The sequence below is a fragment of the Spermophilus citellus genome, assembly GCF_964194105.1.
Source record: "Spermophilus citellus genome assembly, chromosome: 4".
NCBI classification, from domain to species: domain Eukaryota; kingdom Metazoa; phylum Chordata; class Mammalia; order Rodentia; family Sciuridae; genus Spermophilus; species Spermophilus citellus.
This window is the reverse complement of record NC_138185.1, coordinates 4336834-4408922: the sequence shown is the minus strand read 5'-3', so window position 1 is coordinate 4408922 and position 72089 is coordinate 4336834. Positions and strand designations below refer to the sequence as shown.

The 72089-nt window shown below is 43.6% G+C and overlaps 3 protein-coding genes across 3 annotated transcripts; all 3 read left to right on the top strand.

Annotated features, from left to right (window-relative positions):
- Nucleotides 1–37924: 37924 nt before the first annotated feature.
- On the top strand, nucleotides 37925–51626 carry WFDC8 (WAP four-disulfide core domain 8; the record flags this gene model as incomplete). The annotated part of the gene is given in 8 exon segments (XM_081289765.1): nucleotides 37925–37983; nucleotides 38305–38319; nucleotides 38321–38383; nucleotides 42813–42904; nucleotides 47179–47319; nucleotides 48581–48748; nucleotides 50478–50618; nucleotides 51487–51626. Coding segments are annotated over 8 exon segments (819 nt in total).
- Nucleotides 51627–57190: 5564 nt separating this feature from the next.
- Nucleotides 57191–62102, top strand: LOC308647408 (eppin-like; the record flags this gene model as incomplete). Its single annotated transcript, XM_081291445.1, has 3 exons — nucleotides 57191–57281; nucleotides 58643–58774; nucleotides 61930–62102. 3 exons carry the CDS (start codon nucleotides 57191–57193, stop codon nucleotides 62100–62102), a joined length of 396 nt encoding a protein of 131 aa, XP_081147571.1.
- A 2136-nt stretch (nucleotides 62103–64238) lies between these two features.
- Nucleotides 64239–69682, top strand: LOC308647407 (WAP four-disulfide core domain protein 6A-like; the record flags this gene model as incomplete). Its single annotated transcript, XM_081291444.1, has 4 exons — nucleotides 64239–64305; nucleotides 66485–66616; nucleotides 69153–69320; nucleotides 69675–69682. 4 exons carry the CDS (start codon nucleotides 64239–64241, stop codon nucleotides 69680–69682), a joined length of 375 nt encoding a protein of 124 aa, XP_081147570.1.
- Nucleotides 69683–72089: the final 2407 nt, after the last annotated feature.

The window sequence follows — 72089 nt, the reverse complement described above, 5'->3', positions numbered from 1 at the left end:
AAAAGGGACATAGACAAAACCAGCATTCCTGACTCTAAATCCAGAACTTTCTCCTAACAGTACCTGGGAAACCCATGATCCCATATTTTGGGGGTCAGCAGTAGCTCTTGTGCATTCTGTTGCCTGTAGACCTTTTAATTATCTTGCACTTCATGTCAGATGACCAAAGAATTCACCCAGAACTCTGTATGTGAGAAGCGCCCAGTCTGGACAGGATCTGAGAAGGTCCCGGCCATGATGGCGTCTCTCCTCTGAGATAATTCAGGGTTCTTAAAGTGTGCAAGAAAGGGATTGGGCATCTCCAGGAACCTGAACACCTCTTGGGGGCCACGATGGTAGACCAAGAATGTGACCTTCTAAATGAACAGATCTTCAAGCTCTGGAAAACTTGAGTCTAGGATGATATTTTTGAGTACAAAGAAACAGCCTCATAGAACCAATGGCTTTATTGGGTTTATTGGGTTTCTGTCTCTAGGTTCCAGTCTTCCTCCTTTTTTATGCAAAAGGCAGGTGCCAGGAACCCGGAGGCCCACTGCAATCCATGCCCACCCTCAGCCAGGTGGCCCATACCGTGCATCCCCACCTGGAAGTGGGTCACAGAGTCTGAGCACTGCATGCCCACCTCACACGGTGCTTGCTGGTGTCTTCGCGGGATCAGAATACTCAGGGCCTTGGGTTCAAAGGCTGGGCAAACTGCCCTGGCTAGTTAACTTCCCTGAGCAAAGAATGCGAGTGATTTGCAGGATTTCTGGAAATCTACCATGCTTCAAAGATGGTTCTCTGATAGCCTGAAGTTCTCTTAATTGGCCTTCACCAAGTAAGCTGTATTTTTTTGTCATAAATGTCACCCAGTGGTAAATGAAGTCTCAACTTCTCAACTTGGCAATGTTCTATCGTCCTGCCCACTGAGGCAAGGCAGCAGGGACATGGTTTCAATGGAGAAGGTCCAATAGCAGATACAAGTGTTGAGAAGTAGAGACCCCCAAACATCTGATTGTTCACAATTTCTCCTTTTCTTTCTCTCCCTAATCTCCTGCCTCTCCTCCAATCTTCTAAAACCAGTTTTCCTAAAAGTCAGTGTATCTAGTGACTCATGTACCTAAAACATGTGTTTTTCCAACTTCCAAATTTCACAAATGCCAAGAGGAGAAGGAGTTTTCACAGTTCCTTTCAAGTGATCTCCGCAGTTAACCTGCTTTTCAGCAGAGTAGTCTTGGTGGGTACCTAGAGCAGCACTGTTCAGTAGGACTTTTTTGATGATAGAAATGCTCTGAGTTACCCTGAAGTAATGGCCCCTGGCTACCTGTGGCTACTGAGCACCTAAGATGGCCAACAATTGGATTTTTAATTTGATTTAATAAATTTGAATGATGGCCCACATGATGATGTGGCCAAGGGCTGTCCTATTGGACAGTAGAGACGAGTCTCCTCCGTTTGGGTTGAAAACTTCTGAACAAGCATAAAGACTTTCAGAGAGATGGACAATCACCACCTGTTATCACAATATCAGAATTTTACCCTTTGCTGGGTCTCTGATATTCCTCCCTTCTTGGTCTCAGGAAGATAGAGCAGCAGACAGAGGGTGAAGGGGGCAGAGGTGAGCGGGTAGGGAGTCTCCCTCCCTGACACTCCTCAGTCCTGGGGGTTAGGTGGCTGGCCCAGGTTCCGGAGCTGAGAGGTGGGGGTTAGGATTCCAGCTCAAGCCTCTCTTACTCTGGTGCCCGCATTCTTTCTTCTGTAAAATACTAAGCAGCAAACAAATGACCTTGGTATTGCCTAGGGTAGGACAGGTGCAGGGAGGGAGCAGCCCATGTCCAGTGGGTAGAAATGCAACTCAACTCTTGGTGAGAAAAGTGTGGCAGCAGAGTCCAGGAACGTTTCTCCATTAACTCATGCTATAAAAACCATATCATATGTGCCAAACTTCAGCTGTAAGGAGGCTTATCTGGATATTCTTCTGTCAAGAAGAAAGGAGAGGGGGGCTGGGGATGTGGCTCAAATGGTAGAGCGGTCGCCTGGCATGCATGAGGCACTGGGTTCCATCCTCGGCACCATGTAAAATAAAATAAAGATATTGTGTCCATCTAAAACTAAAAAATAAATATAAAAAAGAAGGAAGGAGCTATTCAGGCCTTCAGGACATGAGGAGTGATCATAATTGGACTGTTGGCATGACTTGTAGGATGTCATCAAGTCTTTGTTTTTGTTTTTTTCAAAATGGCTAGTTATTTCCTTTGTTTCTTCAGGAAAACTTAGAAAAGACAAATTTTATGTGACTCTTCAACCACAGGCTATCTTCTCAATTTATTAATTCAATTGTGCTGGTCCAGGCCCATCAATTAACAACTCCATAAGCTCTTGAGAGCTGTGGCCCTCCCTCAGAAGTCGCAGGACATGGTCAACATCCCTCCATATGCTATTACTTTACTGCTTTGAGTTTCTGCTCCTCCTGCCCAAGCTGACTGTCTCCCAGGACAGAGAGGAGAGGGGAGAGTCTCCCAGGACGGACAGGAGTGGGGAGAGTCATGGCACGTCAGATACCATCATAAGCTGGCTTTGGGCTCACCTCCTGGCTCTTCTGTAGGAGATTTCGCGGGTTCCTTGGAGACATAAAATGTCATCTGGCCAGTTATAACTTGGACACCTCCCAAACTGCAGCCCTCTTCTCTGCTACCACAGCCACATTAGCCAGATGCCCACACTTTCAGAGTCTCCATTCTTGACCCTAACACAAATATACTGGGTGTCCATCCACTTCTGGGGACATGCAGTAAACTCTCAGGATGGCCTTCACATTCACTTCAAGGTCCCCTTTACAGGCTGGGGACATAGCTCAGGTTGGTAGGGTGCTTGCTTCGCATGAACAAGGCCCTAGGTTCAATCCCAAGCACCATTAAAAAAAAAAAAAAAAAAAAAAAAAGAAGATCCTCTTTCCAATCCCTTCAACTCGGTGTCATCTCTGTGGGTGTTTCATGAGCCCTAACCTGTTGTTGCCAACAACTTTTCTCAATTTCTGCAGAATAAACAGTTTCTTTGACTTGGAATCAATCTACGACCTTTTAAAAAAAAATCTGGAAAATGAACTTGAAAGTAAAAACAGGATTTTCCTAGTACAGTTAGATTGAAAGTGCACAGGGCTAAGAACACTGGTTAATATTTAATGAGCACTTATCATGCATTATGTTAGTTTGCCAGGGCTGCCTTAGGAAAGTACCATAATGAGGCAGCTTAAACAAAATAGATCTATTTTCTAACAATTCTGGAAGCTAGACCAAGGTGTCAGCTGGACTGACTCCTGGTGGAGGCTGTGGTAGAGACTCTTCCACACCTCTGGTCTGATCCAGGACCTCTTGTCTTAATGCCTTCACTAAAGTGTCCACTGTACCCTCCCATTACATATGTTTTCAAATTAAATACCAGGACACATAATGTGTCCAATTTCATAAAAAATGACCGTACATTAAAGTATACTCATGTACTGGTCGTTGCTAGGTGGTGAACTACGGATTTATTTTACAAATTATATAATCTCAAGATTGGTCATTTTAAATCATAAAACAATCATTTTTTTAAAGAAATAATTTTGCAAAGAAAACGGGATGGCATGTGAGTTGGGAAGCAGCTCGGGGAAGCCAATGCCTGGCTTGGGAGTTGACCTGTGGTCGGTACCAGAGGAAGAAGAGTAGGAGAAAGAATAACTTAGTACAGTAATAAGCACTTTCCCTCTCTCTCCTACCCTCTCTTCCTCAGCCCCCTTTCTACCTCCAGCAGCATTTGGAAGGACCTGTCTTCCGCCAGAAGTTAACCCAACACACGCAGAGCCAACCATGAGGCTGGGGATTCTCCTGCTGATCGTGTTCGCCTGTGGGGCTACGGTGCTTCTGCCTGTGCTGGGAAGCTTCAGGAACAAAGAGGGTAGCAGTGGTGGTGAGGGAAGGGGGGGCGGTGTTCTGTCCAGTTCTGGGGGTGTCTATCATAGCTGGTTCAGGACCCACACTTCCAGGATCAGCCTTTAAAGAACCAAAGCTCTCTTTAACAGAGCAAGATGGCGTCCCTCCAAGCTCCCTCCCCATCCCTGGAAGCAAACTGAGTGTATGGAAAGGGAGCACAGCTTTTGCCTACACTCCTGAACTAGCAGGGAATAATATTTCCCCATGTGAGGGTACCCAGCTGGAATAAAGGAAATGTCGACACAGAGCTTCCCTTGGAGGCCCCAAGGGGATGAGCCTCTGATGAGGGCCAAAAGGATGATGTTTAACACATGCATTTAATTTGAAGGGAAGAACATCTTAGAACACACACAAAAATGAAAAAGACTAATAAGGAGTCTTTAATGGATCGTGGGGTCATATGATTAAAAAGTGAGGCTAACCGAGCAGAAATGTGGTGATCAGTGAAAGCACAGAATCTAGGAAGAGGGCGAGTTCGTTGGTGGTATCAACAGGGGACAAACAGGAAGGGAGACAATTAGGTTCCTATTCTCCTTAGCTCAGGTTTCCCATTCTGCCAATTAGATATGGAAATTGGAGCTAGAGGATATTGTTAGCCTTAAAAACTAAGGTTATATGAGAATGAATGTAGTGGTGTGGTGTCATCCACAGTGAGGGTATCCCAGGTCTTGTCTTCAGTACCCAGAATCCTGCAGGCCTGTGGTAACGTGGAAGGAGGGACATAGGTCATGTAAGTGAGATTCAGTTTCACTCACAATACATGTCACCAAAAGTGGTCAGTAGGCATCTCTGGGGAAGAGATGCTGGTTAGAATTTGAGGAAGGAATTTTCTTGGAGGTCAGAGAACTACTTCGTTTGTGACTTGAAGCCCTAGTTCCAGAAGGGTCTCTTCGGCTTGAAAAGGGTTTCTTCAGGTTGTAAGTGGAGGGACCCTGCCAACTTCTACCATCTCCATTTCAGTTGAAGAAAAAGAAACGGAACAGTGCTGGGTGCAGCCTCCATCAAAGTACTGTGAGAAAAGGTGCACGAGGTCCCTGAGCTGTTTGCTTCCGAACCATACATGCTGCTGGACTTACTGTGGAGAAATCTGCCTGGACAATGAGTAAGTTGGTTGGCTGGGAGGTCAGCACCTGGGTGTGCTTGATGTCTGCTCTGCACTCACCACTTAGAAGCTGCTCACCCATTAGAAGACTACAGTCACCCAGATTCCAGTCTAGATCCAGGCCACCACTCTGCAAAGAACCAAGACAGCAACGTTTTCCTGCAGTTTTCATTTCGTATTTCAAAAGATCATTCTGTATGTCCTTCCTTTGTCCAAGGACCCAATTACTGGTCTCTTTCTCTCAACCAGACCCAAGGAGACCTGATCTCCAGCTGTTTGGAAAGTCAGCAAACCTCTTGGGAAAAAAAAATGGTCGGAATTTGGTGACTCCTGATGTGACAGAAAGAGTTTCTGTTCTCACCTGGAACAGAGGGTGCTAGTAAATTTGGAAACAGATTTCCCCAGGGGCTTCTGACTTCTAATCACCTCGCTTTTCTCTTCCAGAGAGCCCATGAAAACCATGCTAAACCCCTAGGTTCTGCGTGACCCACCCCAGGCATGGGCTGCAGGATGGCTGTGTGGCCTGGCTCCCTGGTGGGACACTTGCTTGTTCCAGCTGAGGATCTTGCTGGAATCTCCTCCATCTCTACATCCTGCAAAGGTTCAAGGTTTTTCCCAAATAAACTAATACATCAATCATAAGCCTGAGAGCTTGTATTCCTTCCCTACAATTTAATTTCCCTTGTTACAATTCCTAACAGCCCCCAAGACTTGTTCCCATTACCTTAGGAACATAGGTACCCAGTTCTGCCTTCCTCGTCAGACCTAGGTGTTAGCCAGCCTGGGTAATGGCTGTAGCAAAACTACAAAGTGAGTCCAGTTTTACTCACAATAGATGTCACCCAAAGTGGTCAGCAGGCAGTCATCCGCACCATAAAAGACCTAAATTCTTCCACCTGTAGCTTGTCAGGGCCTCCTCTGCTGGTTCCTCTACATCTAGCCAGAAGATGAGAGAAAAGAGTTAGCACAGAGGCCCAAACAGAAGATGTCCACAGACTGGTCTAGAAGCAGAGTTCATGGTTGTGATTCATCCTCCATTGGCCCTCCTGTAATCACATGGTACCACCTATTGCAAAGGAGGCTGGGAAATGTAGCCTAGCAGTGTTTTCAAGAAAAGAAAATGGAATTTGCTGAACACATGGTAGTGTGTGATCTGAGAACTCATGCAGAGCTAGAGTCCTCAGCAAAGACCCAAGGCCCTGGCCTCCATCTCACTCTGTCCAACAGAATAAGCACTTTTCCTTGTAAGAAATAGGACTGTTCTCTCATTATAGAAAGCACCCTGCCTTCCAGGTGGATACCAGGAGCTTCTAGAATAGATTCTGCCATCCTAGTCTCCTCTTACGCCTATCAGGTCAGTTCTGTCTGCCTGGCAGTTTTACCTGGTGATTTCAGGGAATGCAGGACTGCTCATACAATTTTCCTGGATTATGTCTAGAAAATCATTTTAAAGATGTGACTTCCTCTTGATGAGGAATTTCTGGCTTTCCTACTATGTATCCAGTCTCATGCCTCCCCTCGCCTCCCCCAGCCCCCGAGACAGAGGACAAGATAGTCTCAGGTGAGGGCTGGGGATGTGGCTCAAGCGGTAGCGCGCTTGCCTGGCATGCGTGAGGCCCAGGTTCGATCCTCAGCACCACATACAAACAAAGATGTTGTGTCCGCCGATAACTAAAAAATAAATATTAAAAAATTCTCTCTCTCTCCTCTCTCACTCTATCTTTAAAAAAAAAAAAAAGATAGTCTCAGGTGGATGAGTCTGAATGTTGTATTGATCAACTTCATAGCCCAACCAAAGGTTGAGGATATGACACATCAAAGAAAAAGTCCAGTCAAGGGATAGGGTCCAAGAGAACACTAGTTAGCACTTTATTGCTCAGAGGAACTAAAAGGGTTGATGGAAAATTCAGGAATGAGGGATTCAGGTAAACACCCTTCAGAAATTAGGCTTTGCCTTAACCTTGGGGAATAGGAGGACTTGCAGTTCTTTAGAATGAAGATGGTTATTCCTTCCTAATAAAAAAAATGTACAGAAAAACACAGAGATACCCCAAAAGAAGCAGTAGGAAAGGAAAGTGTTGTCTTCTTGGGTGCCCTATTTCAACATCATATCCCTTTCCTACCTTCACATGCCAAGCCTGGGTCATGAGGGGTGGAAAGGAGAGAAGATGTGGCTTGGCCAAAATCAGCAAAAGAGCAATTGGCATACTGTGAATGGACAAATGGATAAAGAAAATATGGTATATATACAGTCAATGGAGTATTACTCAGCCATCAAGAATGAAATCCTGTCACTTGCAGGAAAATGTGTAGAACAAGAGGACATCACATGAAGTGAAATAAGCAAACACCAAAAGACAAGCATCATATGTTTTCTCTTACGCATGGAAAGTTAAAAAAAAAAAGATGACATGAAATTAGAAGAGAAACCACAAGGGATTGGTAAGGGGGTCAGGAAGTAGGGAACAAGGAGTAGAGGGTAAAAGTAGGGAGAATAGATATAATTGACACATGATATTTGCAAATATGGAAATATTACAGTGAGTCCAAATAATTCGTACAACTAATATGTGCTAATAACTATAATGAAAAGAGCACTGGCCGAGAAGTGGAAGGACATCAAGGGATCAGTTAAATGTGGACACACGGACAGCACTGCCCCTTTGTCAGCCCCACAGACACAGACACAAAGGCTCTGGATGGTAAGGACTGAGCCCACTAGGCTTTCTGCCGTGTTGTCCTGAAGGGCCCAGGCGGGATTCCAGAGAAAGAACTACTAAATTCCAGGTGCACTCACCGGGGAACTTGTTTATTGAATGCTGCAGCCTGTCTTCAAGATGGATTTCAAGGAAAGGGGTGTTCTGCCTACAGTGCCTGCATCGAGGAGGCCAGGGCATGGCGTTCTTAAGAAGGCTTAAGGAATTGGGCGCAGGGCCAGGGCCAGCGGCTTTCAACGTTTGGGGCAATGATAGAGTTACGTATATCAGTGCTGGGGACAATCTAAAGCTGATTGGGTCACAGAGTGGTCAAGGCTCTGGTGTGATTTTTTTTTTTCCTCCTGGACATGAAGAAAGTGAGACTGTGGAGGTCACCACATCCCATCAAATGCTACAACACGGATGAACCTTGAGGACATCACACTAAGTGCAATAAGCCAATCACAAAAAACAAATGCTGCATGATTCTCCTTAGGAGGCTTTTAAAAATTTTTGTTTTTTAGTTGGAGATGGACACAATATCTTTATTTTGTTTATTTATTTTTATGTGGTGCTGAGGATCAAACCCAGTGCCTCACACGTGCTAGATGCATGCTCTGCCACTGAGCCCCAACCCCAGCCCCCTTACGAGGCTTTTAAAGTGATCAATCGTAGAAACATCATGAAGTAGAATGTGGATACCGAGGACTGTAGGAAAGATAAATGGAGAGTTGGTCAGTGGGTATCGCGTTTCAGTTACGCAAGATGTAATGCTTCTGGAGACCCATTCTGTTGTTATGGTGCATGCAGTTGTGAATATATGGTAGAATACATTTTATTCTACCACATGTTGCAGGTGAATTTATTTTATGTGTTTTTGTCACATTAAAAAATTAGTCTCAGTGGCTCAGGAGTCTGAGGCAGGAGGATCGGGAGTTCAAAGCCAGCTTCAGCAACGGCAAGGCACTAGGCAACTCAGTGAGACCCTGTCTCTAAATAAAATACAAAATAGGGTTGGGAGGTGGCTCAGTGGTCCAGTGCCCCTGAGTTCAATTCCTGTTATCCACCCCCCCACACACAATTAGTCATTCTTTAAAAAATTAGTTAAAGTAAGAAAATTCAAACCGTAGCAAAACTAGAAGTCAAAGAAATAGATTGCTCCTTAAAACTTTGAAGGGAGTCTTATAATAAAGGCCTTAATGATTTAAAAAGATGATATCGTGGTATAGGATATTGAAAATATTAATCAAGTTGTTATTTTATGCTTCTGTGATTCCTTCTTTTCCACCAAGCCCTGCCACCATTGGAACAAGGACGTGAAGCTGAAGGTGGTTTCTCTTGGGAACAGACACCACAAAATGAACAAATACGGACAGAACCATTTGCGCTCATGTATCTGAGGTCCAAAATCACTTTGAAAGTTATTCCTGATATTTGAGAGAGGAGAATTATTCTTCTGTGCTTGTCTTGTGTTTGCAACTACCAAGATTTGGCTTTGACTGTCAGAAGTGTGGAGTTTAGTGAAATCTTTAGGTTAGGAATAAAGCCAAATAACCTAAGAACAGTCTTTCGCATTGCATAAATCATAGGCATCTAACAGCCTGCGGGAAGAACTCTAGAGGAGTGGACAGGAGAGGGACAGGAACATCCAGGTGGGCTTGGGAAGCCCAAGGCAGAAGCAGGGCCTCTGGTTAAACAAGGTATTGAAACATGAATGTGGGTTTTTTTTTTTCTATTGCTGTTGTAACAGATCACCACAAATTTAGTAGCTTAAGCAACAAATCATTACCTTACAGTTCTGTGGGTCAGAGGTCTGGCTTGGATCTCATCTGAAATGAGGGCTCAGCAGGGCTTCGTTCCTTGATGCCTTTCCTCCCCGTAGAGGGTTCACTTCTTGGCCATTTAGATTGTCGGCTGAATCCAGTTCCTCAAAGTGGAGAACCAAGAGCCCCATCTCCTTGCTGGCTGCTGGTCGAGGGCTCTTCTCAGCCTCTAGAAGCTACCCACGTTGCTTGGTCTCCCTTCCTGTTTAGAGGCAGGGACAGCAAGTTGAGCCTTTCCCACACTTCACATCTCTCCTTCTGGCTCATCTCTCTGACCCACTGGAGCAGAGAAAAGCTCTCTGCTCTTAGGAGTCCCGATTTCATTGGGTTGACTGTAGTAGCCAGTCAGAGCCCCCGGCAAGCCGTGCATGTCCACTGTCCTGCTTCTCTCATACCCTGGAAGCAATCAGACTTCTTGAAGAAGCAATGAGGGAGCTGGGGCACCATTAGAAAGGGGTTAATGAACAGAGCTGTGCTTTCCTGTTCCTGAACATAAAAGGAAGAACCAAGAACAAGGAGGGAATAAAGCTGCCTCCGGTGACAATTGCTCAAAGCGAGGAGCCCTAGAGCAGAAGGCAGATTGAGGGTGAGTCCAGTTTTTCTCCAGGCCTCTTCACCGGGAGGCCCGAGGTCTTCCCTGCAAGCCAGGGTAGAAAGGTTTCAACACGCGACCACAAGAAGCCTTTAGTTAGCTGAACAGTAGGTGGTAACATGTTCTCATTCTGTGTGTTTGATCATCAGCCTCTTCCCTCGCCCCAAACTGCCCAAGAGATGAAGTGACTCGTTAAGTTTCTAGAGATCGTAGGATCAGGGGCCACTTAAGTTAAATAAATTACTATTCCTACTGAGGTCCAGAATATTAAGCCAAATTTTTGGTTGTCCTGTTTGGGGTGTGGAAAACTTATTAGCTATTATGTAAACTCAAAGAAAGCAACTTTGAATTTCTTTTTTTCTGGTAATAAATTAGTCATTAAGAATATAAAATTAGAGATGCATATGTTAATCCTTATTAAAGTTTGGAAATGGGCCAGAATGTGTGAACGTTACTTGAAAGAAATTGAGTGAAATAAAACCAATTTTACACATGCAAAAATTATATGTCAAGTATGATTGAAATATGAAATATGTTTATATCATGTAGGAGCTGATTATTGCAAAGAACAGAAAATGTTGGGGAAATTCAGATCTAGAAAAAATTGTTCCAATTAAAAATATGGTTTTTTTAAATTGTCAATAGATCATTATATTATTTATTTATATGTGGTACTGAGGATCGAACCCAGGGCCTCACACGTGCTAAGCAAACACTCTACCACTAAGCCATATGCCCAGTCCATATGTGGTGAATTTTTAAGTCTCTGATGATTTTAAATTTTAATTTACTTCTTGATGCTCTTAACTAGTTTTTTAAAATACTGTAAGACATTTATATAATAAATATGTATAATTTTAAATATTTGGGGAAGGGATTTAACTCTAAAGTTATCATACAAGACAGCAATACTGATATCCATGGAAATAAAAAGGATATCAAGAATATGAACTAAATCTCTTAAGCTGTTGTCTCATTTTATTATGTTCTTTAATTTTTAAATTTTATGTCTTTTTAATTTTCCTTTGTGTTATTTTGTGTAGGATATTAACTGTCGCATGATTTTGTATTATCTAGTATTCCCTATGGTGACTGTCTTCAGTCTTAAAATAAACGAAGCCACACTTATTTAAAAATTAAAAAGGAAGCTATAGAATATAAACTAGATATCAAGATAGTCTCATTAAAAGTAAAGAAATACAAATTCTAACAATTAATTTTAATTATTATGCAAGATAATTAATGGATTAAGAATAGTCTTCAACAACTGGGTAGCCACAAGTAAAAGAGTGAATTTGGACTTATACCATATACAAAAATGCCTCATACCATATACAAAAGTTAACTCAAAATGCATTAAGGAAATTCTTAATGCAAAACAGTAACCTAAAACTATGAGAACTAAAACTATAAAACTCTTAGAAAAAAATCAGTGTATAAATTTTATGGCCTTGGATTAGGTAGGGGTTTTTAGACATGGCTACTCAAAGTTCAAGGAGCTGGAGAACAAAACTTTAATTCCTCAAAATCAAAAATCTTTATGTGTTAAAGGATCTTATCAAGAAGATGAAAAGGCAACCATATTTTCAAACACAGATCTGATAAGGGCTTAGTATCCAGAATACATAAAGAACTCTTGCAAGGGGAGGGGGGATAGTAGGGGATAGGAAAGGTAGCAGAATACAACAGTTACTAATAGGGCATTATGTAAAATTGTGGATGTGTAACCGACGTGATTCTGCAATCTGCATTTGGGGTAAAATTGGGAGTTCATAACCCACTTCAATCTAATGTATGAAATATGATATGTCAAGAGCTTTGTAATGTTGTGAACAACCAATAAAAAAAAAAGAAAAATTAAGCATAGAGTCACCACGTGGCTGAGCAATGCCACTCGTGGGCACAGACCAAGAAGAATTAAAAGACATCTTCCACATAAAAAACTTTCATTCATAGTAGCCCCCAAGTGGAAACGAACCCAACAAATGGATTTAAAATGTGGTCTACCCACAAAATCGAACAGTAAGCCATCAAAAGGAATGCGGTGCTGATGGGTGTACCCAGAAGGATCCTTGAAACGTGCTAAGGAAAAGATGCCAATGCAAAAGCCCCCTGTCTTCCGAAGTCTAGAAGAAGCCAGTTCGGACAGACAGAAAGTAGGTCAGGGGCTGGGTGGGGGAGAGGGAGGGCAGCGACTGCTAAGGAGTACAGAGTTTCCTTTAAGGGTGATGAAGATGTCCTGGACTAGACAGCAGCGTGACTGCACAACCTCGTGGATATATTTGAAGCCACTAAACAGCACACTTTGAAATAGCGAATTCCCCGGTATGCAAATTGTAACAACTAAAAAGCAAAGAGAAATGACTAGAGGAGGACTTGGTTCTCTCTCCTGACTCAACTTGGCAGGCGAGACTGATGCAGCCACAGAGTCACCACCGACTCCTCTGCCCCTAAAGATGAAGGGAACAGAAAGGGACCCGAACAGTCCAGTCAGTGTGAGTTCAGCCATAACACTGGGACCAATTAAGAAATGGACACTAAAGAGAAGAAAGCCCAAGATGTGCCTGGAAGATCAATTCTTGCCACCTGAAGACCCAGAAGGCACAAGAAGCCACTGAGCTGCTCCCAGTCGATGAGGGACGTGGCGGAGTCATCGGGAAGGTTGGCAGGCCCCACAGCTCTGGGGCAGCCAGACGGCCACCAAGGGCAGGGGAGTGGTGAAGACCTGCACTCCCGGAGGCCTGACAGCGACAGCATCTGCCCAGAGCCCTCCACATGCCCCCGGGAGGGCCGCAGGAGAACCAGCGGAGCCTGGGGAGAGCAGAGCACACTGAGAACGGCACACCTCTGCCCCGCAGTCATGCCCAACAGGGTAACAGCATGTTCTGATGGGTTATCAGAGATTCTTTTAAAGACCTCCTGGCTCCCCAGCTGCCCCATAGCACTGTGGGGTTCAGGCTTTCTCACGGAATAAACCTCTTGGGTTCTCTTGTACCATCAGCAACAATTGTTCCATGATACAGGTGTAGATCCTCTTCCTGTGTATAAAATTAGACAGTCTAGGAGCTGGCGCCAGTCTCCAAATGTGGAATACTGCCAGGCACAGTGGCGCACACCTGTAATCCCAGTGACTTGGGAGGCTGAGGCAGGAGGATTGAGAATTCAAACCCAGCCTCAGCAACTTAAACAGGCCTGAAGCAACTCAGTGAGATCTTGTCTCTAATAATAAATATAAAAAAGGCTGGGGATGTAGCTCAGTGGTCAAGTGCCCCTGGGTTCAATCCCTGGTGCCAAAAAAAAAAAAAAAAATGTGGAATGATTATGTAGGGTCATCAGCTTGGCTTGGCTAATACCTAAGAAAATAACTTTTAAAACACAGAAAAGTAAACTAAAAGGGAATCAAAATTGTATATTAGAAAAAATTAGATATACACAAAAAAGACAGTAATGGAATCGAGAAATAAAATAGATGTAAGACAATTAGAAAGCAAATAGCAAAGGGCAGAAGCCCTTCTTTTTTTAATCTATAAAATATCTTTAATGCCTACAATTTCTTACATACATAAATTGAAAAACATTCACCTGTATATGCAAAAGAATTTTCTCTTGCAGGTCAACAGCACCAGAAAACAAGCTAAGCTAGGTAAAGGTGTTTTATTTTTTAAACTCCATTTGTCCATTATGTAAGAGACATGATGGATTTAACAACTCTAAAGAAATCTATATCACACTCAATCCTAAACACCTGAATATTTATTTCATCAATCCACTAACAGAATAAATAGTCTAATATATTCATCACACTGAAAATAAAACAACCAGACTCTAAAAACCCTTCTTTATTAGTATTTACTTTAAATTTAGTTGAACTTAAATTGCTCTTTAGCGAGTGACTTCAGCAAGAAGTCTTGATAAGGAGCCCTGGATTTTCTCTCTCCCACCTGATACCAGTTCAAAACCAATACGTGGCCCAATTCCATTTCTGAGAGATGCAGGGACCCGTTGAAAGGCTCCCGTATCCCAGGCAAGCGTGAAGCCACATGTCAGGTCTGGAGGGCATGTTTGTGGCACTCTCTTGTCATCATTTCTTCCAGGGCTCAGTGTGGCACAAACTGGGAAACTGCCAACCCCCCACCCCCCAACTTCTCCCTGAAGAGAGAAGAGAAGACTGAAAAGCACTGCCAACATTCAGACTTCTCCCGAGGGGGTGCTCGGGGACTGGTTTGTGTCACTATGTCGGAGCCCTGCCAGGACCTCACATACCCTAGTTTCTGGGGCTGCCCTGTCGTGCACATGCAGAGAACTTGTGATGCAGCAGTCAGACGCCAGAGGGAGCCCGAGATCAGGAACTCCTCTAAAAAGAGAATTGCAAATCCCTCTAGGTGTCTCTGAACTCAACTCCAGAGAAGACACATCCATGGACAAGGTTTGAGAAGCCCCCCGCCGCCCCCCGAACCTCAAACTTTTAATTTTCAAATTATAAAAAAATCAAAAATGAAGAAAAAAATCCTGAAGGAAACCATAGGAAAAAATTCTTATTATAAAAAATGAGAAATACACCAGACCACTGAGGAACCATGAAAGCAAGAAGAGAAGGAAGTGTTGAGAGAAAAAAATTCTCTAAGACCCTGCACCCTGACAGATTGTCCCTCCAAAGTGAATAAATAAAGACGCTCTCAAGCAAAGAAATGAGGAAATTTGTTGCCAATAGTGCAGCCTTTAATAAACGTCAAAGGAATTCTTTAGAGAGAAGGAAAATGATATAGATCAGCAAACTGGCTCTGCGTACAAAGCAAGAGCTTCAAAGAATGCATGAGAAGAGAAGGTAAAGCAAGAAAATTTTTTTGTTTTTTCACCGAAAACAATTTGTTGGTTCTCTTTAATTATACACGACAGTAGAATCCATTTTGATAAAATTATACAAGCAAGGAATATACTTTATTCTAATTTGGACTCCATTCTTGTGAGTGTACACATGGTGGGATTTACTTAGGCATTTTCATATATGTACATAGGAAAATTATCCTATTGTCTTTTCTATACCTATCCCCCGCCCTTCCCTTCATTCTCCTTTGGCTAATTTACTTCTCTTCTCCCCCTCCCCATCTTTGTTGTGGTTCAGCTTCTACATATCAGAGAACATTTGACCTTTGGTTTGGGGGGATTGGCTTATTCCACTTAGCATGGTAGTCTCAAGATCCATCCATTTACTGGCAAATGTCATAAAGCTATTCTTCTTTATGGCTATTTTATATGTCACAATATATGTCACAATTTCCTTGTCCATTCATCTGTCAGAGGTGGGGCACCTAGGTTGACTCCATAGCTCAGCTGTTGTGAATTGTGCTGCTGTAAACGTTGATGTGGCTGCAGCACTGGAGTCTGCTCATTTTAAATCCTTGATGTATGCTGAGGAGTGGGATAACTGGGTCAAATGGTGGTTCCAATTTGAGGAATCTCCATACTGCTTTCCAGAGTGGTTGTGCCAATTTGCAGTCTCACCAATAGTGTATGAGCACACCCTTTTCCCCACATCCTCACCAACATTTATTGTTACTTGTATTCTTGATAGATGCCATTGTGAGTGGAGTGAGATGAAAACTCTAGAAAAGGTAAAACTATGGGGGAAGTGAAAATATCAGTGATTTCCAGGGATGAGGGTAAAGAGAGGTGAATATGTTGGACATGGCAAATGAGAGCATCAGGGGTGTCCAAACTTCAGGCTTTGTGCTCAGATGGACCACATCTGAGATAAGGGACACCCAATGATGCTATGCAACAGCAGAGGAGGAGAGAAGCTGGTCACTGGCTTCAGTCTCGCTGCTGAGCTCTATGCCAAGCAAAGGCAAGACTGTCTCCGTGGAGAGAAAATGGGGACTATTTGAAGGACTTTGAGGAGTTCCCAGTAACCAAGGACAACGCTCCTTCTGAACGCTCCACAATTAGAACCTCATTCATGAGGCTAAGCCTTGCTGGCTGGTGGATTGTCCCTATCACTTCAGCCTGAGCACACTCTCTTCCTGGAACTACACTGAGGATACGGCAGAGATTTCTAGAAGTCATCATCCCCAAAGCGCCATGCTTCTTTCTGGGCCACAGAGGAACTACATTTCCCAGCTCCCCTTGCAGTTTGCTATAGTCATGTGACCAGGCGATGTGAGCCACTTAAATAGAAGGCTTGCAAAGCTTCCCATGCTGGCTGTCTTTCCTTATTTAGCTGACTGAAGAAGACCTTGAGGAGGGTGGTCAAGTCACAGGTAGAGCTTGATCCTTCGAATGACTCCACTGATAGGTGCTTACAGGTTTGCCTCTGACTGACATAAGCGAGAAGCGAACTTTGGCAGAGGGGTGAGGCCCTGGGAACTTTGCTCACCATGGCATTTAACCTACCTTGACTAATCCATAAGGTAACACCAACAGAGAGTGGTGGGAAGGGAAGGAAAGGAGGGGAGGAGAGGAGAGACGTCCAAAAATAAGTGACTTTAGACTCTGGGACTTCTCAGTTTAGGAGAAATTTTTGTCTTTGTCCTAATCCTCCTGCCTTATATTTCCTAACATCTGTCTATTTGTTCCTGTCTCCCCTTAGGACCCCTAAAATCAGGCAGGCATCTACCGAAATGTTCATCTAAAATTCCTATTTTTCATTTATCACTTTTTTCCAATAAGCTAAAGAATACATTTGATCCTTCTTGAGAATTTTTGTATGTTTAAAAATTTTACCATTTTAAGGATTTTTAGACAATATATTATGGAAACTTCTGCCTTAATTTTGAGACTTTGATCATAAAATGATAATATTATATGAGAATCAATTTTTGATGTAGGAGATTTAATTACTTTTATATGATTACACAACAGAAAGCTCAGCATTTCCCCGGTGTTTCACCTCTCCTAATACCCTTGACATTTCTGCTGGAAGATCTCAAGTTGGGCGAGAAAGAAAGAAGGGAAGGTATTGAATGTGATAAATCAGAAAACTTAGATCGGAGCCGAGTGTCCACCACCCCTGCCCCTCCTCCACTTGTCTGTCCATGAGATGTCTCTTCACAACCTCAGTGCTTCTCCACTGGCGCAAAAGCACCCCTAGGGTGATTTTGGCAATCCTGGAAGACCTTTTTGTCTTTGCACTGGAGGGTTGCTACCGTTGTCTAGTGACCAGAAGCCGGGAGTGCTGCTGAGCATTCTATAATTCACAATATAATTCAATTACTGTGAATTATAACTGCAACAAACAATTATCAGGCAGAAAAAGTCACAGTGCCAACACTGAAAAACCCTAGCCTATACACCAGAACCAACCCAAATCAAATTTCATAGTTTAAAAAGTTAAACATTAAAATAGTAACAAAACATGTAGGAAATAAAATTAAATACATATGAACCTCTGGAGGAAAAAACAACTTTCCATAGTTAAAATTAGCAAATCAACACTTATTCTGTGGTAGATGTTATACCCAGCATTTTAGAGGCGTGAACTCCTTTACTCCTCAAAATACGTCCTAAAGTAGCTTGGTCATGACCCTTTACCTTTTTGTTATTGTTTTTTTAAGTTTGGAATAGTAGCAAACTTTCAGAAAAGTTTTCTTGAACCATTTGAGTGGCAGTTGCCAAAACAATGTCCAATAATCCCAAGTTTTTAGTGTGTATTTCCCAACAAATAATTCTTTTATATTATCCCAATTCAACTATGAGAAATCTTATATTTTGAAATATATATTAATATATACTTTAAAACATATTAAAATCTTCCACTCAAGTTTTGCTCGTTGCACAGTAACGTCTTGTGTAGGGGGAGGACCAGTCCAGGATCATGTATTGCAGTTGGTTGTCATGTCTCTTTAATTTGCGTTTCTCTGATATTTTTCTCCTGATGAGGTTCGGGCTTGTATCATAAGCACAACAAGAGACCGCTAGCTCGTGGTATGCTTTTCCTGCCCAGCCCTATAATCAGTCAGTTCCCCCTAGGAGTCCTGACTCTTTTCAGTGGGAATGTTATTTAGAAGCCACAGTCTTGAACTGAACTTGTCATGGCTCTAGGAGTGACGTTTCCTCGTCCCTTCTGGTGGTCAAAACCAGCAAACTAGCACTGCCTTCTCCCGGAGTGTGGATGTTGTGCGTCCACATATTGAACGTGTACATTCAGCAAGTATATCTATGACATATCTGTCTGTATGTCGGAAGCCATGGCTTTACACTATTATCTCTATTCTGATTTCTCCCTTTGCATATTTGTAGCAAATCTCAGACAAATTAGCTTCTATTATCCTTAATATTTAATTATTTGATAAATCCTTCTCCCAGTGACCATACCCCCATGTCTTATATTAGGGCGCCCACACTGCGTGGAAGCCCTGCTCCCTCAAGTGAGTCTTGATCTCCAGGCCAGGATATCTTCTTCAGGTTTGGGCTCTGGCTCCCCCACATGCCAGGCTCCTCCTAGGTGGGACTTCCCTCTTCCCCCTGCAGGGGTTCAAACCTCCTACTCCAGGTCACGTCCCACATGTGGATGGACTCCTCAAATACCACCCCCTCAGGTGGACACCTTCTCGGCTGGTGTTTCAGTCAGCTTTTTTGTCGCTGCGACCAAAAAACTGACAAGAACAATGTAGAGGAAGAAAAGTTTATTTGGGGCTCACAGTTTTAAAAGTTCTCAGTATAGAGGTGGTTGATTCCATAGCTCTAGGCCCAGGGTGAGCAGAGCCTTGGCAGAATCCTGGAGGAGGGCATACAGAGGAGAGCAGTTGAGCACCTGGCAGTCAGGAAACACAGGGCTGCCTTCCTCTGTCGTGCTTTCCTACTTAGACAAAATCTAAACTCCAAAAGCATGCCCCCAGCAACCCGCCTCTTCCAGTCTGCCCTACCTGGCCAACAGTGACTACCCAGTCAATCCATGTCAGTGGATTCATGTGCCAGTTAGGTTAGAGCTCTCATGACCCGATTATTTCACCTCTACGTTTTCTTGCATTATCTTACACATGAGCTTTTGGGGAACACCTCACATCTAGACCATAACACCCAGCTTGGGCTCCGACTTTTTATGCCAGGGCACACCTCTGTGCGCATGGCCTCCTTCCTGTGGACTCTGACATCTTGTCCTCCCAGGCAGTTTCCAACAGTGCACCAGTGCCACTTCCTGCCCCCTCCTCCCCTCAGTACCCTCAGGTGCTCTGTGGTATATGCCTACCTTGCTCTGCCCCACTTAATGGGCTTAGGTATCATTTTTTCAGGAAGAGAAATAAGAGAAGAGTTAAAGCTCATGTATATTTTAGAAATGAGGAGACACAGGTTCCCTGAGTTAAATAACTTACCCAAAGTTAAAAACTTAGCAAGTGGTAGAATGAAGATTAAGCTCAGACCAGGCTGACTTGCTTTTGTTTAAATGCTCCAAGAGATGCCCAAATGCCATAAAACAGGATTATACTGACGAACATGTGAAATAAAAAATAATAATAAAAAAGAGTGAGGGGCTGAAAAGTCTAGCAAATTTTCAACATAAAGTAGTAGCTAAGCAGAACTTCTGGTGAGTTCACAGGATTAGATAGAAAAAGGTTCCTTAAAAAGCCTGCACTTAGTGAGCTCAGACTCTCAGAGGAAAGAGAAGCATGAGCCTAATGTTCTGCACCAGTTTTCTGCTGAAGGTGTCTACTGATTCCTAAGTGACAGAAGCCAGACAGCATGTACTGAAAGACTGAAAAACTAAGTCGAGCTAGAAACATTCTAATGGTGTGAGGGAGAGAGAGTTTGAAGGGAATTCCTGGAAATAACCTGGACTTTCAACTACAACCATGGCATGGCTGTAACCTAGGAGTAAGGTAAACTCAAAATAAACCAGGATTTTAAAAGACTGACTCCTAATTTCAAATTAATTCAATCTCTGCTTGGATTAAATTAACCTTATTCCAGTTTAATACTTGCAACTGGTTATAATAAATTATCTCCAGAGCATTTTTTATTTTTATACACAATATCTAAGCATTTCAACAAAATTAGCAAGGCATACAAAGAAAAAATAGACAATAGAAGGAAACTCATAAGTATATAGACATAGTTCTTAAGTTTAAATGACTCATATTAATATGTTCAAGAAAATGGTTAATTTTACTACTGAATTAAATTCTATAAAAAAGAAAAATTAGTTGAACATGGTGGTACATGCCTATAACCCTAACTACTTGAGTAGCTGAGGCAAATGGTGATTTCAAGGTTAGTCTGGGGAGCATAGTGAGATCCTTTCACCAATTAAATAAATACATAAATAAATAACAAAAAACTTCTAGAATTGAAAAATATAATAACTGAAATAAAATAACCAGAAGATGGGTGTTTAGAGAAGATTAGACTCAGCTGAAGAAAGGTTGGCTGAATTGGAAGGTAAATGATCAGAAAATATCCAGACTGAAGCAGGGAGGGAAAAAGGAATGAGAAACAGAGAAAAAAACTGAAGATGACATAGAGTGAAAATTGGAGGCTATTCCACCTATGTTAGGAGAAGCTGGGTCTCCTGCCAGCTTCTCTTTCTTGGAGAAGAAAGAGAAAACAGAGCAAAGGAAAGGAAAATGACAGAGAATTTACAAACTGATGAAAGATATCAAGTCGCAGATTCAAGAAGCCCTTGGCACATCACAGTAAAACCATATCTAAGTTACAAATGACTGTTTTTATTTTGCTTTAAAACAAAGAGAATATCTTAAAATCTGACAGCGGGGGGAGATCTGCTATCTTTAAAGAGCAACAGTAAGACTGATTTTTGGCTTCTCGATGGAAATAATGGAAGGTAGCAAACAATGGAATCATATCTTTAATGTTCTGAGAGAAAATAGATGCTCACCTAGAATTCCACACCCAAGGGAAAAATGTCTTTCAAAAATGATAGTGAAATTAAGGCCCTTTCAGATAAAGACTGAGGAACTTTATCATCAATATTCTCACATGAAAAAGAAATATCAGAGATTTTTTTATTCAAGCAAATGGAAGATTATCTTGGACATAAATAAGATAATGCAAGAAGAAATGAAGAAAACTAGAAAGGGAAAATATATAGGCAAAGTTAATTAATGGCCCCCAACTCAGGGTAATTTTGCCCACTATGGAACATTCGGCAATGTCTGAGGTCATTTGTATTTGTCACAGCTTGGAGGCTGGTGCTACTGGCATCTAGTTGGTAGAGAGCAGGAATGCTGTTAAGCAATCTATAATGCACAGGAAAGTCCTCCACAACCAACAGTTACTTGGCTCAAAATGTCAACAGTGTCAAAGTTGAGAAACCCTGATCCAAATTACTATTGCTTATATAGAACAATAATATTGTCTATGAGGTTTAAATTTATGCAGAATTATAGTATGATACAAAAGTATCATGAAACATGTGACTTGGTACGTGGAGTTAAAGTGCTTGAAGATTTGGTGTTTCCTTGGTAGTGACAAGAGTCTAATTTATTTTATACAGTAGTAAACCAAAGATGCACTTTGTAATGTAAAAGTCTGTATCATTAATAAGCTAACGGGAAGGTTAATAAAATTATAGGGAAAATTGTTGATTAATCCAAAGTGCAATTGTAAAGAAAGAGAAAAAAATAGAATAGATGGAACAACAGAAATTGCATCGTAATTGGTAGATAGAAACTCAAATATGCCATTAATGGCATTAAATATAAACAGCCTTAATATTCCAAATAAAAGACTGTCAGAGCAGATAAAACCCACTAATATGCAGCTTAAGCCATCTGTTTTAAAGTTTGAAAGATTTGCCTTAAATATAAAATCTGGAAGTTGAAGAATGTAGGTAAATATACTATGCAAATGCTAACCAAAGCTTCATATTGATCTGTTGATATGAAATAGATCAGCCTCTAAAGTAAAAAGCATTGTTTAGAGACAAAATGGGACATTTCATAACAATGAAATTTTCAATCTACCATATGTACTCAGTGATTTTTACATGATATATCAAGTAATGTAGCATCAAATACATTAGGCAAAAATTGGCAGAAAAAAGTAGAAATTAACAAATAGAAAATCAGAATGTGATATCTGAACATACCACTTTAAGTAATGATAGGAACAAACACAAACCCACAAAAAAGCATTTTTTAATGGAAGACCTGAACAACATGGAATCAAAAACCCTTGTCTTAGTTGACTTCACACAATAAAATTCACATTCTTTTCAAATGCATATAAAATATTTATCAAAAAGTACCATATGTTTGATAGAGAAATTTAAAGTTTTAACTGCAGAAAAGTATTGTAATTTTAAATATTAGAAAAGAAAGAAGTCTGGGCCGGGCATGGTGGTACACACCCATAACCCCACATACTGGGGAGACTAAGGCAGGAGAATCACAAGTTCAAGGCCAGCATGGGGAATTTAATGAGGCCCTAAGCAACTTAGAAAGACTGGAGATGTAACTTAACGGTAAAGCGACCCTGGGTTCAATCTCCAGTACAAAAAAGAAAAGAAAGAAAAATAAGGAAAGAGAAAACAAATTATACTCAAAGAAAGAAGGAAGAAAATTAAAAAGAAAACGAGTGAAATATAAACACCCATCTTAAAAGTATTCACCTTTAAAAAAATTTTTTTTCAGTGCTGTAGATTGAACCTAGGGCTATGCATGCTAAGTGAGAATTCTACTGCTGAAATACATCCCCAGCCCCTAAAATAAATTTAAATCTATAATTTAGGTTATAAACATCAAAGGTAATAACATAAGATGCTAGAAAATAACACGAAGCCTATCTTCATAACTTTGGGTAGGGAAATACTTTTTAAATGTGAAAAAAATTATAAATTGAACTACATATAAATGAGAATCTCTGTTTATCAAAAGAAGGCACACTTAAGATATTAAAAAAGCAAACTCTAGATTGGGAGAAGGTATTGATAAAGCACACACCTTCTCAGAGCACGTGAAGAATGTTTACCAAACAAATAAAGACAGAAAATTAAAAAGTAGGCAAAAAAGACTTGAAGAGGCAATTATAAGAGTATCTGAAAGTTTAATGGATGGTAATAAAAAGATGCCCAAATTCATTAATCATGAGAAAATGCACAAACTGCTGTGGCGGAGATACCAGACCTGATTGTAAAATGCAATTATAAGACCATTATGATAAAGAACCAGTTCCTAGGGAAAGGGTTCATCCCCACCCCACCCCAGCCTGTCTGTATCCATTGGACTGTAAATAGCTGTCTCCAGGAGTCGCCCTTTTGAAATGTAAACATCAAGAGATTCAACAGGTGCCTGTGAAGAGTCCTTTCTTACACTTTGGAACTTCCTGAACTCTGTAGGAATGTGACTACACCACTTAGTTGCTAGGCCAGGTAACTGCTATCTAAGCTATGACCTCCTTGGCCTAGTTCCAGAAATGTAGCTCTCAGGGAGATAAAGTCACCTTGAGTTATTGCTGCCTGTGGTGAAGGCCACCTCATGATAACACTCACAGGTGTTTTACTGTCTTTGTTCTATACCTAGGAACTACTTATGGTAAATTCCTGTGCATGGTCTTTGGTCAGCTAGGCCAAGAATTCCAACCCATCCATGTTGTAATGGTTAAGATATGATGTCAGATCTCCTATAGAAGCCCTGTGTACTCTCTGCTCGGGGCCCAGAACTTCAGAACACTCGCTCATCTGGGGCCGCCAGAGGAAATACACCTGAGTTCTCTTGCTGAACGAGATTTCCATAACACACACACAAAAAAAAAAAAAAGAAAAAAAAACCCAGAGGGCTAAAATGAAAAGTACTTTAAAAAAAATAGTAAAAGTTGAAGACTATTCGAAGTCACTAGAACTCTCATTCTCTGCTGATAGGGGTACACAGCAGAGCTACTGAAGCTGAAAATATTCAGAGCTCATGACTCAAAATTCTATTTCTAGTTATACCCATCAGAAATATGTACAGTTGACCCTTGGCATCCCCAGGGGATGCGTTCCAGGACACACCTCCCCCAGGTACCAGTTGGTGCTCCAGTTCCATGGGTGCTCCAGGTCCTGATATTTCAGTGTCATATTTGCATATAATCTGCCTACATCTTCCCATATACTTTAAGTCATCTCTAGATTACTTAACTAATATAATGTAAACAGTTGTTTGCTGTATTGTTTAGGGGATAATGACCAGAAAAAAAAAAGTCTGAACATGTTCAGTATAGGCATATTTTGGATCCGGGTTTGGTTGTGTCTACAGGTGTGAAGCCCACAGATGTGGAGGGCCAATGGTATGTGAATGCTTAATGACATCTAAAAATCGTTGTGGAAGCATTCATAACATTGTTACTTGGAAACAACCCAAATAGCTATCAAAAGTGGAATGGATGAACTGTTATGTTAAATCCAATCGATGAAATATTATACATTAATGAAATTGAACACATCCACAAGACAGAATCTCCAACATTGAATTAAGCAAAAAAAGTCACATAAAATAATATGCACTGTATTATTCCACTTCTGTAAGGTTTAAAATAGACAAATCTAGTTTATGGTATTAAAATTCACAATAGTGATTATTTTGGGGGGGATAGAGAGAGGAATATTATGTGTTCTTTCTTTCTTGAGCTGGGTGGTGCCTATATCATTATATGTTCACTTTATGAAAATTCACTAATGATCTGTGCACTTGGTTGTGGAATACACAAGGAAAATATATGGAACTTCCCTAAAAAGATATTATAGAAAATATTTGATGAAACGGGAACATGCTAAAATGACATGTATTATCTGATCACCAATTTAACAAAAAAAAAAATATGTAGATGGAGCTCTAGATTGTATGTGGGTAGAGGTAAAGATTAAATATAAATGTAGAAGACATACATATTGATGTATTAGAAAGACTGAAAACATACTAAATTATTAACAGGTGTTATCTCTGGATATTATTACTTTTATTATCACATTTCTTTGTACTTTTCTGTTTTTCAAATTTCTAAAAAAAAAGTTATAAAGTCATGAGGAATTCACTTCTGCAATGGGAGGAGTTGAGATGTGAGAGAATTTCACAGGAAGCACCATCCGGCAGGGCGTGGAGAGGGGCAGAACCAGAGGGCAGCGAGAGGCCGGTCACTGCTCTCCGCTCTGCTGGAACCTCTTTCTACCCCCAGCAGGGCCTGCTGACATCCTGGGTCTCCTGCCAGCTGCAGCTCAGAGGTCCAGAGCCAGCATCATGAAGTGGTTGCATCTCCAGCTGCTGTTGCTCCTCGGCGGGGTGGTCCTCCCAGTGTTGGGGAAATTGAAAGACAGAGTTCATTTTGAAATTGAATTTCTGGATTACCGTAGGTATTTTGTCTGGGTTTCAAAGTGAAGAGGGGATGGAAAATTAAAGGGCTTTCCCCAGTCCGGTTGCAGAGAGGAGCAAGGGGTGACCATATAGAGAAACATGGGTTCTTTTTTTTAAGCCAGGATACCCAAGGGAAATAAAATGTTCTGATCTCAACCTTGAGGGTCTCCTGACACTACAAGTAATATGGTGTCTCTGTGTGTGTTGGGGGGACTGTGGAGGCCACATTGAGTTTTTGAGGAGGACACTTATAAGAGGTCCAGAGGATTCAGAGCTTGCAAGAGGGGGTACCAGGAGTGTAAGTCCTTGGTTGAGTGTTCCAAAGATGAACACCAAATTGGGAAATGGCTACTAATTATTTCTTAACACATGGCCCTTTTTTAAGGAATTGAGTATTTCAGAGCACTGAAATACGAAGGAGAAATAAAATGCATGCCTGATGGAAGCCCTGGGGTTAAAACAAAATGAAATGTGCAGAATTTGGGGAGGGTGGGGGTAGATAGTGCAGCATGGTGGGAGGGAGGAGCTCAGCTTAAAGGGCCCTTTCAGCCGGCAGCGGAGGTGGAAGCCCCTTCCTCTACTGCTCTGGGACTCCGCTTTTCCCACACCCCCACAGAAGGAGGATGGGGGGACTAGTCGGCCTCTCGGGGCTCTTTGGAGAATTGGGCTTGGTTTCTGTGGGTTTAAATTCCACGGGGTGACTTCATAGTGGCCAGGGGAATTGAGGAGAGTGTTGGGGATTGGATCTTTATCCCAAGAATCCAAAAGACCGCTTATGTCCTTGGGTGGGAGAAGAGGGGGAGTCGACGCAGGGGGTCCCTGAGCATGAGAGGAGCTGATGATAGTGAGGGACACTCTTCTTTAGGGATTGAACTGCTTTTTCTCTCCTCAGTTTTATCAAGGCCAAAAATAAAATCATGTCCCAAGACCCCTACTACCACACAGTGTGGGACCCCCTGCAAGATACACCTGGAGTGTCCTATTGACCATCTTTGCTGCGTGGCCGTCTGTGGAAAAGTCTGCATGCAGGTTGAAGACATGGGTGAGATCTGAAAAGCACCTTCCCCTCCTCACCAGGCCCCCATACCGTGGGCAGACAGACAGCCAGACACACTGTCTCCCCAGTCCCTGTATCCCGCCTGGTGACCTTTGCTTTCTCACCCTAGCCCCAGAGTCCGAACTCCACTCTCAGGCCCGTTCCTTCTAGCCAAACCCCAGGAGGTATGGCGTGGCCTTCGCTGCTCACTGGACTTAACACACCATGAGAGAAGCCTTTGTGGGCATCTCTCAAACCACAGAAAGCATTCCTGCGCCCCGGGGTTCAGGAGGACCAGTTATGCCTAAAGAAGTGCTTCTTCCCCTTATGTCTTCCAGAGAACGAAAATCTGGGATAGAAGATCAGCAACATGGTTTAGGGCTGAACATGAAGTGCGGAGCCTTAAACCACAGTGAGAACTAGAGGGAATCCGGGGAGTCTTGGAAGAGGATTGAGTGACACCCTGTGGGACCATCTCCCTGCCCCAGTTGTGGGTGGGGAAATGGGCCCAAGGGCCACGTCTCTCCTGTCTGCCAACACTTTCCCTGAAGCTGATACTTCAGCAGTCTTACGTCCTTTCCTCATAAGTTGCTGTGTCACCTGCAACTTCTGTTTCTTTTTCTGTCCCCCAGACCTGCTCTCACTCTACCTTTTACCCAGGCCCCCAGCCCTGCCTCCTGGTCTGGCTCTCCCTATCTTCCCTCCTTTAGAGGCTTGGTCTTCTTAGCTGGGACTCCTGGACTGACTGACCTCTGGGCATTGGCTAACACCCCTGGGAATACTGCCTGTGTGGGGAAGGCTCTTCAGTTTCTGGGGTTCTCCACCTCCCACTGTCTCAGGCCTGGGATTCCAGCAGATCTCCACAAGCTACTTCCCCTTTAACTAATCCATGGAGATAAAATCTTACGTGAATGTGCAATGGGTTACTATTATTTATTCAGTCATTTGGAGTTTTCAGGGTTGTTGTTTTTTTTTTTCAAATATAAGTGCTATTACAATAAACAACCTTCTGAGGCCTAACACGTGCCACTTTGTGGCAAGAGCCACCTTACAGGAGTGGAGGGGTCCCCACCCAGGAAGGGTTAAGTCATGTGATCCAAACAGTGGAGACCAGGGAGTAGGTGACAAGAAGACCTAACAGAGTCCGCCTCATGCTTGGAACATAACCCTGGCCACTCTGCCACTGTGACCTATTTTAAAACGGACACTCCTTTTCCCTTTGTCTTCTCCTCCTGCCCTCACCACGAGGGGAGCAAGATCAAACTTCTTCCCATCCTAGGCCAAGTCCTTGCGCTCACACGCCCCAGGAACGAAGGGATCCGACTTCAGGACTGAAGCCAGAAGACCTGGGGACTGGCTGGCTCGCTCTCGAGGCTACAAGTGAATGATGACCCCTGACAGGGTACATCTGGAATGTAGCCTCCTGAATCACCTCTTTAAAAGTCACAGCCTCTGGGACCGGAGTCCCCTGTTTCTCCTCTGCTAGCAAAGCAATAAAGCTTCTTTTTTCTTTTTCTTGAAAACTTGTCCTCATTATTGGCTTGGCTCTGGGAACGGGGACTGCTGAACTTTCAGTAGCAAAGGGACTAGTGGAAGTTTACTCAGTAAGATAAGGTGACGGATGGATGTATATAGACCCCACCTCCACCGCACCCCAAGTTTTCTGAAATGCCTCTCTCAGGAGCTAGAGGTGTGTTTCAGGTAGAGCACACAGGGGAATAGGGTAGGAAAGGGCTCCCCCTGATGTTCTCTTGGACTAGCAGGGAGCCACCGCCTTCAGCCAAACCCCGTGAACTGTTTCCCGGGTGAGCAAGTGGAAAGACACAGTTGAGGAAAACTGTGGCCACCTGGTCCACAGGAGGCTCACTTGCCCCCAGGTGCTCTGAGGAACCAGCCTTTCCACTTGGTTGTCTTGCTTCAAAGCCTGGAGCTAATCCATTCTGAAAGCTTCAAAAGTGGGAGGAGGTTGGAGATTGGTATTAAAGGTGTGGGCTGGAGTCCTCTGAGGGATTTCTTTGTGGCTTTACTGGAAGAACGGGTCCAGAGTAAACTGCTTGGCCGTTGCAGCAGGCTTGACCAGCAGACAACTCCCACCGACTTCTCCCAGCAACACAGAGAATTAGAAGACAGAGAAATCAGTAAAGAGAAAGACCATTTAACCACAGAAATGACTGACTGCCATGTGAGGTATTCAGAATTACTGTGCACATTCTTTTCAAGAGCACATGGAACATATTTTTTAAAGGTCTCAACAAACGTCAATAGATTTAAATCAAACTGACTACCATGTAATTAATCCAGAAATAAATAAAAGAGCTAAAAAAATATTCCAAATGAGTAAAAATTAAGCAAAGCACTTCCAAGAAACCACAGGACAAAGATGAAATCATAAGAGAAATTTTTAAATAACAAATGCTGAAATCAATTACCTTTTTATCTCAAAAATTAGATACAAGCTGAGTGCAATGGCACGTGCCTGGATTCAAGCAGCTAAGGCAGGTAAAGCAGGAGGATCACAAGTTCAAAGCCAGTCTCAGCAATTTAGTAAATCCCTAAGTAAATTAGAGAGATCTTGTCTCAAATAAAACATAAAACTGGGCTGGGGATGTGACTCAGTGGTTAAGCACCCTGGGTTCAATCGCCAATACCAAAGAGAGAGAGAGAGAGAGAGAGAGAGAGAGAGAGAGAGAGAGAGAGAGAGAGAGAGAAGTTAGGTTAAAAAATAACAAGCTAGAGCAGTGGAGCACACCTGTAATCCCAGCAGCTGGGGAGGCTGAGGCAGGAGGATCACACATTCAAAGCCAGCCTCCTGCGATTTAGCAAGGCCCTAAGCAACTTACAGAGACCCTGTCTCAAAATAAAACATCAAAACAACACTGGGGCTGTGGCTCAGTGGTTAAGTGACTGGTACCAAATAAATAAATACAATAAAAAAGAAAGACAAAGAAAAAGAATAACAAATAAAAAAGTAGTGGGAATAAAATTATTTAGTTTAGAACAGAAATAATAAATAGAAATAAACATAAAATATAAAACGTTCACAAAGTGCCCAATTTTGGAATAAACTAATAGAGTTGATATACCCTGATGATTAAGCAAGCATAGAAAGAGGCAAAAATAGCCAATATAAGCCAAGGAAAAGTGAACATAACTACAGATCCTACGATAAAGGTAAAGAATATTATAATTTCATAGCAATAAAAATTTAGATGAAATGGGAAAATTCCTAGAAAATTGAACATCAAATTTCTCAGAAGAAATAGAGAATGTCAATAATTATACGTATATTAAGTAAATTGAATCTAGAGTTTTCAAAGAAAACTTCAGGCTCACATGCATCATCAATGAATTCTACCAAACATTCAAGGAAGAAATAGCATTAAATCAAAATCTTTAAGAGAATAATAAAAAAAGGAGTACTGACTTCTCAGCTTACTTTATGAGACCAACATAAACTTGATCTCCCAAACTTAAAAGGACATTATAAAAACAGAAACCAGAGATCATTTTATCTGTTCTATAGATGCAAATGTCCAAAGCAAAATATTAGGAAATGTATTCATTACATTAAAAAAGGTAACACATATTGGGGAAATTGTTTTATTCCAGCAGATGGAAGGGAGGTGAGATAAGGTCATCAGCTAACATCTGTGGGTTGAAACCAACAAAAGACTGTTCCACATTCCTGAGTAAATATTAAAAATTTGGCTCAAAATTCAGGTGGATTAACCCCTGGGTATCACATCCTGCCTATGGACCTCAATCAATCCAGAAGCCACAAGTACTCCTCCTAATGGATTGTTCTCTAAACCCTAAACTCTCCCAACTTTGAGTTATCCCACCCTTCTTTTCTATGGCCAATGTAGGCTCAATGTAGACAGCTTATGCTTTTTTTTTTTACCCTAATTTTCATTATAAAAGTGCTCTTAGCTCTAGGTCCAGCAGACATCTTTGAAACTATTAGTACTTGACCTGCTACTAATAGTTCTGGAAACATATAACGCCTGGACCTGAACCTATTCTGGTTAACATCTGTCACAACTAAATTATAAAACCTTTCATTTCAGAGACTCCCCAGTCACGAGTTTTGGTTTCACAATATTTTTATCATTAATCATGTAAATAGAATAAAAAGAAAACTCATATAATCAGTCCACTAGATACAGACAAAGTATTTGATTAAGTCAAGATCTATTCACAAGAAGAATTCTTAGTCAATTAGGAATTGGAGAGAATTCTACCTGATAAAAACTACCTTAAAACACAGCAACACTACTCTATTACAACATCATACTTGGTGAAAAGTTGAAAGTTTTGCTGCTGAGATTAGGAAACAAATATCAATGTTTGCTACCATCATTTCTATTCTGAGTCATACTGGGGGTCTCAGCAAATAAAATAAAAGTAAAACCGCAAAATATATAAAAGAAGGATAAAATGCTTCATATTAAAAACAAACAAACATGAGAAACTGGGCATGGTAGTATACACCTGTTGTCCCAGCAACTTGGGAGGCTGAGGTAGGAGAATCACAAGTTCAAGGCCAGCCCAGGCAACTTAGTGAGACCTTGTCTCAAAATAAAAAAATCATTAAAAAAAAGGTTTGGGGTGTAGCTCAGTGGTAGAGTAACCTTGGGATCAATCTCTATTGCCACCAAAGAAGGAGAGAGAGAGAGAGAGAGAAAGAGAGAGAGAGAGAGAGAGAGAGAGAGAGAGAGAAAGAAAGAAGTTGATAAGGTGATTATAATTAGATAATTATAATATACTGCATATTTCAAAACTATTACACAAATTTTTTATTTTGATTATATATATATATATATATATATATATATATATATATACACACACACACACACACACACATATATATAAAACCAGATTGAACCAAGGAGCACTTAACCACTGAGCCACATACCCAGCCCTTTTTATTTTTTGAGACAAGTTCTCTCTAAGTTGCTTAGGGCCTTGCTCAGTTACTGAGGCTGGCTTTGAACTTGTAATCCCCATTCCTCAACCTCCTGAGCCATATATATTTTTTTTAAAGAGAAAGTGAGAGAGAAGAGAGAGAGAGAGAGAATTTTCAATATTTATTTTTTAGTTCTCGGCGGACACAACATCTTTGTTGGTATGTGGTGCTGAGGATCGAACCCGGGCCGCACGCATGCCAGGCGAGCGCGCTACCGCTTGAGCCACATCCCCAGCCCCCATATTTTTATTTTCATTCAATATTTTTGTTTCTCTTGAGAATTCCTATTTGGTCCATGATCCATGAATTATTGAAAAGTGTGTTGTGTGATTTCCAAATGTTGGAAGATTTTCCTGTTGTATTTCTGCTATTGATTTCTAGTTTGATTCCGTTGTGATCAGAGATACATTCTGTATGACATAACTTTACTTATTTTAAATTTGAGATTAACTTTACCATCCAGGATGCCATCTATTTTGGTTCTATGGTTATTTAAAAATAATGCTTTGTCTGCTGTTGTTGCCCAAAGCACCATATTCTACACGTGTTTATTAGATCCCTGTGTTGGAATTCTGCAGAGAAACAGAACCAAGAGTATTTACAGAAAAATAGAAGAGGACATTTATTATGGGAATTGGCTCATGTATTAGGGGGCCAAGAAGTCCATGATTCCATCTGTGCCCCAGAGAACCAGGAAAGCCGGTGGTGTAATTCAGTCTGCAGCCTGAGAAACACAAGAACCGAGGGTACAACTCTCAGTCCAAGGTCAAAGTCCTGAGAACCCAGGGGCCGCTGGGGTAAGTCCTGGAGACTAACGGCCTAAGACCCAGAAACTCCAATATTTAAAGAATGGAGAAGACAGATGTCCCATCTCAAGAAGTAAGAGCCTTCTCCACCTGTTCAGGCCTTCAATAGATTTGATGACACCTGCTCTCATTGGTGAGAACAGATCTGTACTCAGTCAACTGACTCAGAGTCCAATCTTTCCCAGCAGCTCCCTCATAGACACACTCAGCAGGGACAAAACCTAGACCCCCACAGCACACCCCCAGTGATCTACCCTTTCCAGCATCACCCTACCTACCTACAGTCTCCACCTAGTTGATCCTTCAAGTTGATAATACACTGATTAGGTTAAGGCTCTTGTAACCCAATCACTTCACCTCTGAACTTTCTTACATTGTCTCACATATGAGTTTTGGGAGATACCTCATATCTAAACCATAACAATACATAATAAATAAAGGAACGCTGAATTAATCTCCAGGATATATAAAGAATTTTAAAAACATGAAAAAAATGTCCCAATCAAAAAATGGGCAAAGGCACTGAACAGAAGAACTATTGACTGGTCAACAAATATATGAAAAAAAATGTTCCACATCTCTAGCAGTTAGAGAAATGCAAATTAAAACTACACTGAGATTTCATCTCACTCCAGACAGAATGGAAATTATCAAGAATAAAAGTAACAGTAAATGTTAATGAGGATGTGGGGAAAATGCTCACTCATACATTGCTGGTGGGACTGCAAATCTGTGCAACCCCTCTGGGGCGCAGTATAGAGATTCCTCAGAACACTTGGAATGGAACCACCCTCTGACCCAGTTATCCCACTTCTCACAGAACCAGTGCCAAAAAACCAAAGGCCAAATGTCCTCTCTAATATGTAGATGCTAACACTCAATAAGGGGGTGGGGTGGGAAAGAACAGAAGGACTTTGGACAAAGGGGAATGGAGGGGAAATAGGAAAGATGGTAGAATGGATTGGACATTGCTATCCTGTGTTCATATGTGAACACAAGACCAACGCAACTCCACATCACGTGCAACCAGAAGAATGGAAGTTGTACTCCATGTGTGTATAATATGTCAAAACACACTCCACCACCATGTATAACTAAAAATAGCAAATAAAAAATGTTAAATTCAAGAAAAAGGGAAGACTGAGGGAAATATTTGCAATACATATGACAAACCAAAAGTCATTTTCCTTAATATACAAATTGAAGAGAAAATGACAAACATTTCAATCGAAAAGATCTGCACAAGCAGTTCTCAGAGAGTAAATGCAAATATCAGTAAATAGAAATACTTCGAATGTGCTGAGAGTAGATTTTAAGTGTTCCCAACACAAAAAAATAAGTATGTGGGGCGATGGATATGGCAATTACCTTGATTTTGTGATTTCACAATGTATGCATGTACCAAAATATTATGTATATACTGTGTGCAATGTAATACTTTGATACATGTATACATTGTGCAATCACTAAATATATTCATATATATAAATTTTTTTCAATTATAAAATATTTTATAAATCAAGATGATCAGTATCACTAGAATGAACAGAAAGAAACTTAAAAAAAACATTATCGGCATAGCTAGAGCGAAAGAGGACATAAAAATGACCAGAATGTTTGAGAAAGTGCCAGGTAGAATACCTAGAAACAAAACCTGTAACTGCAGAGGAAGCAAAAGCAAAGAAACTATTTGACTAACAAAGGATTGTCAAGAAAACAGCAGTGGAACCCTGAAGACTGCAGAATATCGGGCTCTTAGAAAACAACTGCTAACTTGGCTCAGAATACAGAGTGAAGCCTTCTCTCTCTCTCCCTCTCTCTCTCTTTAAGAATAGGAACAAACAAAAGTCATTTCAGACAGCAAAAAATGGGAGTGCTAACCACCCACAAATCCTCACCAAAGGGACTTCTAAAGAAAGTCCTTTAGGGAAAAGAAAAAATCATTCCAGAAAAAAGTCAAAGGTGCAAGAAAGTGTACTGAATTGGTTCAAACTCTTTAGGAAATAGTTTGCCATCAGCTCAAGAAGTTGAAGAGACACACACCCTGTGACCCAGCTACTTCAATCCCAGGAACATAACCTACGGGAATCCCTGTCCCTGTGCACCTGTGAACACAAGCAGAATATTCATAGCATCTTTTAAAAATATTTTTATTTTTTAATTGTAGTTGGACAATACCTTTGCTTTATTTATTTATTTATTTATTTTTATGTGTTGCTGAGAATCAAACCCAGGGCCTCGCATGCGCTAGGCGAGCGCGCTACCCCTGAGCCCCAACCCCAGCCCTACAGCATCTTATTCTTAATAGTTGCAAATTGGAAACAATCCAGAAGGTCAAATAGATAGACTGCATAGAGTCATACAACAGATGATCCAACAACAAAAATCAATGACATACAGCTACATGGATCAGTGTGGATGGAACTCATAACGTTGAACACAAAAAGCTATGCCCAGAAGAACATTCTCCAAATGGCTCCTATTATATAAAACACAAGCATATGACGTTGAAAAAAGCACATTTTAAAAATACACAGTTCAATTCTAAAAATACAGAAAAGAAGAGCAAGACTTTGTTATCATCAGCTTCCTCGGGAAGATGAGAAGGGTTGTGACTAGGAAGGAACAAGCAAGGGACTTCTAATGTTCCAGATCTTGTTTTACTTGACCTCAGTTAATGAGTGGTCACTTCACAGTAGTTTGTTAGATCAAACACTAATGTTTAATGCATATTTTATTTTTATATCTTTTTCATAATACTTTTGCAAAAAGAAAAAGCATCTTTTCCTGTTTTCTTTCATTTGCACAAATAGAACTAGTCAGTCCGGAAGCCATCAGGTGGGACAGATCAAGGTAGGCATCTGCCCCAAGGGGAAAGAAGCCATAGTGACCCAGTGTGGGCATCAGAGCCACGACAGGAGAAGGGCATCTCTGTAGAAGGCTGCTGGAACCTAGTTAGGTAGGAGACTGCCCAGTGGAGGGGTGGGGAGCAGCACAGTTTGGTAAGAAAGGCATCCACCTCAGTGGGCTGGGGGAGGTGCTCATGCAGGGAAACAGCCCAGGGAGGAACCCAAGCCTGGAGCCACGTCAGGAAGTCGTTCCTGTGGACAGAGGCTTGGTTGTGAAGGAGGATGTCCATGTGGGAGGTCAAGACCCTGTACACAGTTAAAAAACAACAACAACTTGAGCAGGGTGACAAGGGGTGTCCATTCCTGGGGCCGACAGACATAAAGGGTCAGAGCCCAAGGAGATTGAGGAGGACATCCAGAGGTTAGAGTGGCCTGCCATGAGAAGTCACAGCCAATGAGGAGAGATTCCCCAAGAATCAGTCTGCCCAAGACGGAGCAGACTGAAGAGGTACCAATGCGTAGGAGCAACCCAATGTGGCTGTCGGAGCCCAGGTAAGGTGCGTTGGGCATCTGCAGGGCAAGTGTCCCAATGTTCAGTCATCTGAAACAGGGTAGCTTTATATTTTCTCAGAAAAAAAAATATATATATATGATATATATACACACACACATAAACATACACATCATTTTTTAATTCAAAAGGGAGCCATAATGATGGGATATATCATTGATCATAGTTGCGGATTCCATCCTTTCTTTAAGGAGATTAGGTCTCTGCCCGTTGCCTTGTGATTTGCAAAATCTCGTGAAAGGAATAGGCGTCCCTGCCTCTTTGACTTTGAACTTGGCTGTAATCTGTGCTCTGGCCAATGAAATGGATGTAACCTGGGCATGAAAAGGACGTAACCAGGATGTAAGCCAGGTGGGTCTCTGCCAGCTCCACTGTTGCTTCCCCTCTGCCATGTGAGGGAGCCAGGCAGGAGCTGTTCCTTCAGCCCCCTCCTGGAACAGAGAAGTCGACGACAGGAACCGAGATTTCTTGAACAAGAAAAATATTGTGGCAAGTTCTGGAGAGCTCAAAGCTATTTGTACCCCAAACAAAAGCAAGGCTAATGAAAGTGCAGTTGATGCTCCTTGTTTCTGGTAGTTATGTTCTCTAAAGTCACCAAATTAGCAAATACTGAGCCATTGCTCCTGGGAGAAAATCCCAGGGTTAGCCTCCTTTAAGCCTCCAGTCACCTTTTCATAAACTGGTTGATGCACAACCTTGTTCTATGGGTGCTTCTGTTGGTTGGTTTGTTTTTATGGTACCAGGGGTTGAGGCTCAACCACGAAAACAGGGCCTAGGATTGGGTGTTCTTCCACTGAGCTACCCACCCCCAGCCCTTTCTATTCTTTATTTTAAGACAGGGTCTTGCAAAATTACTGAGGTTTGGCCCAGAACCTGTGATTCTCCTGCCTCAGCCTCCCTGGTCCCGGGGATCACAGGTGTGTACCACCATGCTTGGCACATGCTTCTCTTTAAAGAACTGTGTTTTTTAAATGTTGTTTTATAAACATTGAATCATGACCAGCAGTACTATCACTTGTGCCTGAATGACGTCATCTAACAAATGTGTTTTCTTGGTAAGGCACATCACAGTCATCTTGCTCTTAGAAACACAAGTTAGCACTTCTGCACCACCCTTGGGGGCCATTTTGAACAGTGAAATCACCAATAAAAAAACACAAAAATGTGAAAAGTGCCGCACTAACTAGACTGTAAAAGGGTCCCCAGTTTAGAGTTTGAATTGAACCAAGGATTCACCTTCAGGTGGGAATGTGCGTGTTGGGTGACTCTGAGTGACAAATTTTAGCAAGTAGGTGAATTTGCAAGTACAGAATTCAAGAGTAAGAAGAACAGACCATAGAAAACTCAAGATTGTAGAAATGAATCCACATATGTCATAAATACCAATAATAAATGTCAATTAATAGGCAAAAATTGCCAGACAGCATTTTTTAAAAATGTAGATTGACGCTATTTAAAAGACAAAAGATAAGTACTTGAGATGGCTGAATGCAAAAAGATGGGAAGAAAGCCTAAGCAAATGCAAATAAAAAGAAAAATATAGTTAGATTAATATCAGGTAATAAAAAACTGTAAGATAAAGATCAATTTGAGAGAGAGAGAGAGATGGGGGATCTCTAGATAATAATGAAAGATTTAATTCACTGGGAATGCATTTGTATTTACCTAAATCAATAGAATCAGGATATATGGTAAGCACTGAAGCAATTATAGGCATAATTCAAGAAATCCATGGTCATGTTGAGAGTCCTCAACATTCTCAATTATGGATAAGTCAAAAGGACAAAAAAATTAGAAAGATTTAAAATATTTTAGCAACACATTATAGATCTGTACAGGGAGTGCTCCAAACTTAGCATTCATTATTATTATCTGTGCAGGAGTTATTTAGAAGGTAAATTTCTTTAGAGAAGCTTACGCACATGCTCTGGCTGGGTTTAGGGAAAGATTTATCAGCCAGACCTTTGGAGTAGTTGTCCTTCTCCAGGTCTTCTGTTCAGGCTCAAAGCACATTCCTGGTTGACTGGCCATGCAGCAGATCACACTATGCCTCTGGGATGAAGAGGTTGTGAACAAGCTCTCAACCATGAAAACAGGACCTGGGATTGGGTGTTCTCCAAGTGGGGGAGCAGTGAGTGGTAGCAGAATTTAGCAGAGTATTAGTGGGGCCTCACCGGTAACTTCTACCCATAATTTCTGAAAGTCATAACCTGGAAATTCACACTGCTCTCCTAGCTCCTTTCAAGTGCAAAATGCTTCTCAGTTTACTACAAGGAGAAACTTCTGCCATCTGGAAAGTCTGGGCCAAAAGGTAGGTTCTGGTTAGTATGGATTTTTAACAATGTTTAATCGTTCAACCCATGAACGTGGGCTATCTTTCCATTCACTCCTGTTCTTCAGTGTCCTACGTCAATGTTTTATAGTTTTCAGAACACAGATCTTTCACTGTTTTATTTAAAGTTACTCATCAATATGTTTTTGTGGCACTGTAAATGAGATTATTAATTTCTTTTTCAGATAGCTTATTGTTAATGTATAGAAACACTACTGATCTTTGCATGTTGATTTTGTATCCTGTAATTTTACTGAATTCATCTACGAGTTCTTTTTTTAAGAAATATTTATTTTTTAGGTGTAATTGGACACAATGTCTTTATTTATTTATTTTTATGTGGTGCTGAGGATCAAACCCGGAGCCTCGCACATGCTAGGCGAGTCCTCTACCACTGAGCCACAGCCCCAGCCCCATGTATGAGTTCTAATAACTTTTTTTGGTAGAGTCTTTAGGGTTTTCTATGGAAGAATCATGTTATCGGCACACACATTATTTCAGTTCTTCCTTTGTTATTTGGATAATATTTATTTATTTATTTATCTCTACTAATTTCCATGGCTAGTACTTCCTATAGCATGTTTTTAAAAAGGTGAGAGTAGGCTTCCTTGTCTTGCCCCTGATCTTAACAAAAAAGCTTCCAGCTGTTCACTGATGAGTGTGACCCTAGCTGTGACGTTGTGCTATGTAGACTACTGCGTTAAGGTGAATTCCTTCTCTAAGTAACCTATTGAGATCATAAACAGATGCTGAATTTTATCAAATGCTTTTTCTGCATCCACTGAGATTATCACATGGTTTTCCTCTGCATTCTATTAATATGGTGTATTACATTTATTGTTTTTTTGTAGTGAATGATACATTTTAAAATTAATTTTTATTTTATAACTGACATGATATTTGTACTCATTTGTGGTTATAATATTATAATTTGATATGTGTATACAATGTATAATGATCAAATCAGGTTGAGTAATTATCTCCTCTAATATCATTTCTATGTGTTGAGAAACTTCAAGGTCTTCCTCTCCAGTTATCTTTTTTTTTTTTTTTAAGGGAGAAAGAGAGAGAGAGAAAGAGAGAGAATTTTTTAATATTTATTTTTTAGTTTTCAGCGGACACAACATCTCTGTTTGTATGTGGTGCTGAGGATCGAACCCAGGCCGCACGCATGCCAGGCGAGCGCGCTACCGCTTGAGCCACATCCCCAGCCCCTTTCTAGTTATCTTGAAATATTTAATTAATTGTAGATATTAGTTGCCCTACTGTGCTCTAGAACATTAAAGCTACTAACTGTATTTTGATCCCATTATTCACTCTCCCTCCATCTTCTCTCCCCATACTCTTCCTTACCTCTAGTGACATCTAGTCTACATTCAACTTTAATGAGATCAACTTTATTTTACTGATTGATTGATTGATTGATTGTGCTGGGGACTGAATCCAAGGATGCTCTACCACTGAGCTACATCCTCAGCACTTCTTATTTTTTTTATTTTGAGATGAGATTTCACCAAGTTGTGAAGCCTGGCCTCAAACTTGTGATCCTCTTGCCTCAGCCTCCTGAGTGGCTGAGATTATAGGCATGTACCACCTCACTCACTTGATCAACTTTTTTAGCTTCTACAAATGAATGAGAACATGTGGTATTTGTCTTTCTGCAATTAGGTCCTTTCACTTAACATACCGTCCTCCAGTTCTACCCATGTTGTCACAAGTCACATGATTCATCTTTGTATGGCTGAATAATATTGGGTTGTGCATATATAACATTTTTGTTTTAATTATTATACATGACAGTATTTCATCCATTCACCTATCAAAGAATATGATTCTAAAACTTGGCTATTGAGAATAGTGTGGCCATAACATGGGTGTGCAGGTCTCTTTTTGATGTAATGACTTCATTTCCTGTGGACGTACACCCCACAGTGGCATTGCTGGGTCACCTGTTGGTTCTATTTGTTTTCTGAAGAATCTCCATAGTATTTCCATAATGGCTGCACTAATTTACATTCCCACCAACAGTATATAAAAGCTCTCCTTTTTCTATATCCTTACCAGAATTTTTTATTTTTAATCTTTTTTTCACAATAACAGTGGATAATTCTTTCAATGTGTCACTGAATTTGCTTTCCTAATATTTTGTTGAGGATTTTTGTATCTATGTTCATCAGGAGCATTGGACAATGCTTTTTATTTTCTTGAAGTGTCTTCTCCTTGCTTTGGTATCAAGGTGATGCTGGCTTCATAAAATGAGTTTGAAAATACTCCTGCCATGTCAACTTCCTTGGAAGAGTTTGAGAAGGATTGGTCTGCAGTTCTCCTTTGCTGTGTTTAGTAGAATTCAGCATTTGAGCCCTTGGGTTCTGGAATTTTCTTTAATGGGTTCTGGGATTTCCTTTGACTTGGTCTTACTGATTTAATCTCCTTACTCATTGTAGGACTATTCAGATTTTCTATTTCTTCATGATTCAGTCTTGATGTGTTTCTAGAAATTTACCTATTTCTTCTAGGTTATCCAAATTGTTAGCAAATTATTATTCACTTTTTTTCAGAAATAGACAAAACAATCCTAAACTGCTTAAGTTGCCACAAAAGACCCAGTACAACAGAGACACAGCCACATCAACGTTTATTGCAGCACAATTCACAATAGCTAAACTGTGGAGCCAACTTAGATGCCCTTCAGTGGATGAATGGATAAAGAAAATGTGGTATACATACACAATAGAATATTTCTTAGGATTCAAAGGGAATAAAATCTTGGCATTTGCAGGTAAATGGATGGAGTTGGAGAATATAATGCTAAGTGAAGGTAGCCAATCCCAAAAAACCAAAGGCCGAATGTTTTCTCTGATACAAGGAGGCTGATTCATAGTAGGGTAGGGACGGGGAGCATGGGAGGATTAGATGAACTCTAGATAGGGCAGAGGGGTGGGAGGGGAAGGGAGGGGGCATGGGGGTAAAAAAGATGGTGGAATGAGATGGACATCATTACCCTAAGTACATGTATGAAGAAGACACAAATGGTGTGACTCTACTTTGTATACAACCAGAGATACGAAAAATTGTGCTCTATATGTGTAATAAGCATTGATACACACACACACACACACACACACACACACACACAGACACTAAAAATTATAACCGAATACCCTCAATTGTTTGGAAGTCCTGTTCATCTGTGTCCCCCCTCCATATCCACCCCAGGAGCCCTGCTTCTACTAATAGGCTGTGGGCTCATCTGACCAGCTAATTCTCAAGACTCAGTGAATAGGTATATCTGGGTTAAATTTCAAACCAAAAGTACAACTTGATCATGCGAACTTAAGACACACAGGGCCTCTTGTCTGATCTCTCAGGGAACTGAAGAGATGGCACGGTTTCTGACTAGGGAACTTCAAAGCTGAAAGAGCCGTGGGTAGTATTGGGGCAATCACGGTTTCCTTGTTATTTGTTTCCTGTTGAACATATATCAAGCACTGATCATACGCCAGTTACCATGATTTGCTACAATAGTTCGATTAATCCTCATGTCTAAGAGGCAGCTTTTGCTATTATTATTTCCTTTATGAAAAGCTGAGGCTTGGTGACAGGCCAGACCCCACGGGTGGGAGTGGCTGGATCTGGGACGTGAACTCAGGTCCAAGTGCAGGCATCAACTTTTCTACCATCCTATATTGCTGAGTTAAATCTTCATCCTTTCTCATCTTTATCCCCATAGTAAAAGCAAAGTTTCCAGGTTAGTTGTATTATTTCCATTTTCCATATGAGGAAACTAAGGATCCAAGATATGCTGTAGTTAAAGTGACCAAGCCAGGACCCAAGTCAAGATCACTGGATTGGGGTTGTAATCACCACTAATGAAGAGTCCAGGAACTGTTGTAGAATTGGGGGAAGATACAGCATTAGAATTCTGGGGAGGAGGGAGCAAATGTGGATACGGTGACATGTCTTCACTTTAGTCACCACATAATGTGGCTTCAGGATGCTGGAAGATCTCTGCATAGCTTCCTCAAGATCTGATTCCATGTATAAATGAGGCACACATGAATAAATGGCATAAAGATCAGTCTCTCTCTCTCTCTCTCTCTCTCTCTCTCTCTCTCTCTCTCTCTCTCATTTTGAAATGTGTTCTCTCCAAGAGTTACTACAGTAAGATGCTGTTAGTTCTTCACATCTTAAAATAAAAAACACACTTAGATCTTGAAAAGACATATGGAAAATGGGGGTTTGAGTGAGCAGGGAAAGATTATCCACTTATCAGGTTGTCTAGGGGTATCATAGGAGCTGAGCCTTGGAATGCCCCAGAAGGAATAAGAGGAATCTTTTTGTTAACTTGCGGCCATCTGGGATCATTTTTACTTCTGAGATCCAGCAGGGTCTGCTCAGGCCTTCCAGAAAATCTCTTGCTATCTATTTCTGTCATCAGTGGAGCAAAGAAGAGGTGCTCACCAGTGTCAGGGGTTGCCCAAGGAATGACTGTGTGCAAATCATCGCCACAACTGTTCCAAACAAATCCTTTAATCACTCAGGTGTGGCCTTTCACCCAGGAGAAACAGAGTGGACAGGTGTCTGGGTAGGACAAGGTGCAGCACCGTGGCAGAGTATGAGACACCCGGGGAGAGTTCTGGAATGAATGTCTAGGCCTGCCCCCATCCCAACAGGCTCCTTTTTCTTTTGTGAGAACTAAAGGATTCTGGGGGATCCCCTGGAAGGCTCCTCTGCACACTTTGTGCCTCCTCTGGATCATGCCTAACTCGGATCCCTCTTTTCGCACACATCTGCCCTTCTCTCCACAGCTCCACCTTCTCTTGGAGGAATGTAGCTCTCCTGCTTATTCTCCCTCTCTCTTTGGAGCAGACTTCTGCATCGCAGTCCAACAAGATCAAAGGTGGGTTCAGAACAGCTGCCGCCGTTTTCCTGTGAGAGGCATTCTTGGAGGCTGAGGTTGGGTGCAAAGCTAGTGTCGGCTGAGGTCACCCTACTGTGGATTCTGAGCCACCATTCTAAGCTCTCCAAATCCTCCCCTGCCTGTTCTCCCCAAGTTATTTCCCTAACTTTCCCCAAAATATGCCTTCCAGGGTTTTTTTTTTAACAATTTATGAGTCACTGTGCATGAGCCTGAGAGGATCAGTGAGGACATGGCTGTGGTCTTGGGGAAGAGAGAGTGAAGGCAGGGGTTGAGTCAAGGGAGTACGGTAAAGAAGGAGAAAAGGTCGATTTTAAGTAGATTGGAGACAAAATTGGCCAAAAGCCATGATGGACAGGATGCTGGGGTGATGGGGGAGGAAAGAATGTCTAGATTCTAACAACAACTGTTGATGTCAAATATCAAGATGGGGAACAGGGGCAGGGAGGTGCTGCTTAGGCATGGGGAGACAGTAGTTCTTAAACATGTTAGAACAGAGTTACCCATGAGTCTGCCTGAATAATTTTTCCCAGGCAGTTGAATAAAAGGAACAGGATGGATCTGGGAATCAGGATTGTGGGAATAGATGTGATCACCCGGGAATGTCATGAGAGCAGGACTCTGGGGAACATCTCTGGCAAATGCAGAACTCCAGGGGGGTGTACCAGGGGGTATGCACCCAGGGTGAGTTTTGGGGACCACCCTGAGCAGGAGCTGTGCACACACAGTTAAGTCCTGAATAAAGGGGTACTGGACTGGCATTGCACCCTGCAGGGCAAGGGGACTTGCGTCCGCTCTGAAAACAAGGGATAGCTCTGGGACTGAACGCTACCTGATTGGAGGGGCTTCCCCTTGTTCCTTGGTAATCCTGCACATTTGGCCCTTTTTTAGGATGAATGTTCTTTCAAACAGCCTCCCCAATGAAACCCAGGTTCAAGGCCTGCCTTGCCTCCTTTGTGGGAGCTGGGTCAGAGGGGCCCACGTCCCAGAACCCAAAGAAAAAGGTATTTCTCTGTGTTTGTGTGATTATTTCGTGCCAGCCCAGTTCTCCTGGAGTGACCCTGACTGATTTAGTCGTGTGTCGGGGCAGTAAGTGACTAAGAAGAGCTGGCCAGGGAGGGAGGGGGTTCTATTCTAGGTAAAGAACTCAAGCTGATAATCAGGAGAGGAGCCCAATGTCCAAAACCCAAGCAAAGGTTTAAATGGCTGCTGGAAGCCAGAGAATCAACTCTAGTGAGATGACTGGCTTTACCTCCTAATCCCAAGGTTTCCCTTCCTACTTCTCTTTACCCTTTGAGGTCTCCATATTTAATTTGCCAAACTCTTTCTGTGCCCAAATCTTGAGCAATGGTCCCCAAGTGGTAGCTTATCCCATGGTGCCTACCAACCTGCCTTAGGATTACCCAGGGGGCTTTCTAAAAATTGGGGTCAGCGACTGTTCCACTCCTCGGTTTATAGCCAAAGGACTTAAAAACAGCATACTACAGGGACGCAGCCACATCAATGTATATATAGCAGTTCAATTCACAATAGCTAAACTGTGAACCAACCTAGGTGTCCCTCAATAGATGAATGGATAAAGAAAATGTGGTATGTATACTCAATGGAATATTACTCAGCTTTAAAGAAGAGTGAAATTATGGCATTTGCCAGTAAATGCTTGGAGTTGGAGAAAACATGCTAAGCGAAATAAGCCAATCCCATAAAACCAAAGGCCGATAAATGTTTTCTCCAATATATGGGTGCTAATTCACAATAAGGCGGGAGGCACTAGGGAAGAATAATGTTACCTTAGATTAGGTAGAGGGAAGTGATTGGGAGGGGAAGGGAGGAAATGTGGGGATAGGAAAGACAGTAGAATGAAGCAGACATTATTGCTGTATGTACATATGTGACTGCATGATCAATGTGATTCTGCAACATGGACACTCAGAAAAATGAGAAATTATATCCCATCTTTGTATGATATATCAAACGGCATAAATGCATCCTACTGTCATGTATAACTAATTAAAACAAATTTTAAAAACTTTTAAAAAATAGCTAAATTGTGGAATCAACCTAGATGCCCTTCAGTAGATGAATGGATAAAGAAACTGTGGTACATATATACAATGGAATATTACTCAGCATTAAAAGAGAATAAAATCATGACATTTGCAGGTAAATGGATGGAATTAGAATTGTGCTAAGTGAAGTAAGCCAATCCCAAAAAAACAAATGCCAAATATTTTCTTTTATATGAGGATGCTGATCCATAATGGGGATGGGGATGTCATGGGAAGAATAGAGGAACTTTAGATAGGGCAAAGGGGATGAAGGGGAAGGGAGGGCACAGAGGGGTAGGAAAGACAGTGGAATGAGATGGACATCATTAGCCAAGCACAAGTATGAAGATACGAATGGTGTGACTCTACTTTGTGTACAGCTAGAGACATGAAAAATCATGCTCTATGTGTGTAATATGAATTGAAATGCATTCTGCTGCCATATATGATAAATTAGATGAAATAATTCTTTTTAAAAAAAAGGGGAAAAAATTAGGGTCAGTAGGCCTTACTTTCTAGAGATTCTGATTTCAGTCCAGAGTCCTTATTTACTTAAAGATACACAGAGAGTTTTGATGTACACTCCAGATCAGGAATCATGTACTCTTCTTAGCTTTGAGCCATCCTTGGAGGGTGCATTTAAAGAGATGTGATGGGTAAGACTAGCTGAAGAATGCTAAAAGTCTCAGTGGCCCATCCTTGGGGAAGATGTGGGGCTTCTGAGGCGAGTTCTGGGTTGAGAATCCTGGGCCTGTCACTGAGTCACTGTAGCATCCTTTTTTACCTCATTTTTTTAAGCCTATGAAATTAGGAGGGTGGTATTAAAGATAAATATGGTCCTTTGAATTCTAAACTTCTATAATTACAAGACCCAGTCCTATCTAAAAAGATCATATGTCTGTGATTAGGTTCCACTGGAGACATGCTCCATCTCTGGCCTGTATTAGTGCCTGTTGCTGCAGAGCCCACTGTAGGTCATCAGTCTGGCCTGGTGCGCCTGGGTTTTCTGCTCTGATTCTCGTCAGGCTGAGACCAAAGTGTCAGACAGGGCTGCCGTTCTCAGTGGGACTCAGGGTCCTCTCCCTAAGTGCACTGATTGTTAGCACAGCCCTTCTCTTGCCGTTTTAGGATGGAAGTTCTGATTTCCTGACTGGTTGTCAACTTCTAAAGGCCACCTTCATTTACTGGCACTTGACCTCCATTATGTTCACAGCTAGCAATAGTAGGATGGCTCCTCCTCACAGTCTCAATCTCTGTGACCTCTTCACTCCCAGCCTTCTTCTTTTAAAGGACCCAACTGACTGGGTCTGACCTACTTGGATAATCTCTGTCTCTTAAGGTCAACTAACTTTGAACTTCACCTACACATGCAGAATCCTTTCACGGCAGTTCCTGCATTCGTGTTTGATTCAGAGGACTGGAATCTTGGGGGTGCAACGTTGGAAACCTGTCTATTGCAAGCACTTAAATCAGCATCCATACTTATCCCTAAAAACGGAGTAAGCAACCACGTATCTGCAGAACGCTTAGCAGGCTCTGTGATCCGTGTATTATGAACATCATCCCATTTAATTCTAACTGACCTGTACAGTAAGGATTGCCATTCTCATTTTAGAGATAGGACATTGATGACTCAGACAAAGGAAGAGACTGTCCCAAGATTATTTAGCTAGTTAGTGTTGCAATCAGTCTGCCAATGTGCTCTTCCCACTCCACCATTTCCTCCTGTCTTAGAGGTAAGTCAGAATTCACGCCATTGAACTCAGATTGGTCTTGAGTTCACAGAAGTCAAGGGACCAAAGTCAGGACTCCTGACTCCTATTTCCATGATGTTTCCATGGTTCTTTACTAATTTCTTCGATTGCCTCAGATGTTGGAGACAGAGGAGTTAAGCCTTAAAATATTAGGTTTCAAGAAGATTGGGAGCTCCTTAATTTAAAGCAAGGGCCTTTGTCCTTACTGAACCACCTGCCTTTGGGATCTAAGATGTTTTTCCTTCAGTGCTACCTGGGCACAAATTCCGGATTCACCTCCTTCTAAATGGGCCAAAAGTGGTGAGAGAAACAGCCATGGATCCTAAATGTAAGCAGAATGAGAACTGGGAATTGAAGGTACAGGATAGGACTTACATTTTCATCATTTACTGTTGCCCTGGTAGGAGAAGAGCTTAAACTCCTGGAATGTGATTTGGACAATTCTTTCTTGCAGTGAAACCTGGAGAGTGCCCCAGAGAGCGGCTCTTCTGTGACATCATGATGCCGGATTTATGCAAATCGGATTTCAACTGCCCAGATTACATGAAGTGCTGCACTTTTGCCTGTGGGAAGAAGTGCATGGATCCCTATGAAGGTAGTGGCATTCAGGCTGGGGGTGGAGGTGACTTTTGAGGGTCCCCACTTCTTACTCCATTCAGAAATGGCTGAACAATTCCTTTTGATAGCAGGACAAAGAGTCGCAAGTTTGCATTTTTCTCACTATCCAATTTAAATTGGATAGTGTAAGTCATGAGTCCAGGCATGGTGGCCATCAACTAGACAATACTGATGTTTGCCTTCTTGGGTCCAACATTCAATCTTTCATGAACAATTAATACTCTGGTGTGCTCACTGTGTGCTGAGAAACTGTGGTTGGCCCTGTGACAAAATCAAATCTCAGTTAACTTAGGTGCTGGGTTCCTTTCAGACTCTTGGTCTTTTCAAGGAGGTTTTCTGGGAACTCATGAGTATTCCTATGCACATCTTATAAGAGTGTGTACATTTGACAGAGATTCATTTGTTCGTTCATTCATTTATCCAACTGGTATTTATGGTCGGTGCCCTTTGGCCAAGACTACCAGGAACATACCTGGAGCTGAACAAGTTGGGTTCATTACTGATTACAGGGAGGGAGAATGTCCACTGTGGATCACCATGTGACATCTCAGTAAGCAACTGCTAGAATGTATTACAGGATTTGGTTTTTGGATGATTTGGGGGAGGGCTTTAGAATCTGTACTGTCAGGAAGTGGGGGCAACGCTACGGCTTGGCTCCTCCGGGAATCTCATCCACCGAGGGAGCAGGCAGAGTGAGGGAGCTGAAACTGGTGGGGAAGCTCAAGTCACTCATGTTGGGCGGAACAGGGAAGTGTTTGGTATGTTATGAATTTCACAGACATCTTGCTTTCTGTCTCACGTTGTCATGGTCTTAGAGCTACTTCATTTGATGCTGATGTCCCATGAGATGTTTTATGTCAACAGGGGAACACAACAGCTTAGCTGATGGGGTTTCAGACATTAGGGACTATTTTTTCCTTCCTATGTACCAGGTGCTTTGTTAGGCACTTTGGATACAGTTCCTGAACAGGTCCTGGCCTCTCAAAGCTCAAAGCAGTGGACAAGATCAACTCCAAAGTATCTTCAGATGCCCTTCAAAATCACCTTTGCGAGAAAGAAGTGATGTTAGGAGAGTGGACAATAGTAGTCGTGGAGCTAGGGCCAGAACCTACTTTTTTTGAGTGTGGCTTTTTCTGACATGGATGATAACACCATCAACTATGACAGTTGGGGGGGATCTTATCCCTTCTTTTTACCTCTACCTTTTATGCTCTTCCCTTTTTACACCCTGACCTCAGAACCCTGCATGCTACCCTTTAAAGAAGGAGACTGCAGGATGAGACTGCAACGTTGGTATTATGACTTTAAAAAACATCGGTGTAGAACCTTTATCTATCATGGCTGCCAAGGGAATGCCAACAACTTCCTCAGGCTGGATGACTGCAAGAAGGCCTGCATGTTAATTGGTGAGACCCACATCCCTGCAAGGGGAGGGCTTGGTTTACCCAGAAACAGAATACCAGCATGGTTAGAGCTCAGAGTTGGAGGTGGAACTACCTGGGTTCAAGCCATAGCTCCGTCACTTACTGGCTGGGAGGTCTTGGGCCAATTGCCTGCCTTGGTGAATCTATTTTCTTGTGTACAAAATGGGGATGGTAATAGTATTTATCAAATGGAGTTGTACCTCAAAACGACATAGTACCCATAAAGTGCTCACAAATTTTGGCTCATGGGATCCAGGCCTACTTTCTTGGAGACAGATATTTTTTCATCACGTCAACCTATTGAGCATCACCTGGAGGACTCACCCAAGAAGGAGCCATAGACAGGCCAGCCTGGAGTCCCAAGGAGTAAGTGTAGACACTGAAGGTAGAGAATAGGGGGCGGTGAAGGTGAGAGCTGTGGGTTCCTTCTTTAGTGAAGTGATCATCATTAGCAATGTTGGGGGACAGAGTCCTACTGAATTCATGACCTGGACTAAAACCCTGCTTTTCCCACTTAGTGCAGGTGTTTGGGCCTGTGGGAGCTTCAGTTTTCTCTTCTATAATATTGTTACAGTAGCCAACACCTCACCAAATTTTTGGCAGGATGACATGTGTTCAAAGACACCAAACCTTGACATGGCAGCTCGTCCAGTGGCATGGGCCCACTAAATGGTACCAATTGAGAGAGATGGTGACCATTCATCAGGATGTGGCACTGTGTGATTTACAAGGCAGCACCAGAATTTCAACCTCACACCATCATCACCAACACAGAGAGGTAGCTAGCTAAGAACCCATAATCAGTCAGGAGTAGAGTGATATCAATTCCCCACACCCCGTGTGCCTGAATGGGCAATGCAATCTTGGGATCTGTCTGGACGGAATTAGAACCAAACATTCCCTGAGTGGGAGGATCTGAGGAATCAGAGTCTATGCACAAGGGCTTGGTCTTTTCTCCCCAGAGCAGCAAGAAGAGGCCATGGAAATGGGTTTGGGCTGGTTTATGGGAAACTTAGGTCCGTGCTCAGAGGTAACTTGTACCTCTAAGAGTTGAACGCACTATTGTCAGTCTGACCAGAGACAGAAGGAAAAAAAAATCTACCCTCATAGACTTGGCAACCAGATGAGAACAGGAGACCCACATAAAATCCTAAAGAATTGATTTAAATACCATCTGGGTCCTAATGACTACAACGTTGTATCTCCAGCCCAAATCTGAGAGCTGCTGCCCCGCTAACAAGGTGTCACCTTCTCAGTCGGGGTGCTGCAACAGCCTGCCCCAGGGTCTCCCCACTCGATATTCACCTTCTTTTTATAATCACTATCAGCACAGCAGCCACGACAGTCCTTTCAAAACATGAGTCATCATGACATCCTCTATTGAGAACACTACAACAGCTTCCCATTTCACTCAAAATAAAACCAAACACCTTCAAAGGGCTTAACTTGATCTGTGTGAACCGGACATCATTAGCCCTATTTTATACAGAAGGATGCTGTCACTTATTTAGTGACGGGACTGAGACTTTATGTTGGGGCTTCAGATGCTGAGCTCAGCATTCTTTCTACCACATTCCAGAATGCAGTGAGAGAGCGGACAGGGTAGAGTGAACCAAGTTGCAGGGATTCTAGTTTTGAAGAGAAAGAAAGTCTGTTTGAAGGGTGGTGGGATGGTGGGGTCTGCAGGTGCTCACATCTGCTCTTGTTTCAGTCAAGAAAGGACAGTGCCCTCTCTTCCCTTACACCTCTCGAATGGAGTGTCCAAAGCCATGTAAGAGTGACATGGATTGCCTTATGACAGAAAAATGCTGTGACTCCAGGTGTGGTTTTGTTTGTGCCAACCTCTGGCAAGGTAAGGACCAGAGATGGTAGGACTTTGGGAAGATATACCTCCCAAAGTCCACTGGGCATGGATCAAGGATGCCATGATATCCCATAAAATGGGGGTCTCTTGAGCCTCAGCTGCCCCTTGGATTGACCTTGGAGGTATCTGAGGAGATTTCACCTTTCAATGCCCAACCAGTGCTCTCATGTTGACCTCCTGGCCTCTGGACACTATTGTGCTATTCTTTGAAGTCATTACCACACTTGGTGATCACTCTCCATTCTTCCCCAAGGAAATTTATTTGTTAGGATCTCATTCTTCCATGACTTTCAGAGTGACAATGTCCGTGGATTCACATACACACAGATTCTTAACCACTAAGTATATTCCTGATAATTCACATTCTATAAGAGGATCTGGGGAAAGACCGTTAGCAAATGCTTTGGGGGTAGAAGCCAACTCTCCCACTCCTACGGCTGGAGGTAACAATTTCCCCACGTAGACCCAGGGGTTGGTAGTGCCTGGAGATACCCGTGGTGAGGTTGCAAGAGGCAAAGCCTTTTCAACTGACTTCGACTTTTTCAGAGGCTGTCTGTGCGACTTGGCCAACTCACTTCCCCCTATATGATCCTCAATTCCTATAAGACAAGGATGTTCTGGGTCCACCCAAACCCATTATTCCATAGGGAATACAGGAGTCTTATCAGGTTGGACAAGTCTGGGATGATGCTCTTCAAGTTACTAGCCATAGACAGTGCCTCCCCCACTGAGTGATGGGAAGGGAAGAGGCTTGATTAGAACAAAATCCTTGATGGGTTTCCTAAGATTCCCCAAATGTGTGTCTGATTATGATGGAGTGTTTCAAGGTGAAGTGTCTTGTTTTTACTCCATAAAGTCAAACCAGGTTTTTGCCCACGTATGCCTCAGATGTGTAACAAGATTAGTAAACCAATGTGCCTTCAGGATAGCGATTGTCCAGAGGGGGAGAAGTGCTGTTCACGCTGTGGACTGATGTGCTTGGCACCCCGGAAATGAACAGTAAGTGGAAAATATTCTCATGGGAAGAGTAATTATGAATAAGCGTAATGAAGAGCTCTTTTGTTGGTCTTGGGCTAACTACCTTACCAGACTGTTATTAAGGGTAACAGTATTTATAGGGTTATTCTATGTATCCTATCATGTAGGGTTTTTATATATAATAAATTTATATACAATCATATCATCGTAAAATAATGATAAACTTGGCTCTTCTTTTCTCCAACTTCATGGCTTTGTTATCTTGTCTTCTATTGAGTAGAACTTCTAAAATAATCTTGAAAATGAAGGCAGTGAGGGCCTGAGGTACAGCTCCATGGCAGAGCATGTAGTTAGCATGCCCAAGGTCCTGCCATCAATCCCACCACCAAAAAAATAAAAATAAACGCAATAGTGTCTAGTTCCTTATTTTAAAGTCAGTGGCTACTGCTGGTGGTGGTGGTGGTGGTGGTGGTGGTGGTGGTGGTGTGTGTGTGTGTGAAAGATAAATAGTTTTTTATGGCACTTATTTCCTTTTTTAAGGTTTTTTCTTCTCCATTTTCAGCTGCTACTAGAAACGACTGCTGAATTTTATCAAACACCTTTCAAGCATCTGCTCATATAATGACTGTTCTCTTCTAATTTGTTGGCATAACAACTTATTAAATTGTCATATGTTGAACCATCTTGCATTCTTAGAATGACTTTATTCATATTGCTAGTATATTTGCATTCATTTACTGTGGCTTTTTTGGCAAAGAGTTTGTTTAAAATTTTCACTTCTAGAGTCAAATTAAAGTAAATGTTCGTTTGTTTGTTGCTGTTCTGGTCACGGTACTTTCAAAAAACTTGCATGGGCAAAATTCAACTTGAAGTGGATCGAAGATCTAGGAATTAGGCTAGAAACTTTGCAACTAGAAGAAAATGTAGAATCCAGACACCAACATATAAGTGTAGGAATCAATTTCTCTTAATAAGACTCCTAAAGCTCAATAAATTAAACGAAGAATCATTAAGTGGGATGGCATCAAATGAAAAAGCTTCTGTACAGCACAGGAAACAATTCAGAATAAGAATAAAAAGCCTACAGAATGGGAGGAAATCTTTGACAGCTAGTCTTTGGGCAGAAGATTAATAGCTAGAATACATAAAGAACATAAAAAATTCAACACCAAAAAACAAATAGCCCAATTGATGCATGGGCAAATGTACTACACAGACATTTCTTAAAAGAAGAAATACAGATTGCCAAATAATATATCAAGTGAGCAGAAAAAAATGCAAATCCAAACTACACTGAGGTTTCTTCTCATCCTAATTAGAATGGTAACAAATACAAATACCGGTGAGGATGCAAGGTATACTTAGACATTTTTGGTAGGACTGCAAATTAGTACAATCACTGTGGATATCAGTATGGAGATTCCTCAAAAGACTAGAAGTAGAGGGGCTGGGGATGTGGCTCAAGCAGTAGCACGCTCGCCTGGCATGCATGCGGCCCGGGTTCGATCCTCAGCACCACATACAAAGATGTTGTGTCCGCCGAAAACTAAAAAGTAAATATTAAAATTCTCTCTCTCTCTCTCTCTCTCTCTCTCTCTCTCTCTCAAAAAAAAAAAAAAAAAAGACTAGAAGTAGAAACACCACATGACTCAGCAATCCCACTCCTTAGTATTTATCCAAAAGAACTAACATCAGAATCCTATATAGCCATTCCTGCACACCAAAGTTTACAGCAGCAAAATTCACAAGAGCCAAATTATGGAACGTCAACAGATGAATGGATTGAGGAAATGTGGTATGGATACACAATGGAGTTTCATAGAGCCACAAAGAATAAAATGGTGTCATTTGCTGGCAAATGGATGGAACTGGGGGACGTCTTGATAAGGGAAAAAAGCCAGACTCAAAAAGTCAAGGGTTGAATATTTTCTCTAACATGCAGAAGCTAGAGAGAAGAAAAGAATTAAAAATAAAAAAGGATCTCACAAAAAAAAAAAACAGTAGAATAAAGGAAGGGAAGGGAGCAAAGACAACGAGGAGGAAATAGAGCATCAAGAGGACCAAACTACGTATGTGCATGTACAAATACATCACGACGACCCCACCGTTCTGCCTAGTTATTATGCACCAGTTTTTAAAAATAGAAGGGAAATCAGTCGAGTTAGAGGAAGGGGATCGGGAGGTGGGGAAAGGGGAGGTACTAGAAAATGAAATTCTGTTATGTGCATGTATGAATGTCACAATGAACACCACCATTACATGTAATTATAATGTACCCATAAAAAAGTTTTACAACTTGACCTATGATGTTTATTAAAGATGATAGTTGCTGAAAAACAAAATAAGAATAGAAACTTGGTTAGAAAACTTACATACTTTTTCTGAAATCTGAAATTTTTTGATAATACATAAGTTCTCCATTCTTTGAAGACTGAAGCCAGTACTCCACTCCCAAGCATCTAGACCATGTTTCTGCCACAGTGCTCTATTTTAGCAATTTTTAAATACTTCATCTGACAGTTTGTGCAGGTTCTCTACCTCCTCATCTGTGAATTTCAGTCTCATATTTTCCTACATGATTATTTTCATATCATTAGATTTGGTTAGTGTTTCCACCCATAATCACATTTCCACCCACCCATCTCCTGCCAACCATCAGTCCTCTGATTCACCCTCTCACGGTGCGTCCAGGTACCCATCCCCACTTACCATCCCTCTGTTGACATTCCTTTCAACGTATTCCTTTGCCCACCATCTCTTCACCCCATATCCATCCTCTTACCCTTCCTTCGCATCTGACTTTTACCAATCTAGTTGTCTATTTTATGTCCAACCTTTAATCCATCTGCTTATTATTTACCTCTCTTTTCTTCTTTCTCGTGTGAGCACACACACAGACACACACACACACACACACACACACACACTCCTTCATGTACATCAACATACTTATCCCACTACCTGATCTTCCCTCTGTCTGTCTATCCCATCATCCAATCAAACAACTTCCATCAACAGACCTACCCACCTGATCACTAACCCTATATCCAGTCCAACCCACTTCACCCATTCTTCCATCCACCCACAATCCTTGCATTCATGCACCCAGATAGCCATGCTTTCCTCACCTCTTCCTACTCCTCTAACCAACCTCGTGATATGTTGTCCCCTGAGGGACACACATCAACACACACATCCATCCTTCCTACACTGATCTCCATCCACCTACCAACCCACTCACTATCCACACATCCACCAATCTCAATGTATCCTCCTCTATTCACGATAGGCTGTCTCCGTTGGTGGACACACGTCTGCCTACCTTTCTACACACTGCCAGTCCCCCACCTACCTCACCCATCCTGCAGAATGCACTGAGTATTTATTCTGGGCCTCTTCGTGTTCTACGCACTAGGTTCTAGACACAGGCCCATTTAATGGACCTCAGAGCTTCTTAAACATGCAACTTGGCAATTCAACTAGAGGCACGTGGAACAACGCTGAAAGACCCTGACAGGAAATCAGCCCAGGAGACAGGTCTTGGTCCATTGAAAAGCAGGAGAAGCCAGGTGGAGGCCAGTGGGCTTTGGCTCTCCCTGGAGCTCACATTCTGAGTCCAGGATTTGGGCATGAAGTCAGAAATCATGCAAAAGTCAGACTGGGGCAGAGTTAGGGCCATGACCCTCAATGAGGGTAGATGAAGGAAGAGCAAGGACCCAGGTGGGTCCCTACTCAGCTTTCTCCAAGAAAGTAGACGTTAGCAGAGGCCCAAACCATGATTCATTCCAAAACTCAAAGACACCCATTTCATGTTCCCTGCTTAAAAAGTGAGACCCATGGGTTGGCCGGGAAATTGTGACAGAACAAACTGAAAGAGTTTTAATTTATTTTCAAGAAAATTAAGAGAAGAAAGAAGCCTTAACTGGGGTCCCTGGGAGCCACTGGGAAATTTGTTGATGCTGATTCTTCAGCTTCTGTCTCTACTAATGATTTCATTCATTCCCTTGGACTCAGCATTCTTTACCCCCAAGTCGACAGTCAAATGTTACACCCACAGCTTCATCAGAACTTCCCTAATGGCCTCTGGCAAGGACGTTCATGTTCAGCTCCCTCTATCCTCATCTCTGACACGTGCTGGATGACATTCAGCAGCATCCTCACTTCTCTGGCCCTGATGATTCCAAACTGTAAAACAAAGCAGTGGCATCAGGTGGTCCCTCGGAGCCCTGCCACCTAGGTATTCCATGTGTTCCTCTCCCCTGGGCTGAGCTTGGTAGAAGCAGAAGGAGGGCAGCCCTGCCTAGGACATCTTGATGGCTCACCAGAAATTGCATTCCCTTGGGGCTGGGGATGTGGCTCAAGCGGTAGCGCGCTCGCCTGGCATGCGTGAGGCCTGGGTTCGATCCTCAGCACCACATACAAAAACAAAGATGTTGTGTCTGCCGAGAACTAAAAAATAAATATTAAAAAATTTAAAAAAAGAAATTGCATTCCCTAGCCTCCTTGAGTGAGCCTGCAGAGTTGGTGGGATGGATTCCCACCGGAGCTCTGCTGTGATCTCCTAGATTTTGTGACCATCATAGTTACTCACTGATGATGAGGCTGGCTTTTTCTGACTTTTCTCTGTCACATAAGAGAGTTTTGAGAACGCTGGTTGGCACAATAAGGCAACTCCTAGTCAGGAAAGAAAATGGGAACCTACAGGTAACTAACTCACTCTCTGAAGAGAGCCTCCCCCCCGCCAGCAGCCTGGCTAAATGGCTGTGGGTGTGTAGCTCCAGGTCTCCAGCACCCTCGACCAGTCGCTCAGTGAGCAGCCAGCAACTCTGCGAGTCACTGAACCAGAGTCTCTCAGGAAGCTCTGTTCCTTTTGTAGCTTCTCCCCCAACAAAGAGTTTGCATCAGATGTGACAGAGACTCCCAACAAGCCCCTGCTCTCCAAGCAACACACTGTGACCAGCACCATCTGGGGACTGTTATCAGCCTGAGCCTTGCCAGCACCAGCTGTGGTCAAACATGAAAGACCCAAAGACCAGAGGAGAGGGAGGATGGTGGGAAGACACAGCGGGAGGGAGAACCGGACACCCAGGCCCTGGGGGCCTTCAGAAAAGAAGAGAAAAAGCTAGGGACAGAGAGGCACAAAGAGACAGATAGCAAGAGACGAAAGGAGACATTGTCGCGGGGAGCGGAAGGGGCCAGTGGCCAGTGTGTGGGGGGGACAGAAAGAGGCCATGCACACTCCCAGAGTTTCCAAGATAAGACCTGGGAAGTGGCATTCACTCCCAAGTGAATGGAAAGTGTGAGCCTGGAAAGTGTGAGCCAAGCTCTGCCCACTTGCCCTGCTGGAGCAGAGGGCCCAGCCCAGCGCAGCCAGGGCTTAAGGATCACAAGAGACCCTTCCCCCCAGCTCTGGGCTCTCCATGCCAGTCAGTCCCATTTTATGGCCTTGGGAACTTGGTGTTCCTGACAAGAAAGGGGGTGGCTGGCTTTTCTCCAGCTCTCGTCTCCAAGGTAGAGGCCCTGAAGGGACAGGCTGGCGAAACAGCCAGCATTTCCATGTTCTGGAACCATCTCTCCTCAGAATGGAGCCTTGTGGACTTCTGAGAGTCCTGGTGCTCTTCATCCTCTTCGTGAATGTCCAGGGACCTGGTCTAAGTGACCGGTTCTTTCCCAGTAAGTATTGGGCCTCTGTCTTGCCCTGGGCAGAGGGGAGTTTGCTGGGAGGGGGGGACCAGGAACAGTCCCTCAGATCTGGGTTGCTTCCTCCATCTTAGCCGTGGCCCTGGGCTGGGAGAGGAGGGAGAGAGATCTGTTCTGTGAGGGCAGGATCCCAGACCTGGGCAGTTTGGGACAGCAGGGGGGCATTAATGGATCTGGCAATTATGTGAGGGGCTATAGAAATCTGGGCAGACTAAGGGTCCTTCTCCCACCCCACAAGAAAATTAGATCCTTTTCTCAGGATATCACCTCAATCTTCTCCCATTTTTTTCCAATGTAGTCCTATGAAGTGTCTTTGCATCCCCAAAGGGTTTTGATTTTGGAGTAAGAAGAATATCTGGGAGCCCCTTTCAATGTAAGACACTAATACTCCAGGAATATATAAGTAAAAATAATAATTGTTAGCATTTTCTGAACAATCAGAAAATAGAGATTTCTAAGTAGAGATTTTTTTAAAAAAAAAAAAGCATTCTGAAGACATACAGAGGGGTTAAATTCTGACAGCCATATAACCTTTATATAGATTCCATGTGCTTCAGTTTCCTGATCTGTAAAATGGGACTAATCATGGAACTGACCTCATAGAGCTGCTATGGAGGTTAAATGAGGGGATATGTTTTAAATATTTAAATGAGTGGGTGGCTTATGGCAAATACTTACCATAACTGTGCCTCCGTTACTCAGATTGGAGCTTTATAGTCTTCTCACTTCTTCCTCACAACTCCCTCAGGCCAAAACCACGTTACAAAGGAAGAGAGTAGCTTCAGGGAGGGAAAGTGACAGAACAGTGTTAGAATTCAAAGCCCACACTGACTCCAGAGGGCTACCAATCATTGTATAATGTCGCCCCCCAGAGGAACTCACACACCCAGGCTCACAGCAAGGCACAAAAGACCAGACCAGCTTAAACCTGTGCCAATCCCCCCCCCTCCCCCGGCCCCAGGTTGTCACAACAGGGAAGGGTGCCACCCGCATCTAATAAATTGAAGTCAGGGATACTGGTAAATGTCACCTGAGCAGGCGACCCCACTCCCAACAAAGAATTCCCCAGCCCAAATGTCACCAGTGGCTGAGAAATTCTGCCTTAGAGGGACTGGGGCAGGAAGTGGGACGAAGGACCAGGGTGGGAAGGTAGAGATGAGGAGTAGTCAACAGAGGGACGTGTCGGTGGGGCTGGGAGATACCCAGGGGACCCTGAGGAAGAGACTCCTAGTGACAGAATGAGAGCAAACTTCCCTGTCTGCCCAGAACAGGGTTGGAAGAGGGTGGGCAGTGGCCCCCCAAGGCTCACACTTGTAAATCTGCTCCTCCCCCAGAAAAATGTCCCAGAATCAGAGAGCAATGTGAATTCAGAGAGAGGGACCTGTGTACCAAAGACAGGCAGTGCCCGCACAACCAGAAGTGCTGCGTCTTCAACTGCGGGAAAAAGTGCATCGACCTCCAACAAGGTACCTTCAGAGCCGGGAACACTCCACCCACGTCCTGCCCGCTGCCTCCTGGGCTGGGTTGTCCCTGGTTCATGAGGGCTGGTCTCTGGGCAGGACTGCTGAACGTGGGAGGACTGGGATTTAGATTTATTACTGCTCCCAACATGTCGTGTGACATCCTGATCCTGTCAGGTAAGGTCTGGGCCTCAGTTTCCCCAGACAGATGATGGGTACAGCAGTGAGACTCAGTCAGCCGGCTTCTTGGCCACTTTTCACCCTTGTGATTTTCTGAGTCCTCAGATGGTCCTTGTTGTCCTAATATATACCGATGCTGTTCGTTGTTGCAAGTGACAAGAATTTTCTTTTTCCCCCTTCCCCCACCTCCAGTATTGAGCATTGAAGCTAGGGGCACTCTACCACTGAAATATGTTCCCAGCTCCCCCATTCCTTTTCTGAGACAGGGTCTTGCTAAATTGCATAGGTTGACCTCAAACTTGCAATCCTCCCACCTCAGCCTCCTCAGTTGCTGGGATTACAGGAGTGTGTCGCCATCCCTGGCTGAATTAACCAATTTTCTTCCCTGTTTTTGCTTCTGAACGACTACCTCTTGGCCTATATAAATCCAACTTTGTACCAGGAAACCTCCCCTGACTTCTCCAGACCAGAGGGGGTTTCCTTTCCATCTCCCTAGGCTCCAGAAAAGACTATGAAGGATTCTTTCGTCATTCATTTAGTTAATATTTACTGAGTGCCTCTAAGAGGTATTCTATTTTAGTCCATTTTTGCATCCCTCTAATGAAATGCCTGAGGCAGGCTGACTTTATAAATAAAAGAGGTCTATTTAGCTCACAGTCTTGGAGGCTGAGTCCAAACATCATGGCACAGGCTCTAACAAGAACCGCATGGCAGGTGGGGGGCACCTAAGAGAGAGAGAGAGAGAGAGAGAGAGATCACATTACCAACAGAGGCCCAAATAGAGACTGAGCTCCCACAGTCCCTTCAAGGTCACATCCTCAATTGACCCAAGGACGTACCACTAGGTCTCACCTCTTAAGGGTATCACCACCTCCTGATACCACTATCTTGGGGACCAAGACACCAACAAATGGACCCCGGGGGCACACACTTAAACTATGTTCAAACCACAGCACCCATAATAGGATCTGACCTGCTCATGGTGGTCAGGGAGGATAGGAGGGGCTTCTCTGGACAGCAGACCTGGAGTTGAGATCCAAATGAAGGGTAATGATTTAGACAAAAAGAGGGTGGGGAGGGTTTTCCAGGCACAGGGAATGGCACACACAAAGACTCAGAAAAGCAGAGAAAAGATCCTAGGTGTGAAAAGATCCAGCAATTCAGGTCTGGGGGCCAGATTATAGTCTCATCCTGATCCTAAGAGCCATGGAAATGCCCTGAGTAAGGACAGTGACATCCCAGGTTCGTGGGGTGCCTGCAGAGTGCGATAGGGAAAGCGGAGGAGTGGGGCGTGCTAAAAGGACTCCGAGAGAGAACAGGGTGACTTGAACTAGGAGAAGCTGGGTGTAGAGATGTGCTGGAAAGACACTGGGAGGCACATGGGCCAGACGCACGCATGATGTGCCTGCAGGTGAGAGCTTCGGAGTTACTAGCTGAGCCCCAGGTTGGACCAGATTTTTTATCTGGAGCAAATCAACAAATTTCCCTTTTTTCTGCCTCAATTTCTTCAGATATCAAAGATTACTTTGAGGATCAAATAAATTGATGCTCCCAAAGTGCTTAGAGCAATGATTGACATCCTTATAAAAAGGGTCGATCTGAACATAGGCACACGCACAGGAAGAAGGCCACAGGAACATGGAGGCACATGGCAGCCACCCAACACCTACTGACTTAACTCACTTATCTTTCTTGACTGGGAAGCCCTACGCCGTAGGGACTGTGCCTTGTCGTTGTCCCTTAAAGTGTTAGCACACAGGGCTAAAGTGCCCAAGGACTTCTTGACTCAGTTAAGGGCAGGAGGCATTTGGTTCCACCCCCAACATCCCATAAAGTTCTAAACTGTGCCAGGCCACCTGCTAGTCATTGGAATTCCAAGATGCAATTAGACTCAATCCCTATTCAGCCCAGAAACTTACGTATCAGGAATGAGCCTGAAGATACAAACAGATGATAGATGTACACACAAGATTCAGAAACAGGGTGAAGAAATGCCGACCGGGTTCAGGCACCTGGGATCCAGAATGGAGTCAGGAGGGACCCTAGTGTGCTGAGTGAGGCTGAAGCATGTAGATCAAGGGGGCCTGAGGCCGGGGGAGAGGCTGGAGCCAGGAGTGGGAGCCAGAAAGTGAAGGGCCTTGTGGGTGACGAGAAGAGCTTGCCATGAAGTCAGGGTAGGTCTTACTTTGGCTTGGACTTCAGATCCATCAGTTCCTTCTCCCGGGCATGAAGGATTGGTTGGAGGGGCCAAGACTGGAGGCAGGGATAGCCTCCACTGGAGGATAGCTCAGTAGCCCCAATGTGAGATTCTGGGGCTTAAGTTCAAGGTACTGGTGAGAAGTGAGCTATTAGGTGGTAGAAACAAACAAGACTTAATGGCTCAGCTGTGAAGATTTGCCTTCATTGAATTCATAGTTTGGTGGGGACCTGTATTCTTGGCTAGGGTTGCTAAAACTAGGTAGCATGGGTGGATGGCCTAGCCAACAGTACTGCCTTACAGTTCTGCAGGTTTGAAGGCCAAAGCCAAGGTATCAGCAGGGTCGATTCCTTCTCAGGATTGTGGGGGAGAATTCTGTTCCATGCCTCTATTTTTCTGGCCATCTTTGGTGTCCCTTGGTTTGTAGACACATTATTCTGATCTCTGCTTCATGTTCCAGTGGTCTTCTTCCTGTGCATGTGCCTGTGTCCAGATCTACCCCTTTTTATAAGGATGCCGATCATATGGAGTAGGGTCCACCCTACTCCAATATGACATCCTCTTAACTGATTACGTCTGCAACAATCCTGTCTCCAGGGACTCGGGCACCTGTTCTGGAATCTCTTGGCAAATGCATGTAATATTTCCACAGAGCCGGCTCCCACAGTGGGTTAGGGAAAAGGAGCAGTTCCAGTGTCATCCGGGGTGGTTGCGAAGGAGAACATGGCAGCTGTTTTGTTCCAAGCTGAGCTGCTGAGTTCTCAACTCTGAGGTCTCTCTGCAGACATATGCACTCTGCCAAAAGAAAGCGGGCCCTGCATGGCTCTGTTCCGCCGTTGGTGGTACAGTAAGAACAATAACACCTGCTATGGCTTCGTGTATGGCGGCTGCCAGGGAAACAACAACAACTTCCAGACCAAGAGCATCTGCCAAAATGCCTGCCAACAAAAAACGTGAGTCCTGGGGCCCCCATTTCCCCTTGTCACTGGAGCCACACTGGGAGGTCTGGATGTTGATTGATCTGTTCCAAGGGAGCTGTGTCCTTGGCAGACCAGTGCTAACAGAACCCACTCCAACCAGGAGAGAAGACTGCACCTTGCAGAGGGGAGTTAGGGCTTCCCAGGAACTGAGGGTGGGGAGGGACATGAGGTGAATCAAAGCCAGCAAGCGTCAGGGGATTCAGGCAGCCTGAAGGAAGGACAGAGGTGGTGCAATTTCAGAAACCAACTAGAAATGCCACAGAGCACCCACCTGGCACCGGTCACGCTGACCAGCCCGCCGTACCTTGCCATGGGTTTTCTCATCAGAGAGAGGTCTTTGCCTCAATCCAATCTCATTCATTGTTCCTTGAAAGAAACTGACAGCTCCCAGTGCAAGCCCAGTGTGAATCTCCTCCTGCAGAAAGGTGTTAAACGCAACCTCAAGTTCAAAGCCAGCTACGTTTTATACCTCAACAGGCTTGGTTTCCTGAATGGATAAAGATACATGGGGACAACCGCCAGAATTTGGCTCCAGCTCCAGGCTCTGTGCATCTGAGATGCTCCAGGTTGACTCTCACTGTTCCCCGCTCAGCTCAGCTCAGCCCCCCAACTGTTCCCCTCAGCTCAGGGCTGCAAGGCCTTAGAGCTTCCCAACTGTGAACCCCAGGATCTGCCTCCTCCCTCTTCCTCTGTGGCCACCTGTTTTTATGCATGATACCTTCCTCGTAGATTCCATCTCTGCCTCACCCCATCATCTCTAACTTCCAGAAATCCCTGTTTGCCCCTGTGCAGCTCCCAATTTTTTTTTTTTCAATAAAGTGCTTGGTTTCATCCTGTGCCTCTGAGGTGGAGTGATTCATCTGTCTGGTATATTACACTTTGCAGACAATAAGAGATCATTGACCCCATCTGAGAAGTGAGGACAATGAAAACCTGAGAGTCGAGAGCTCCAGGGATATTGTTATCCTCCTCCATTCCTTAAAAAAAAAAAAAAAACCAATAATAATAATAATAAAACTCATAAGGCAAGGGTCCAGAGACATTGCCTTAACTTGAATGCCCCAGAAACTGACCTTGGGACAAGGGCAGGGTGCACATGTCTGATCTAGGAGATGTCCCAAGCACAAGGTGGGAAGGAGAGGAGTCGATCATGAGTTGGTTGCCACTGAGGGAAACAGTAACTCAGTCCTGCCAGGTGCCTTCCCAGGAATCCTGTGAACCACACAGAACATACCTCCAAAGTTTCATCTGTCGCTAGTGCTGGGGAAGCTGAGGTGCCGATCCACGGATTCCCACTGGATTCCTGGGGCATCAATTCCCTCACCCTACCCGGTCGTTCCACATGCAGCAAAGAAGCTCCTGAGGAGCCCGAGAAAACCCTAAGGAGAGAAGTAGGAACTCTGACACTTTGAGATGGGTGGCTCGGTGTGCCCTGGGTGTTTTTTGACCACAAGCAGGAACACCACACCAATACACACCACACCAATACACACCACGCCAATACACACCAAACCAATACACACCACACAATACACACCACGCCAATACACACCACGCCAATACACACCACACAATACACACCACACCAATACACACCACACCAATACACACCACGCCAATACACACCAAACCAATACACACTACACCACAGATGAACCTCGAAAACATTACACTATGGGACAGAAGCCCAGAATGACAGTTTATGTAAAGCAGCCAGAATAGGTTAATCTATAGACATAGGAAGCGCTGCCGGGGGTTGGAATAGGCAGGGAGGGGGGACAACTAAGGAGTGACTGCTCACAGGTCCAGGGTTTTAATTTAAAGTGACAAAAATGGGGATTAATGGAGGGAGTGGTCACACAACTTTGTGAATGTGCTAAAAAAAAAAAAAAAAAGCCACTGGATTCTTCCCCTTGACATGGTCGATTTTACATGATGTGAATTCTACCTCGATTTAAAAAATAGATTAAGACAAAATGTTCTCTGGGACCGACTGTCTCTGGAAGCTGCAGGTGAGACTGAAGGTCAGCCCAGGGCATGTTGGGGTGGAGCAAGGCCTTCCCCTCTACAGTGCCTGCTTGCGCTCTCTTCTGATGCTTCAAGACTTAGGTCAATGGGACACTTCAGGAACTCGCAGTGGGACATTCTGCGGGCCCCGCTGCTGCACTGGTTTTCTGAAGGTACAACTGCAGGTTTTCCTTGAATCTCTCACTCTAATTTGCATCTGACATTAGAAGGTCTCTGGGAGCTCTGGTCTTCTTTTCTGCTTTCAAAATTGCGTGACCTGGACAGACTTTCTCTGTGGACTCAGTTCAACTTGGAATTCCTCTTTCCTCCCCACACTTACTCACAGCAATATCCTTGCTCCTTGGCAACAGCTGAAGAAAAGGGGTGAGCAGGCACAGCTGCAGACACCGGTAATCCCAGCAACGTGGCAGATGGCAGGTGTGTGAGGGGGTGGGGAGGCTGAGGCAGGAGGATCCCAGGTTCTAGGCCAAATTGGCAATTAAGCAAGATCCTCCCTCAAAATAAAAAATGACAAGGGCTGGGGATGTAGCTCAGTGGTTAAGCACCCCTGGGTTTACTCCCCCAGGACTGCAAAGAAAAGAAAAAATGGACCCAAGAAAACAGAGAGGGGGAAAGAAGAGAAGTGACCGGACAGTGAAAGAGAGTCGTTGAAAAGGAGCGGGGGGAAAAACAGGAGCAAGGAAAAAACACAGAGACACAGAGAAGAAAAAGAGAAACCGTGAGAAAAATAAAGCACCAATAGAGGTACCGGGAGAAGAGCAAAATCAGAAAGATGAGCCTCCACATTGCCCCTGAGAAAAGGAAGGTTCTGGAGCTGTCCACGCCTTCTGCTGGGGGCATCTGGAATGCCCAGCGGGAGTGACCCCTCCCCCTGGTGGAGAGAGCCTAGGATCAGGAGGCCTGTGGGAGGGAGTATGGCTGGCTTGCCTCCAGGCTTGTTTCTTGGAGTGTTGGGCTGTGCTGGGCCACCCGCTCAGAGGCAGTGCAGAGAGCAGCTACCTAGTTTGGGTGACATCGGCCAGCACTTCCTAAAATGGGACTCTTGGGACTTCTACTATTCCTGGTACCGTTCATCCTCCTGGGGGGTGTCCAGGAACCTGGGCTGGTTGAGGGGTTATTTTTCAGTAAGTATTGGGGATACAGTCCCTCTAATGTACAGAGAGAATGTGAGGGGGACGAAAGACAAAGAAGAGCATCACAGAGGAGGAATGCTTTCCCCACTTCAGCTGGACCCTGGGCGGAACAGAGGGGCGGTATTTGGAGTCCTTATTTCAGCCCCCTTCCTAGGGGGAACCTGTCTGTAGCAGCTCCCCACCCCACCCCCAACTGCATCCGGAGGGGTTCTTCCTGTAGGTGCCTGGACCCCCTCCCATAAAGTGTACTTGAGGAACTAGAGAGCCAGAGGGACTTTCCCCTGAGGACAGACACCATACTCCCTAGCAGCACTGCACTGACTTCCAAACTTCTCCACTGAAGCCCCAAATAAGTTTCCCCACTCCCCCACCCACACCCACAAAGGATCCTTGCCTTTGTGGTAAAGAATCATCTCCCAAAGTCCCTTGCAATATTGAAATTCAAAGATTCCAGGATTCGTAGCTAAATGTACTGAGCAATGGAAAAGCAGCGGTTGGCAGTGAGTTCTCAGGAGCCACATGCTACAGGCTCCAATCCTGACTGCACTCCTTAATAGTCATGTGACCCTGGATGAGTGTACATAGCCTCCCTAGACTTCAGATTCCTGCTTATTAGATGTGAATATTAATAGTACTTACGGAGGTATTTGGAATGAGGATTAAAGAGAAAAGTTCAGGTGCATAGTAAGTACTTCATCAATACATTATTATATGGTCCCAGGCAGCTGGATGATGACTTTTCAAACTTTGTTGCATCCGTCTTTGGAATGACCCTCTAGGCAATTGAGGAAAGGAAGGTTCAGACAGGGTGCCTGCCATAGGAAAGGCTGTACAGAATGTTGAAGCCCAGCCACCAGATGCTCAAGTGCAGATCTCAATTAGCAGGAGCTACAGCGCACCCTAGGGGAACCTCCAAGTACAACAAAGCCAAGTGCCTAGAGGAGCATGTTCTCCTCCCAGGAACTTTATACAGGTGGTGGGAGAAGGGTTGGGAATGGGCTTAGGGATTAGGTGATGAGTCACGGGGTCAGGGATGTGGCTAGTGTTTCGAGAATCCTGAGCCCCCTGAGAGTTACTGTCCTCCTGGGGCAGGAGAAGGGAATCAAGCTTCCCCAACTCTGCAGAGGTGCCCTGCGCCTGGGAAGGGGGAGAGACACCCACTTCCAGGCCTCAAGGAAGCATATCTTCTCCTCTCCAGAGTCGTGTCCCAAAATCAGAGTAAAATGTGAAATCGAAGAAAGAAACCTATGCACGAGGCACAGGCAGTGCCCAAATAATATGAAGTGTTGCATGTTCAGCTGCGGAAAGAAGTGTTTAGACATGAGAAAAGGTACGGATCCCCTGAATGAATGCAGCCCTCCTTCCCCACCTCCCACACTGGCACTGTCCAGCCCCCTTCCTGGGTCACTGAGGGCCGGAGCCTGAACAAGCCCTGATGCATCTTCTCCTTGACACAAGTCCCGTCAGTGCCGGACTCGGGAGACCCGGACCACATCCTGCCCCTATTTTGTAGGTGATGTGAGCAATGTGGTTCTCCCTTTCTGGACCTCAGTTTCCTTTTCCATCAGTTACTTATGGGTATTGAACCACATGGTCTCTGGGCTCCTGTTTGGTGATCTTCTGAAATGCCAAGTAGCCACCAAAGTCCGGTCAGATGCCAACGTTGCCTCAGTTGATGTGATCACCATAAGAGACAGGTGGATGGCTGGTATTTCCTGGCACTTGTCCCCGGGCCTCTCTGTCTATATCAATCCAGGAAGGTTTCCACGATCATCTTTGACCTCCTACACTCTTTCCTCTCTGCCCCATATCACTGGGCTTTAAAGAAGACCATCAAACACTATGCATTCATTTATTCATTCAACAAATATTTGAGAGGCTGCACTTGCTTGTTGTGGCCAGGGAGGGCAGGAAAGATTTTTCTATGACTGGGATTCATGGATTCATGGAAAGATGGGTGGTATGCAGGCAAAAATTGGAGGGAATTTTCTGGGCACAGGTAACAGCATATGCAAAGGCCCTGTGTTAGGAAGCATCATGCTCAGGCCTTGAAAAGTCAGAGAGCGGAGGAAGCCTGAGAGGATAAGAGATGAGACAGATGGTACTGGGCTAGCAAGGAGCACAGGGGTCTGGTCTTGATCCTAGGAGGGGGGGATTGTCTACATCTAAACCCCTTATCATTTACCTGGCTTCACTTTTCTTATCTTTATAGTGAGAGCAGTCAGAGGGATAGCTACATAATATTAAATGTTAACATATATTAAATGCTAAGAATATGACTGACATTTTAATAAGTGCTAAAATTGTTTTGATGTGGTCTAGACTGGAAGTGCTAAAGGACTGTATTTGTACCTCAGAGCACAATGGACAAAACAATTGCTTATTAATCCTTATTCTTTATAGGCTGGGCATGGTGGCACATGCCTGTACTCCCAGTTGCAGGAGGATTGTGAGTTCAAACCCAGCTCAGCAATTTATAGAGGCACTAAGCAACTCAGTGAGACCCTGTCTCTAAATAAAATACAAAATTGGGTTGGGGATGTGGCTCAGTGGCCAAGTGCCCCTGAGTTCAATTCCCATTACCCGCCCCCCCCCAAAAAAAAATAAAAGCTTCTTTATATTCAGGATACATTTGTTTAGACTGTGAATACTCCTGAAACATTCTCTCTATGCCAAATCTGCTAGAACGGCTGTACCGAGCTGGCATAAGACACAATACCCACTCTAGAAAACCTTACATTTTCATAGAGGAGTCAGAAAATGTGAATAAACAATTACACTGAAGTGATAAATGTGTGTCACAAAAGTGATAAATGTGCAAGATTTAGAAGCAATAAAATAAAAAGCAAGGAATAAAGAATGAATTGAGGAAGAGCATCACAAAGATCTGATACCTGGGAGGGTTTTGAAGGATAACTAGGAGTGCGTCTAGTTGGTGAAAGGGGTCAGATATTTGGGCAGGGCAAAGGCAGAGGTGGATAAGACCATGCTGTTCTTAGAGCAGGAAGTTAGAAGGGGTGAGTGTGAGGGGCAGCAATGAGATAAAGCCAGAAAGAGGGTCTGAGAGAGACTTCTTTTTGGGGGGGTGGGGTGCAGAGGATCAAACCCAGGGCTGATGCCGGCAAGGCAGGCCCTCTGCCCCTCGGCTGTATCCCAGCCCAGGAAATGGGTTCTGGAGTCCTCTGGGTAGAACTTTGCCCCCATCCCTGTGGATCAGTTCTCTGGAAACCAGTGTGGAGTAGATGGGAGAAATGTGCAGATCAGTCAGTAGCCTTTCAGGACAGTCCTGGGAAAAGATAATGGTGCTCAAGTTAATAAAATGGTAGAAAGGGAGAGAAAGGGATGCTGTTTACTCTCAAAACCCCGGAGCTCTTCGTTGCTCAGATGTGGAGGAGGCACAGCAGAAGGATCCATGTGGCCTTGTCACATCTGCTCCTACCACAGCCCTGTAAGATGAGCAGGGTGGTGTTTTGTATTCTCATGTTCTGTTATCACTGTTTTATTGGTTCTTTTTGGTGACCCATGAGAGTAGAATCCATTTGATATAACTATACAAGCAAGGAACATGTCCTGTTCTAGTTCAGACCCCAGTGCCTCCCCTCTCCTTCCCCACCTTGTTCCCTTCCCTCCACTGATCTCTCGACCTCTACCCACAGTATCTTTTTAAACTGATTTCTGTGGACGTCCAGGAAGCCAAGAACCAGAGAGGTTAAAGCAAGTGGCCAAGGTTCACACTGAATTGGGAGCCGAGTCCGAGATAAATATGCCTCACAGTAGGGACAGAGAGAGCAGTGGCCGGAGGCAGGGAGGTGGGCCTTGCCAGGAGACCAGCATCCCCACTGCTCTGCTCCGTGATCTCCCTGCAGACATCTGCAGCATGCCCAAGGAGGCGGGGCCCTGCATGGCCTACCTCCCGCGCTGGTGGTATAACGAAGAGACCGAGCTCTGCTCCAGGTTCATCTACGGTGGTTGCCAAGGGAACAACAACAACTTCCAAAGTGAGGCTATCTGCATGGTCGTCTGCCAAAAAAGTTGTAAGTCCTGGGGGTGGGGGTGGGGGGCGTCTCAGACTCCCACGCTCCACCGAGCACCTGAGAGATGTGGGTGCTGGTCCTTTCCAAGGCTGCTGCAGGCCCAGGGCTGACAGAACCAGGGCCAATCAGGAGATAAGGGCACGTCTTGTGGGAGGGTAAGTAAAAAGGAGATTTGAGAAAAAGAGGTTAGGAAGGAAGCCTGTAGGCAAAGGGAGTCGCATGATGAGGTGGGAAGGGGGGCGGAGACAGACAGACCGAGTCAGAAGGCCACCAAGCACTGGGCGTCATTCCTGACCCAGTCATGGCAGGGCCACTTCTCATCAAAACCCTTCACAACTTCTCTTCCTTCAATAGATGATTGAAGGCCACAGCAACCTGAGGTCCTTTCTTGTCCACAGGAGGAGGAGGAGCTGAAGCCACCTTCCGGGTTTGCTTTGCAAGAGTCTCCACGTGGGCCTGACCCATGCTTCACATTGGCTTCCACTGTCACCTGCAGCCACTCCGGTGTTGGCTGCTCCAAAAACTGAACCCCAGGACTTGCTCACTCCTTTTTCTCTCCTCAGCTTCTCTTCAAACATGGTGGCCTTCCTCAGTGTGAAATCTCTTCAACTTTCAGGATCCCCATTTATTCCTATGTAGCCTCCAGTTTCCCCTATTAAAGTGTCTGAGACCCCGTAGCCTGGTCTGAATGATTCCATTGCAACCTGCAGGTCTTCACGTAGACTCATCTCTCCCTATACGCAGTTTTCAGAGAACAAGAGGTTTTGGGGGTTTTCCCAGTAACATCAAAAGGAGAGAAGAGAATGAAAATCTGAAAAACTGAGAGCTCTGTGACACTGTTACCTGGTAAAATGGCCCTAAGATGCTTAAGCAGAGAGCCTGAGAAGATCTGGGTTTTGTATGATCTAAAACTAATAAACTAGGAGTCCTTAAAAAGCCAAATATAAGTGAAATGAAAAGAGGGTATTATTCACAGGGAAAAGGAACTCACAAGCAACTGCAAATTTTAAAAATACCACAAATTGCACAGAATCCATAGAAATCAATGATCTATTGATGTTTTACCTTCCTGACATCAATTTCTTTAACAAAACCCAATTTCTAGAAAGAGCATGGAAAGATAAGTCTGTCTTTCATTCAACATGACTGATCAAACATGGATATATTTTTTATTTGGATGATAGTTGGGATGCATAGACCCTGTGCTTGGCTAAGCCACCCTTAATATTTGTAGTTCTCTTTACAGGCTTGGGTGCTAAAAACACAAGAATTTTAAAAAATTCTTGTTTGTGTAATCTCATCAAAAAGAAAATATTCATGGGCTGGGGTTGTGGCTCAGCCGTAGTACATTTGCCTAGCACGTGTGAGGCCCTGGTTCCATCCTCAGCACCACATAAAAATAAATAAATAAAATAAAGTTATTGTGTCCAACTACAATTAAAAATAAATATTTTAAAAATTAAAGAAAATATTCATGATAGAATACCGAATTAGCAAGGATGCTCTTACCACTAAAGAACTTCTGAACAGCCTTCCATAAAAACTGTTTTTTTTTTTTTCTATTTGTAATTTTTTGTACCTGATATTTGGGAGAATTTTCCAGAGACTTGTTTTTCTGGCTCAATACATGTCAAAATTTGTTTCTCATCCACAACTCACAGCCTTCTAGGGCCAGGTACATTCATACCAGGATGCCACCTCAAAGTCCCAGGACATAGTGTCGTGACCTCAAGGGGAATTGACACAGGGAACAAGGGGAGTACTCTGCAGCCATTCCAACATCACCTGGCCAGGAGAAGTGTGACACGAATCAGAGTGGGGGAGGTAAGGCAGCCTGGCTGGTGACGGCCAGAATGATGTCACCAATCATTTGACAATGTCAATGTGTAGCTAGAGCCACCCTCAGGATCTTAGAAGAGGCTTGCTCGAGTGAGGAACCCCAAGGCTTGAGCTCCATCCATCTCACAGCCATCTGTCTCTAAAAGGGCTCAAGGACTTGTTTTCTGCGGCTTCAGTAAAGGGGACAGTTTCACAGTGTGATGCAGAAGCGCTACCAATAGTCAATGATTAACGATTTCTGAAAATGCCATTAGAAAAATCACACGAGAGCCACTTAGGAGAGGGAGGGGTTCAAGATGTGGAGCCTTCAGATCTGCTAAATCGCTGTCCCGAGAGGCGGGCCCAGACTGGGTAGGGTGGAGGAACACATTTCCCACCTGTGTTGAAGGCGGTGGGCTGGTGATGTTACAGGGGACTTAGAAGTTCAAAACCTGTGACAGCAGAGGAATTCTGCCAAATCTGATAAGCACCTGAGCACCCTCCAGTCCCCGATCGGAGTTGACACACATGAATGACTAGAATAAACTGCTCTGTCCCAGGAGCCTGTGAACCAAAGAGGCCCTTCGAAATGGCCAGAGCGTCTGGGGGCTGATGGTATCTGCTCACCTGTTCTGCTCGGGGTGAACTCAGAGCACCTGCTGAAAGGGATGCCTCAGTGGAGCTAGAGGGTCCAGTTCTCAGTGCTGACTGTTGGGGTGTCACTTTTCCCTTTAGACCCCAGAGATATGTCAAGTGGACCCTGTAGGTGTTTCCCAAAGTACATTGCAGACCCAGGCCCCTCATCTTCCTCTCCTCCCTCTCTCCTCAGAGCTGCCTCCAAAATCAGAAATGCCGAGGGGGAGCCCAGATGGAGGTCCAAGGCATCCTGAGCTGAGAGGCCTGGAGAACTCCACCAGCCCCAGGGCAATTTCTTATGGGGAACAGACTTGT